This window comes from Mytilus californianus, unplaced genomic scaffold (genome assembly GCF_021869535.1).
Source record: "Mytilus californianus isolate M0D057914Y unplaced genomic scaffold, xbMytCali1.0.p SCAF_4, whole genome shotgun sequence".
Classification (NCBI taxonomy): Eukaryota; Metazoa; Mollusca; class Bivalvia; order Mytilida; family Mytilidae; genus Mytilus; species Mytilus californianus.
In genome coordinates this window covers 83,568,937-83,624,186 of record NW_026262690.1, presented here as the reverse complement: position 1 = coordinate 83,624,186, position 55,250 = coordinate 83,568,937, and the positions used below count along the sequence as shown (strand labels likewise).

Here is a 55,250-nt window from a genome sequence, read left to right as displayed (position 1 = left end):
TATCTTGTCTTAGTCGTTTAAATTTCTTGATTTCTTGAATTTCCCTATATTATGAGTTTATGGGGAATATTGAAATAGTTCTCAAAAACTTCATTTTCTTAGGCAAACAGAGCTAGGCCTTTTTCCTTTCCATCAACAATATCCTACTAACGAAACTGTTTAAATCCTCTTGTTATTTTCCTCCTCTTACACCATTTGTTCTGTTCATCCTCTTACAATCCTTTGTTCTTTTCATTTTGCATTTAGATAAGTTCTTAATAACCCCGAGCATGGAAGTATAATAATGACCGGGAAAGTTATAGCAGACATACTTTGTGTAACTGTATTCCTTTATTATAAAATCCCATTTATATTAGTCACGATTTTCGTATAGAACCTACAATATATTCCAATAAAAGGAAGAAAGAGATACAGCTTGAAATCGAAATAAGAAAGAAGTTTTGTGTTTCCCACAATAGCAGTTCTCTATCTGACAACCAACAGATATCTTATGTCATAAATTATAACATTCTGTACCAATTCTAGACACAAAAGCATATAATAGCGTGCAGCGTGTGGGCCACAGTGTTATATTGAGGTATATAGGAAACTTTTTTCAGAGACAAGTGCCTGTGCGATACATGTTTTAAAACGTAGGCCACAGGGAATGTTCCAGTTAATGCATAAGGAGGAGCATGAACAATTAGCTAGACAAAATGACTGTAAGTTTCAGAAAATTTCGTCATGAAACAATCAGCAATATATTTTTTTAAGCAAGTAAGTTACAATCGTAGGTATAATGGACACAGTTCTTAAACTATTTGTCTCTAAGTTATCAATTGTATGGAAGCTGTCCTTTTCTCTGGTATACTCAATAAAGTTTCACTATATGGAAACCACGTCTGATTTTGTTCCTCTTGAAGAACTTATATGCTATAGATTTTGGCATGGTTTTTATACGACCGCAAAAAAATTTTTGTGGTCGTATATTGGTATGACGTTGGCGTCGGCGTCGTCGTCGTCGTCGTCGTCTGGCGTCGTCTGGCGTCGTCCGAAGACACATTGGTTTTCGCACTCTAACTTTAGTTTAAGTGAATGGATCTCTATGAAATTTTACCACAAGGTTCAATACCACAAAAGGAAGGTTGGGATTGATTTTTGGGGTTATGGTACCAACAGTAAAGGAATTGGGGGCCAAAAATAAGCATTTTTGTAACTTCCAGACATAACTTGTGTGTTAGTGTATGGATCTCTCTGACATTGTACCACAATGTTCCATATCACAAAAGGACTGTTGGGATTGATTTTGGGGGTAATTGCCTCAAAATTTTAGGAATTAGGGGCCAAAAAAGGGGCAAAAAACAAGCATTTTTCTAGTTTCATGACAATAACTTGTGTGTAAATATATGGATCTTTCTGAAATTGTACTACAAGGTTCCATATCACAAAGGGAAAGCTGGAATTGAGTTTGGGGGTAATTGCCGCAATGTTTAGGAATTGGGGGCCAAAAAGGGGCCAAAAAACACATTTTTCTAGTTTCCAGACAATAACTTGTGTTCAAGTGTATGGATCTCTCTGAAATTGTACTGCAAGGTACCATACCACAAAGGGAAGGCTGGGATTGAGTTTGGGGGTGATGAATCATAAGGGGGTTCAAAAAATTTGGGGGGGGATTTTTTTTTTCCTTTTTTTTCTTTTTTCCTTTTTTTTTCTTTTAAAATTTTCCATTTTAAGTTGGTTATTTCTGATTTATATTTAAAAGCAAATAATAATGCTATGGTAGGAGATACACACCAAACAGGATGTGTAAATTATTATATAATAAGTATTGTGCAATAGCAAGAAATTTTCAATTGCACAGTATTGCACAATAGCAAGAAATCTTCAATTACACAGTATTGCGCAATAGCAAGAAATCTTCAATTGCACAGTATTGCGCAATAGCAAGAAATATCCAATAGCACAATATTGCGCAATAGATAGAAATTGTCAATTGTACAGTATTGCGCTATAGCAAGAAATATTTAATTGCACAGTATTGTGCAAAAGAAGATACTTCGTATAAATTGCTTATTTCTTGACCAATTTCAATGGGGTTTTATTCTTGAATTCTTGGGGTTCTTTAATATGCTGAATCTAACCGTGTATTTAGTTTTTGGATTTTGGGCCCCATTTTTAAATTGGTCCACATTGAGGTCCAAAGGGTCCAAAATTAAACTTTGTTTGATTTCATCAAAAATTGAATTATTGGGGTTCTTTAATATGCCGATTCTAACCGTGTATTTAGATTCTAAATTTTTGGTTCCGTTTTCAAATTGGTCTACATTAAGGTCCAAAGGGTCCAAAATTAAACTTAGGTTTGATTTTAACAAAAATTGAATTCTTAGGGTTCTTTGATATGCTGAATCTAAACATGTATTTAGAATTTTTATTATGGGCCCAGTTTTCAAGTTGGTCCAAATCGGGGTCCAAAATTAAACTTTGTTTGATTTCAACAAAAATTGAATATGTGGGGTTCTTTGATATGCTGAATCTAACCATGTATTTAGATTTTTGATTTTTGGGCCCCGTTATCAACTTTGTCCACATTGAGGTCAAAAGGGTCCAAAATTAAACTTTGTTTGATTCATCAAAAATTGAATTCATGGGGTTCTTTGATATGCTGAATCTAACCATGTATTTAGATTTTGGATATTGGACCATAATAGGTGAATGTCCAATTTAAAATTTTTAAGTTCTTAGACCTGTCACCACATTCATTCTGTGTTAGAAACCTATGCTGTGTCAAATATTTAATCACAATCCAAATGCAAAGCTGTATCAAGCTTGAATGTTGTGTCCATACTTGCCCGAACTGTTCAGGGTTCGACCTCTGCGGTCGTATCAAGCTGCGCCCTGCGGAGCATTTTATTTTTTGAGTGATGTAGAAATTCCTATTCCACATATCATTTTTACTAATCGGATTCAGCGTATGGAAATGAAGGAAAGTTGTTGCCTCGTCCTGAAAATATGTGAAATATTTGTCATTGGACATACGACAAACGAAAATCAATGCACACACAAATAAAAATTTAAAATTCTTTCAATGTCTAAAATATAAATTTTTGGTATGATTGAAAATGAGACAGCTACCAGAGGACAAGGATGTAAACAAGCTACAAAATTAGCAAATCTCATACCGTGTAGTAAGCTAACAAGGATATAAAGAAAAACAAATTGTGAAACAATTCCAAAGAGTAAAGTAACGTCTTAATTTTAAGCTAATAACAAAAACAGTTACGGCAGTCAGTAACCAACGACAAGCAGACAACGACAGCCACTGGACTACAGTCGTGAGACAGGCACAAAGCACATGTAGCGGGTTCAAACGTGTTTTTTGGGCGTTCAACCTTCACCTAACCTCGGACAGTGGTGTAACAGTACACCATTGGAACTTTGAAACAGTAAACATTTCGAAAAAGCCTTGTACTAAGTACAAAACACAAAATGACACAAAGTACCGACCCAGGAGTATTTTAAGTTTAAAAATTAGTTCAAAGCCAAATGTCAACTTAAAAATAGATATTGCATTTCATTACTAAAATAACAAGAAGTACACGTCCAACCGGGCTTGAGCGTAAAGACGTTATAAGCAGTTTGGGAAAAACAATGCTTAAATATAGATATCGACGGGACTTACACAGGCACTTGTCTCTGAAAAAAATACCTATATACTTTAATGTATAATGTTTCTGTGAGGACCTAGAACCAATAGATAAATGTAATAGTCCCGGACAGGATGGACCGTAAGTGTTCATAATTGGATAGTAGTATCTGTTTAGTTATGTATTAAACTATATTAATAACTAAATCAATATAAGTACTGATAAAGACATTATTCAAAGATCTGACAAAGTTAAATATTTAAACTTGAAAACTAACTAAAGGGCCGATATGGATCCCCATTTCAAGTCGGAGCTTGTTGCTCAAACCCCAATCAAACTTTTTTAAATAAAATTTCATTATATATGCTTTCTATATAAGTTTCGAATGGAAATATAACGTATCAATTCATGACACGAAATCCCTTCTCGCACTTGACTCGGAAACCAGATTTTTTATTGGTCGATTTTTCTATATTCTTTATTTTTTTTTTGTCCATTTTTCTGTTCATTTGGTCCTCTATTCTGTAAACCCCATCCGGACCCCTATAACATCCTGATGACAAATCATGTCAATTTGTGTACTAGTATATATGGTTTTCAAATGTCAGAGAGTTACAAAAAAAAAACAAAAAACAAAAACACGATCTTGAAATTACTAAGAAATATCTGACTATTTCTCTTGTGACACGATCCAGGATAAATATATAATTTATCTTCGGACGCTGAACTTAAAATTCCTCAGTTATTTTTTTTATCATATCATACCCTATGTATCATGTTTTTTGTGTTCTATTTCGAAATTTTGGGGTCCTCAATGCTCTTCAACTTTGTACTTGATTTGACTTTGAACTTTTTTGATTCAGGCGTCACTGATGAGCCTTTTGTAGACAAAACGCTCGTCTGGCATACAAAATTATAATAGATATAAAAAGATGTGGTATGAGTGCCAATGAGACAACTCTCCATAGTCTGGTATCTTTGATGAGCTTTTTCTTCTTCCATATTTTGTAACCACATATCTTCTGATTCTTTCAGCTTACTGCTAGGAGGATGTTATTGATTGACTTTTTTCTAATTTGCTCTGTATTATCTATGCGTTTCTTCTTTTATGAAGTACACACGGCACGTACATACGTCATTTGCATACGGCACTTACATACATAACACTACAAATTGTTTTATATAAGAAAAGTGGCATAAAAAGGAAGATCCCAGTGGTGGGGAATGAAAATCGTTAGCCGAAGAAAAACAGACAGATATATAACCATGGCAAAAACAAAAGGATGCATAGACAAGCAATAGTCCACAAAAAAACACAGAGCTCAGAAAACAACTGACCACAAGAAAATACAGAGCATAGAAAACAACAGTCCAATAGAAAGCACAATTAAAGCACATAAAACAAGTCCACAAGAAAATACAAAGCATAGAAAACAACAGTCCACTGGGAAGCACAAAGCACAGAAAACAAGTCCACAAGAAAATACAGAGCATAGAAAACAACAGTTCACTGTTCACTAGAAAGCACATTAAAGCACAGAAAACAAAAGATTGAGCAAACGATCCTACCGAAAAGAGAGAGAGAACTCGGGTGCCGGAGAGGTAGGTAGTTCCTGTTCCACTTGTGGCACCCTTCGAGTGGCTCATTTTAATTATATATTTTATGGGTGAAATTTCACAGTAAGTGCTAGTAAGTAAGTAAAGTAAGTAATGTTAAAGTCGGGTTTTCATATATTCAATCAACATAGAGCATGAACTCTTTAGAGCTCTCTAACCGACTGATATATATATATATATATATAATAACTCTTTAAATAGCAACATATATACATTTACACCAAAGTGTCGTTAAATGAAATTGGACAACCTCACCTGCATTTGTCAGGCTTTTCAATAACATATGGTCAAATCGCTGAAAGTCCATGCAATCAATTCAAGCAGCACATTTGACTGATAAATACGGAGCATATGCAACATATAAAGCAAATCAAATATATATATATAAAACACGCACAGAGTGCTCGTGTTTAACTCTATTTAATCCTTCCTGTTATATGTCACGAAGTAATGATATATTTAGTAGCAATATTAACATAGTTTCAATTAAGAAGAACGACAACTCGAGTTCCTCTTACGTACAAATTAAATCCTTATATATTCATCTTCGCTAGCCAATTAAGGGTTACGATCCGACCCGCTCCTCTGCATGTGAAGAGGAGCGGGTCGGATAGTTTCCCTTGACAAGCGAAGACGTGTGTATTAGCTAGGACTATTATACTTATGTATTATGTCATTATAGTCAGTGCATTTTTCTTTTCTTTTTTCGGTTCATCATGAAACTCAACTGACATTTTCAATATTTGTATTATGTAACAGAGCATGTAGTGTTGATTTATTTTTGTATATTCACGGTATCAGAAGTCCGTTAATGGACTTCTAGTTGCATCCAATTCAACAAGGAGACAGATTAATATAAGCACTTGTTGCTTGTTTCAGAATCGCATTTCCACAGTGAATGTGAATCTGTATTGTATAAGATGTATTTAATTTCATAATAAAAAAGTGTTTACACTAAAAATCAACACAAAAATGGGTAGGTTCCGCAAGAGTCGACGCTGGGAAATGAGAGTATGTTGATCGGCCTAAGCATGCATGAAATATTTGCCACTTGACGTTTAAGCAACCAACAATTAATAAATCAATCAATGAGGGTATGTTGGATAAGGCTTAGATTTTGCGTTGCACCAGCTCACCTACAGACCCAGACAGTTCTTCATCTAAATGAATTGTTGGTTCATACACAAAAAATGACATTTTGTTGAATTCTGATATTTCCTTTATCGAAATTTTCAACATAAACAATGATAAATAGATTGGAACTGTTAATTAATCGGATTAAACATAATAAGTCTGAAGGGCCGGTGATCCACTCCTTATCTGTTTGGTTGCATGTGAAGGTGCAAGCTCGTAACCCTGACTGGGTTAGAGCGAATGTAGGATTACATTGTCGTATCTTAATCTCATTGCAACAAGACATTTCCACGAATACAAACAAACGGTCGCTTTGGGTACTTCCCTATTTTTTTTTTGTTATAAATGATCATAAATATATTTTAGATAAATTCCTTCTTTTCAACATATTTTCCTTATTATTTTGATGTCCTGCATAGTCCTTGATTATATGTATCATATGTCTCTGTAGAGTCCTGTAGAGACGTAGGTCTAGTTGCTATACAGGATGATACAGGCCTGCTAATACGAGGGTCGTAATGGGGTACCTTCATGACGAATGACGGTAAAAAATCTTGCCAAATGACGCTCACGGTAATTTTTGGTGCATGACGATAAAATGTATATTTTCTTTAAGACGATAACGGATAATTATTTGAGACCTCTGACGAATGAGGGGGGGGGGGGGGGGGGTCGGACCTTTATCGGGACTCCGGGATCGGGTGTTTTTAAGCTCGGGATTTCGGGATTTATCCTTTCGGGATCCGGGAATTCTTTTTTTCGAATTTCGGGATGTCGGGATTTACATTTCTTTTAATTCGGGACCTCGGGATTTCATGTTTTTAAGCCCGGGATTTCGGGATCAGGACCCCTACGACCCCCGTCGCGAATGACGAGAAGGATATTTCGACGAATCATTCATGATAAATTTTTAACCAATTTGACGCTAACGGTAGCCGAAAACGACCGTTTGACGCCTGACGGTAAAGGGCATTCCTACCCTCTAGTATAGCCTATATATAATTCTAAAGGCCCTATGCAGAGACATATATACGATATATATACACATATGTATATGTCTCTGCCCTATATGATAGCTATATATATGTCTCTGATGATAGTAATTATCTCTGATCTACGATCACGCATAAATATATAATGAAAGGTTGTCAATGTCCCAACCGACTGTGATTAGGTTAATAAATTTAATTAGACCCAATTTCAAACAGTAAAAACTGCTGAAGATATCTGATGCGCCAGAACCAAAGTGTCAAAATCACCCTTTCAAATTTTCCCACACAGCAGGTTATTCTCGTAATGTCTCATTTTAAGTATCACATGACGAGAGTTGAGTAAACCTGCACAACTGAACTAGCAACCTATTTATTACCCGATATTTTATGTGTTTTCATTAACCTTTTGTTTATTAATGGATGGATTTTTCATTGTTTATGTTTATATTGGCATATTTAAAAATTGAAGACTTCAAGAAACTCCTAGGAAGTGTGTGATATTTATATTGTGTGTAACCACGGATTTTGGCAAGAAATGCATTCGAAAGAAGCCATGATGTTCTGACAAAATTATTCTGTATTCCATTTCCGTTTGTGTTTAGAAAACTATTTTGTATATATTGAGGCCTAAGAACCATGTCTTCAAGAGCCGTGGTAGATCGTATCGATCCTTTTACAAGTAAAGCCTCAATAAAGTCGAAAAAGCAAAAACGTTCACAGGGTTCATCTCATTACCGAACAAAAAATGCACCAGAATTGCAGGCTTTGCCGCATTTAAAAGGTAAGGAGCACGTCGAAATTATTGCATTTCAATGTCAGGACGTTTAATAAGTCACAACTGTATCAAAGAATTACTTTTAAATTCGAATTAATGATAGTAAATTAAGATATTGTAGTGTAAACAAAATTTGACCTTTTTTGGTCAAATGTGCTAAATGATATGCAGGACATCTTTAGCAGTTTGTTTGTTTCTGTTTGTATTATTACAGATGTAAACCATATAATCTTCATGCTATTGTGTCAGTGAGATATTTTATTAGACACATGCATATTTGCATGCAATTTACATCTGTCATGTTACATTGATATTGGATTATCTCCCATGTTATTCCAAAGATGAGGTGTGTCAAATCTTGTGTTGTTTATTTTGTTTCCTCAACAGAAGCAACTTTTGATAAAGAAAAGATGCTAAAAATGTGCTCCAACATAAATCCAAATTCAATCTTAATAATAATACATGTTCATCCCTAATTTGAATTTTTTAAATAGCTCCAATACATCTACATTGTTTTCTTTATGCATGTGCTTGATATATAAACATAGATGAGTCTATGTTTTCTGTGTTTATTTAATTAGTTGTTGATTTTATTTAATTTTTATAAACACCAATATTTTGAAATATGTTTATATATAGATAGCAAAGCTTCATCAAAGTTCAAGTGGTGGCACCTAAGTTTTCAAAGGACTGACACAATTTTGGTATTTTGCAATAGAAAATTAATAATAATGATGACCAGCAAATTTTCTGCAAGGACCACCATGGAAAAAAATATTTCAAGAACTATGGATTCACTAGTTACATTTGAACTAGAATATTTTATTTTCTCTTTGCATTGGAATGTTTACATTAATTCAACACTGATTTAATGTTTTTTTTCACTTTTGTAGTTCTAATAATATGATTTAGTGTGACAAATTGCATATACACATCTTGCTTGTGAGGGTATCAAAATGATTTTTTTATCTTCTTATTTGTTATAAGGGCTTTGCCACAATGTTTTATAACACTTCTGTCTCCAGTAGATTAAATGTTAATCCAGTTAGGACTAGGTCCATTGAAGATAGCAATTGCATTTAATGAACTTCAGCAACGGAATTCAGATAAATATATAATCAAACAAAGGAGTAGGTCCGGTAAGGGCCGATTTTGGCCTCAAATTTCAGATTCATCTGATGAAAGATTTTGGACACTTTTTAAACACTTAAGTGTCTACTTCAGTCGATTCAATTAGTGTATGTGAAAGATTTGAACTGATTTAGTCATTAAAGACGCTCCAATTCAAGCTTAAATATGAAAAATCTATCAAATATACCATAATATGCCACTTTTCAGATGGTTTTTGTCAAAAATGAAAGTGGTCGCATCCGTGTTCACTCTCAACTTTTATATATGTTATGTATTATCATCAAATACAACTTACATTTAAATATTAAGAATGAACACAAATGCGGCCACTTCCATTCAAGACGGAAACCGTCTAAAATTTAACTCTAATGCTAAAATTGTGAAGATTTCAGTAATTTAGCATGACTTAATGATGCCAGTACCCGATATATGTTCATTGTATTGTCAAAAACAAATCATATTTATGTAATAGAAGTATTCTACTTTCCAATAGATAGCTAAAAGTTTACATTTTAACAATTTTGTAAAACTGCTATATTTTGGGGCCAAAAAGGGGTCTTACTGGACCTACTCCTTTAGTACAACTGTTAAGTGTGGCATCACATGTTTACCTATAAATTGTCCCTGAACCTGACTGATACATTTGTACATTAGCATACAATCGGACAGATACAAACAAATGATTTGGCCGTCATACATCATATTTGTCTGTCAGGACAGTTAGACTGATGGCACAGACTAGTATTCAGTCATTCTGAAGGGTTGTGGGACACTGGAAAAAGTCCTGGTAAAGATGGGTGTTGGACCAGTAATCATGGCAGTGTTTCCTATCAAGTCAGATCAATACCGATGAAAATTGATTGAGCCAAAAAATATGTTTATGGTTTCCCCACTGACCCTTAAATTAAATATTAGGACGTACAAAACATATTTTCACCAACCTATCAGTTGTTGTAACTGCTAACTTTGATCTTTGAAATATGTGGCAGAATAGGACAAGAAAAAGAAATGAAAATCGTCTTAAATATACTTATCAGTTTCAAGTAGAGGAGGGTAATACATGTATTGCAATTGCAGAATACTAATGACTTCTTGACCAATTTGCCAAGGGTCAGAAGATCTTGGGATCACTGCATAAGAACTAAAATCAAAGAAAATAGAAAATTGGATTGAATTGCATTTCCATTTGTAGAATGTGTGATAAATAAGTTTCATATCTGGGTCAAAATCTTGTTTTGGCATCAGTTAAAATTCGTTCAAATTGATATGAGACTAAAAAGTGTGATGCATTCAACCTAGGGTGTATCATTACGATGTATTTTCAAATGAAGTCCATAAGCTTGAATATATCGGTGATTCAGCTAGAAACCTGTCATATGACATATGCCCAATTTTCTCTTTACATGTAAATGTCCAGAAGAACCTTGGAATTTTAAAAGTTTGGTTTACTTTCTAATGATTGTCTATAAGAATTTTTTATGACAATAGAAATTGAGCCGAAGCTCATGAAGTCTAGCTGAATCACCGATTTTTAAAGATAGCTTTTATTTTTATACAACTCAATTTTGTTTTAAAATGATAAATTTTATATGCCTCAATTTAATTTTTAGATACACCTCATGGAGAGCAGTCAGATTTATTTATCAAAAAACTTCAACAGTGTTGTGTTGTGTTCGATTTTATGGACCCAGTATCAGACTTAAAGAGTAAAGAGGTCAAAAGAGCATGTCTTAATGAATTAGTAGACTATATAACAGCCACGAGAGGAGTATTGACAGAGCCATGCTATCCGGAAATTGTTAGAATGGTAAATTGAGTGACATGCATCTATATCATTAAATTTTGGTCTTCTTTTTACACACTACATGTACAACTCCTCAGAAACCGCAAAAACAGCATACAGTTATTTGATGTAACATTTGCTGGTTATGAATACTTTCAGAATTATTAGTGTTTGGAATGAATTCCTTTTCACATATACACTGCCTGTCGATACATTTATTTTTGGCATTGCACAAGTCATGTCTTCTTTGACTGTCCATGACGTTAAAATACTAAAACCCTGGGATGTGTTTTAGTTGATTTTAGTCTCTGATGTTTGATTTTTAATTATTAATTGCGAGTACTCTCAAATCGTACTTTCTTGTTAATTTGACCTGTTGATACTATTTGTAATGCTTTTTTATACGCCCGTTTACGGGACGTATTATGGTATACAATGTACTGTTGTACGTCCGTCTGTCCGTCCGTCGTCAACATGTCGGACATTAACTCAAAAACGCTTTAACCAATTTGCTTAAAACTTTGGTGAATTGTTTATATCTATTGACGTGAGCTCCCTTTCGTTTTTTACAAATTTTAGATTTTACGTTTCCGAGTTATGGGGTTTTATTCATTAAAAAAAGGGGGATTTTCCAGTTTTCGGACAAAAACTCAAGAATGCTTTCACCAACTTGCAAGAAATTTTGGTTAATTGTTTATATCTATTGACATGAGCTCCCTTTGGATTTTTATAAATTTTAGATTTTACGTTTCTGAGTTATGGGGTTTTATTCATAAAAAAAAGGGGGATTTTCCAGTTTTCGGACAATAACTCAAAAATGCTTTCAGCAGTTCTCATGAAACTTTGATGAATTGTTGATATCTATTGATGTAAGCTCCCTTTAGAATTTTATAAATTTTAGATTTACATTTCCGAATTATGGGGTTTATTCATTAAAAAAGGGGGGATTTTCCAGTTTTCAGACAAAAACTCAAAAATGCTTTCAGCAATTGGTATGAAACTTTGGTGAACTGTTTATATCTATTGATGTAAGCTCCCTTTAGAATTTTATAATTTTTTTTTGTTTATAGTCCGACAACAGATTTACTAAGTATTGCGCAACAGCACAGTGTATTGCACAACAGCAAGAAATCTTTAATTGAATATAAATTCAATTCATATAACCAACTTCAAGTTCTTTGACTACATTTATTCAGAAACCTATAATAGATGTATGTCAAATATTTAATTACAATCCAAATTCAGACCTGTATCAAGCTTGAATATTGTGTCCATTTTTGCCCCAACTGTTCAGGGTTAGACCTCTGCGGGCGTAACCAGCTGCGCTCAGCGGAGCAGTTTATTGTTATTTAATGTTTACTTATTCAGGGTTATATCTAGTCTATATACCAGCTTTGATAAGTGTTTGGTATTACTATAAATTTTCACTTCTTCGAACTATGAACATCAAAATTATTTATTTTGTAAAAATATTTCCTTTCTCCTTTTAAACTGTATACCTTACAACAAAATTATTTTCATTTACCTGTGTATAATATTGTAAATGGCGGATTTTTGTTTAAGGTTATTGTTTTTCTGAAATTGTTTAACATTTCACAGCGGTATAATACTGTTACTTTAATTATTCATCCCTTATTTTATTGATTTTGTATTTACATTGTATCATAGATCAAATTTATTCGTTCAGTGTTTGTTCACTTGTGTTAATATGTCTTTTGATTGAGTTAAGCCATTTCAATTGATATTTTATAGTGTGTCTTTCTATGTTGTGATGTTACACTATTGTTTCAGATAAGGGTGAAGGTTTGGTACCATCAGGGTTTAAGCTAGGATTATGAGGGCTTTAGTCACTTATGCGCGGGATGAAAATCAACCTTATTTTGGGTAGTAGCAATGGACCTAGAATGTGTATTACTATCTATACATCTTTGTCAGACTTTGAAGGACTTAGGCATACTAGGCAGTTACTGCATGATTTGACTGATGTGGCACTTTAATACGAAGATTAGGATATAAGATCTAGAAATCTAGTTCACAATTTCACTTCAGTTAGTTTCAGGGTACATTCCTAATCAGCAAAAGTTGGGATCCATTTTTTTAAACCAGGAATCACAGCATAAATGAACTTGTAAGGACTATTTCACTGCATTATTCATACTCATTATCCTTAAAAACGTTTTAACGCGATATTTAGAATTAATTCTATAAAGTTGGAACCAAGGATTTGTAAAAATCCTTATTGGAACAATTCAAATGACTTTAATTTGTAAATTTATCATGAATAGATCACGTGTACTTTCGATTTCCAAATGAAAGGAAAACGGGAAGTGACAAGTGGATAATAAATTCAGAATGAATCCGGATTCATCTACGGATTGGTTTGTGTTTAAAAAAGGCAGGAAATTATCATTTTTTTTAAATTCAATTTGCTAAATAAGAACATTATTTGTCTCTCTCGTTTACTTTGACACTTACTTAATTATTTCGTATTTTACGTTTTAGTGTCTTTAAATTCATAAGAATACTTTCGCGCATGCGCAGTTCATCGTAAAGGAAGCACATGTTTGACTTGTGAAAACATTTCTGAATGTTATGAATAAAGTTCTATCTTTTTAATCGAAATTATCGAAAGTTTTGATTAAAAGTTATATCAAATATGACGAAAATGCGTTCATTTGACGAAACTACGACAAGCGAACTGCCAATTGTGATCGTTTGAGAAATATTGAAATTAAAATGCGAACTGTCAGAGGGAAAACTCAAATGACGAAACTACGACAAATGAACTGCAAATTGTGCTCGTTTGATAAATATTGAAATTGAAATGCCGACTGACTGATTTTACTGGGGAAAATAATTATAATGATCAATTATGGGGTTGATAAATAATTAACGGATTAGTGCATGACCCATCCGATGGCGATAATCGGATTATCTGTAATCACAACTTATAACACCTGTTGTTAACGTTAATTAGCTGAGGGTCATAAACTTGTCAGAAACAATAAGACAGGTAGAATTATAGAACTTTCATGCGAAAATATTTTTACTCTTTCCAAATTTAAGTGACGAAATTGATTGGGAATACTTTCGTCATTTTGAAAATTGTTTCGTAAATGACGAAAATGACGAGCGCTAGCAAAATCACTGGTACCATTAAAATGTTTAAACCCGCTGCAGTTGTTTGCACCTATCCTAAGTCAGGAATCTGATGTTCAGTAGTTGTCGTTTGTTGATGTGGTTCATAAGTGTTTTTCGTTTCTCGTTTTTTATATAGATTAGACCGTTGGTTTTCCCGTTTGAATGGTTTTACACTAGTAATTTTTGGGACCCTTTATAGCTTGCTGTGTGGTGTGAGCCAAGGCTCTGTGTTGAAGACCGTACTTTGACCTATAATGGTTTACTTTTATAAATTGTGACTTGGATAGAGAGTTGTCTCATTGGCACTCATACCACATCTTCTTTTATCAAATGACATACAGTAATGCGTACATTTGTAAAGGTTGTTAATTCAGAAGAGTACATGTATTTTAAACTTTTGTCTGCACTCCCCCCCTACTTAATTTAGAAATCTTCAAAATATAACTGAAAAAATTCCAAACAACAATACAACACAACACAACAACAAAAATGCATTACAATACACAACATGTTCTCAAATAATATTATATAAAAATGAAATTAGACGTCGTGACTAGAGCCTTTAGGATAACAAAATTTCTAACATAAAAAATGAGAATAGTATACATTTTTGTACAAGTACTTTTAAAAAATGATAAATTGAGAAAATGATCAGAATGATTAACATGAATGTGACAAAAAGTTCTCCTTATTTAGAGTATAGAGTATTTAACAACTGTTTAACTATCATACTTGGCAACAGTTGGATCTCACAGCAGCTGACTACTCATATTTAGGTCTGGAGGGAAGTAACAAAGTCTGTAAAAAATCTCAATTCCATGACAAACAGAACAAAATAATTGGTACATGATGAAAACTGTTCACCTATTATCTTTGTCATTTGATTTAAAGTTAACTACGATTAGACGACTATTGACATGATTTACAAAGATTCAAATATTGAAAACAGACATGAGACAAAATAGTCCATTGCAGTTGTCTGTGATTTACCTTGAGCTTGTAGTAAAATAAATTACTTTAGATCATGACCAATTTCATGTTTAATCAATAGAAGTAATGAAATGGGATTATTTAGGAATTTGTAAAATCAATGCTAATAGCAACCTGTTGTTTGCATATGAACTCAGTCAGGCATAAAGATGTTTGTCTCAATTTTTAAACAAATCTTTCATGTATAAATAGAAATAACAACAATTTACATGTACACATTTAGATGCTGAATGAATTTGATAAAAAAAAAAATACATACACATGTACATGTATTAAAAAAAATGTGCAGTTTTTTCATTTTTACATTACTTGCAGACAGTTATGAATCTATAAGTCAAGTTAAGTTTTTAGATCATATCCAAAGTTCTATTGTTTTTTGTAAGGAGTATTATCAATTATCACATTAATTGAATCAGTATGAACTGTCATTCAACATGTTCAATCAGAGTACTGTTGATAGTTGCTTAGAACATATAGAATATCAACCTTATAGAATTGCATTCATCCTCCAAGGTTCAAGATCTTGTGTAGGAAATTTTTTATCAATATAAAAATAAGGAGATGTGGTATGATTGCCAATGAGACAACTATCCACCAAAGTTCAAAAGAAGTGGATATAAGCAATTATAGGCAACCCTATGGCCTTCAACAATGAGAAAACCCATATGGTATAGTCAGCTGTAAAAGGACCTTACATGATATATATGATACATTTCAATTGAGAAAACTAACGGCCTAATTTATAACAAAACAATTTGTGAAAAACAAATATGACAGACAACCACTGAACTACAGGCTCCTGACTTTGGGACAGGCACATTCAGAATGTGGCAGGGTTAAACTAGTTTGCTGATGCAAAACCTTCCCTTTAACCTGGGACAGTGGTGTAATAGTACAACATAAGAACAAACTATAAAAATCAGTTGAAAAGGGCTTAACTCATCAGATAGATACAAAGCAGAATACCTCTAACGAAAACACAGACCAGACATGGCAGTGAATCTCTCAACAAAAAAGACATTAAGTAAAGATCTGAGTAAACTTTGAAACACTATTGCTTGCAAGTACCATTTAGAAGTTAAAGTTTATAATTAGTGCACCAGCAATTTGTATTTGCTGTAAATTTAAAAAGAATTAATTTTCAAAGATGGTTTTGTTTGTTTATGTGAAACTGCATTGACCAAAACATTAAGCATATGTTTGATACATTTGTACATGTACACATTTATTTCTAAATTTTACAAATGTATTAAGAACAGGTCAAAATCCTGAAATTTTATGATAATCTAATTTTCAGATTGCATGTAACATATTCAGAACGTTACCACCCAATGATAATCCGGATTTTGATCCAGAAGAAGATGATCCTACTTTAGAAGCCTCTTGGCCACACCTACAGGTATGACTTGTAATGTTAAAATCATCTTATAAACAATGATGAGTGCAAGTAAGAAGATACTCTGCAGCAACATTGTTAGACATCTAATGGTGACTTGTATACAACAGACAGTTCACTTATTTAGGCTTGAAAACAACATTTTCATTGGATTTACTAATTTGTCATTTTACGATGGGAAACTGATAAAATTGTTAAAAGGATAACACAAAAAATTATGGTCTCAACCCTCATTTTTATTCTCATCACTTCCGTCGTCGTCATTAACTTTTACAAAATCTTCTCCTCTAAAACTTTATCCAAATTTGGCCACAATCATCATTGGGGTATCTTGTTTTAAAAATTTGTCCAATGACCCCGCCTGCCAACCAAGATGGCCGACATGGCTAAAAATAGAACATAGGGGTAAAATGCAAGCTTTGTCTATTATTTTGAAAACCGTTATAAATAGAGAAAATTTGACATGAGCAAAACTGTTCTTTATGTTGAGCTCTACCAATTGTTCATATAAATCAAAATTGTCAAGACGACTACTTGTAGGAGTTATTGCCCTTAAATGACATATTTACCATTTTTTTCATTTTTGCCTATTATCTTGAAAACTAGAATAGATAGGGAGAAACTTCAAACTGCAAAAATGATCAGCAAAACAAGTTCTACAAATAAGTCTGCATGGTCAAAATTGTCAGTCGACTCCTTATTAGAGTTATTGTCCTTTGATGACGATGTTTACCTCTTTTTTGCTTTTTTTCCTTATACATATATGCATGTATCTGATAAATTATAATAGATAGATAGAAACTTAAATTAGAAAAAATGATCAGCAAGACAAGATCTACAATTTAAACAAGCTGGAGGAAATTGTCTGACGACTCCTTATTGGAGTTATTGCCCTTTAATGATGATTGTTACCATTTTTTTTTTTGCGTTTTGCCTTATATGATAAAAATTGTGGTAGATAAATAGACACTTTAAATCACAAAAATGATCAGCAAGGAAAGATCTACTAACAAGCCACTATAGTTATTAGACTGTCATAGGAGTGATTGCCCTTAAATGAGGATTTTTTTTTACCCTCTTTTGTGTTTTGAGCAAAAACTAAAGAAGATAGAGAGAAAATAAACAGACTAAATGATCAGCAATCCAAGATCAACAAAACAGAGTTTTTTGTCATGAATTCTATTCTCATCTACAATGTTGGAAAGTGTCCTTTGTTGAATATGCACATAGACCAAGGTGAGCGACACAGGCTCTTTAGAGTCTCTAGTTTTTATACGACAGCAAAAAAATTTTGGGGTCGTATAATGCTATCATGTCGTCGTCGTCCGAAGACATTTGGTTTCCAGTTTCCAGACAATAACTTTAGTTTAAGTGTATGGATCTCTATGAAATTTAATCAAAAGGTTCAATACCACAAAAGGAAGGTTGGGATTGTTTTTGGGGGTGATGGTCACAACCGTTTAGGAATTAGGGGCCCAAAAGGGGCCAAAAACAAACATTTTTCTAGTTTCAGGACAATATCTTGTGTATAAGTATTGTGATTGCTCTGAAATTGTACAACAAGGTACAATACCACAAGTAAAAGGTTGGGATTCATTTTGGGGGTAGTTGCTCAAACCGTCCAGGAATTAGGGCCAAAAAGGGTCTAAAACAAGCATTTTTATGCCCCCATCATAGTGGAGGGGGCATTAAGTTTTACCCTTGTCCGTCTGTACGTACGTACGTCCGTACTTCCCGAAATTGGTTTCCGTTCTCTGACTTGAGTTTTCCTCAACCAAATGTTATGAAACTCATACACAATGCTTATTACCACAAAACACAGATCAAGTTTGAATTTTGGTGGCGTCACTTTAACCGATCTAGAGTTATGCCCCTTTATAAAAGGAAATATTGCAAAAATTTTAGTTTCCGTTCTCTAACTTAAGTTTGCCTCAACCAAATGTTATGAAACTTATACACAATGCTTATTACCACAAAACACAGATCAAGTTTGAATTTTGGTGGTGTCACTTTAACCGATCTAGAGTTATGCCCCTTTATAAAAGGAAAAATTGCAAAATTTTTATTTTCTTCTAAATATCAAGTTTATATAATATATTTTTAAAATTGGAGTTATCTTCCTTTGACCATGATTATAGTTGAATCAACTACAATCAATGCTTTATACAATGCAATGTTTAATTTTGACTTCCACTGATAAAACACAGATCAAGTTGAATTTGGGTAGTGTCACTTTAATCATTATTGAGTTATGCCCCTTTATAAATAGAAAGATTGCAAAATTTTTTAGTTTCCATTCTGTAACTGAAGTTTTCCCCAGCCAAACATTATGAAACCTATACACAATATTCATTACCACAAAACTCAGTAAGGATCAAGTACAATTTTTTTGTTTCAGTTCTCTAACTTGAGTTTGCCTCAACCAAATGTTATGAAACTTATACACAATGCTTATTACTACATAATACAGATTAAGTACGAAATTAGGTGGCAACACTTTTACCATTCTAGAGTTATGTCCCTTTATAAACATAAAAATTGCTGAATTTTTTAGTTTGTCTCAACCAAATGTTGTAAAACTTATACACAACCGTTCTAGAGTTATGCGTGTTTACAAATAGAAAAATTGCTGAATTTTTAGTTTCTGTTCTCTACTTAAGTTAGCCTCAACCAAATGTTATGAGACTTACACAAAATGCTTATTACCACAAAACTCAGATCAAGTTCAAATTTGGGTAGCGTCACTTTTACCGTTCTTCAGTTATTTTATTTTAATTTTCAGGCAATAACTTGTGTTTAAGTGTATCGATTTTTAGCTCACCGGGGCCCAATGGGCCCCATGTGAGCTTATGCCATCACTTGGCGTCCGTCGTCATCCGTTGTCTGTTGTCGTCTGTCGTCGTAAACTATTTAAAAAATCTTCTCCTCTGAAACTACTGGGCCAAATACCTTCAAACTTTAACTGAATGTTCCTTAGGGTATCTAGTTTATAAATTGTATCAGAAGTTTTGATCCATCGACAAACATGGCCGCCATGGCTAAAAATAGAACATAAGGGTCAAATGCAATTGGCTTATATCTCAAAAACTAAAGCTTTTAGAACAAATCTGGCATGGGGTAAAATTGTTCAATTGGTCAAGATCTATCAGCTCTGAAATTATCAGACGAATCGAACAACCCATTGTTGGGTTGCTGCCACGGAATTGGTAGTTTTAACAAAATTTTGCAGTTTTTTGTTATTATTTTGAATATTATTATAGATAAATATAAACTGTAAGCAGCAATAATGTTCAGCAAAGTAAGATCTACAAAAAAGTTAATATGACCATAATTGTCAATTGACCCCTTAAGGAGTTATTGCCCTTTAAAGACAATTTTACACAATTTGTTCATCAAGTTTGCTAACATTTAAAAATCTTCTCCTCTGAAATACAGGTGAGCGATTCAGGCTCTTGAGAGCCTCTTGTTCTTAAATTGTACCACATTTTACAAATTGAAAATTTCTTCAAATGTTTTTTTTTTAAAGGGGGGGGGGGGGGCATTTTTCCCTCAAAATTTAAGAAATTGTCAATTTTCCAAAGAAAAATTGGGGGTCACAATTTATTTTGCTAATTCTTTGTATATAGTCTGAGTATTGCGCAACAGCACAGTGTATTGCACAAAAGCAAGAAATCTTCAATTGAATATAAATTCAAATCATAAAACCAATTTCAAGTTCTTTGACTACATTTATTCTGTGTCAGAAATCTATAATGTGTCAAATATTCAATTACAATCCAAATTCAGACCTGTATCAAGCTTGAATATTGTGTCCATTTTTGCCCTAACTGTTCAGGGTTGGACCTCTGTGGTCGTATCCAGCTGTGCTAGGCGAAGCAGTTTATTATTGTGAAGAGTTGACTAATTTGTAGTGAGACATGATTTTATGGTTTTCATCTGTTAAATCAGAAAAGTATAGATGAAGGCCGGACAGACTTGAAAAGCCTGTTCAACAATGATTGAAACATGCAACATTTTCGCATTAAAATTTTGTTATTTTATTATGCACAGATCTTTTATATCATATGATTATATCTTCAATTTTAAACTAATGTACCTGTATATATATGTGAAATACTTTCCTGTACATATAAGAAGAACTTTACAAAGACATCTGACGCTTGAAAATTCGGAGCTCAAAAAGATTCTCATTGACATTGTTAAATTTATTTTCTTTCAATTCAACCAACTGAAAAACCGATACTTGAACTTTTTTCAGTGTCAACTAAGTTAGAAATAAACAGAAGAAAGAATGACGTTAATTCTAATATCTGTTAACAGGACAACAAAAGTGTTTCATATACGATTTCCTCATATGTTTGAATGAGAATTTGATTTAGGAAATGCAGTGAAAATTATCCTGGTAATACAATTTTGAGATTTTTTTTATACAAAAATTCATTCATTTGGGAAAGTTTATATTGTAGGGAAGTTTACATGATTTTCATTTAATTCTGATTGGGAATGGGTCCTTTCACCACACCTTGACATTTGCTAGAAAAGCTATGATTCATTACTATTCAAAGAAACTAACATGTTCAAATGATCTAGAGACTAAAGTGACGTTGACCAGGACAAGATTTCATTTGCAGATCTATTTAACCTTCTATATGTAGTCTTGTTTTTAAATAGTACACTGGCAGCAGCAGTTGCAAGTGAGACACAGGGTTCTGGAATATTTTTAAGATAGAAACTGCCTTTCCAGATCAACTGTGCTTTGATTTTTACATGTTTTCATTATTTTTCATTGCAGATTGTTTATGAATTTTTCCTGCGGTTTTTAGAATCTCCTGATTTCCAACCGAGTCTTGCTAAGAAATATATTGATCAAAAATTTGTTTTACAGGTAAGTTTGACATGAATCGTACTTAATGTTCTCTCTTGGCTATACTATTTTTATTCATTGATACAAAATTCCAAATAAACATGTTTCACAGCTTAGGATTAACTAACTAATCCTACATTTGTACTTTTAGATGTGAAATCTTTTATGATTTATACATGAATATCAAAACCTTCAAAATGAAACGTTATTCAATAATCACAGTAAATCCACTGTTTTCTATTGGCAATCATTATTAGGGGTTTCTTATTCAGAGTAAGTTACAGCTGCATGATACAGTAATCACTGTCTTGTTGGAATGACTTTTGTCAGCAACTCCATGATTCCGTTATGTTTTGGATTATTCCATATTTTCCTTTCAGCAGCTCATATTTGAACATTACAAAACTGTTGATAAATATTATTTACTTTCCAGTATATGGAGCTTGGCACTTTTATATCGTAGTTTAATATCTGAGTCATTCAAATGGATACTTGGTACTTTAAAAAATGGACAAGATAAGGAAATGTCATCATAGAAAAAGCTTTGTGACATTATCTATATGATATCTGGCTGTTCATAGCAAAACATAGGTTTTGCCATTCCTATACAATTAGAAGGGCAGAGCTCTGCTCACAGAATTTTTCTAGTTAAGAGTAATAAAAAAGAATCATTTATATATCATATATATGCCAGATATTCCATGCCAGCTTACTTATAAACCAAGAAAAGAAAGAAAACTTAAATATTGAGACTTAATTGCAGGGAAACAGTACTCTATTAAAAGGGATTGACAAATACATGTAGTCAGTTGTATTTTGAGAATAAATTTAGAAAATGTCCTATAAACATTGATAAATGCTGCTTTTTTTATGCATTCACATTTGGTTAGTGATGGGTTATATTGAAATCAACATCCTACAACTACAATTATATATTACATCATACATGAGACATAATCAGTTAAAATGTGACAGTCTTTTTGATATCTGATAAATTAATATGTTAATTTTAATTTCAGTTGTTGGAGCTATTTGATAGTGAAGATCCTAGAGAAAGAGATTTCCTCAAAACTGTATTGCATAGAATTTACGGGAAATTTCTTGGACTAAGAGCTTTTATAAGAAAACAAATTAATAACATATTTCTCAGGTAATTTTGACCTTTTATAGATATTGTCACGTTTTTAATGTCAAACTTATTTTTTTCTGTTGTGTACTTCAAAATAAACACAATCTGAAATGTATGCAGTATATATAGAAAAGGACACCAGTGGGTAAAATTGTGGGAAAGGTCAAAGGTAGAAACGGCACCTGCTTAATGTTGTGGTCAAAACGTACGAACAACTGGCTATTAGCACAATCAAAGAAGGGAACTCACCAAATTGATGGTCATGGCATTTTGCCTGTTTGAAGATATAAAAAAGCTGGTATAAAAATAAATAAATGGAAATAGAAATAAAATCCCAAATGTTAAGTTGGTTTATACTTGAGGTGAAATAGTTGCTATGTTTCCTGTTTAGATGTGTTAATGAAAAAGTTTTTAAGATTAAATGTTGATATTTGAAATAAAATTCATATTAAACACAATATCTCAACCATCATAATCTATGCAAATTTGGTTACGTAAGTGATATATATATATACTAAAGTGCCTAGAAAATCAACCTAGCAGTGTAACAGTAGATCTAATTCTATACTTCCTCCCCCGAGCAGGGCTGGAACCTGTACTTTTCACTTCTCACTTCTACGACATATATATATATATATTTTGTGTATAAATACTTTATAAAATCAGGAATAATTGTGATTATTTATTAATGAAATCATGGTTATTTTAATCACTTCTTAATATATTTAAATTGTTGCTAGTACATTTTAATATTATATTGTGTCATATAAGAATGGCATTTATTGATTTCACATTATTTTTGGAAGATGATGTGCAATAATGCATTTAAGCATTCACAGTATTAAAGGACATTTTCTCCTATTTCATGTGTTGGAATATTGCACACTCCATCAAATTCATTAAATTGTTATGCTGTTAAATAAAAATTTACCCATGTGAAAAATACTGCAAGACAAACTGTAGTACATGTAGCTTTAGAAGAAACAAATTCTATGATTTTGTGAATTTCAAAACGACAAATTCCATGAAAATTGCAGCTATTCATATGGGGACATGTTCAAAATCACTTTACAATGTAAGCTTATTAGTGTATTTGACTTGTTTTAAGGGTACCCCTTATATGGACTCCCACCCCTTCCATGGTGTAAACGTGAAAAAAATTAAAATTTAGAAGTTACCAGGTTCTACCCCTGACACGTTAAGTCTAGAAAAATTTGTTTAGGCATGGTAAATTAAAGATATTTTGGTTTAAGCTTGAATAATCATTTATAGTTGCCAATGATTCCGTGCAAGTCTAGTTGTCAGTAAAACATTTAATTTTTTTTACTAAAATTGCTAAAAACAACACAGTTATTAGATGATAACTAAAGCTTTCTTTGGAACCTCCTCAGTTAGGTTGTCTTTGTCCCTCCACAAAATTTTTTGTACAACAATGCAGGTGTTAATAATTAGCGCTAAAGTAGACAAGACATATTTTCATTGTCTTTAGACATTAGGTTTTTTACTTAAAGTTTGTTTTTTTCCAGGTTTATATATGAAACAGAGCAATTTAATGGAGTTGGAGAGTTACTAGAAATATTAGGCAGGTCAGTAAAGGCTAGAATTAGTATTTATTTTGAAGACGGGAAGTCTTAATTTTTCCGAGATAGTCAATTACAAATAGTTTTCTACAAATACTGAATTCTGATAAACAATTTTCAATACCCATTGGATTGTTTACATTCTGAGGAGGTATATGGCAGTTTTTGTTAGGAAATGACTATTGATAACCTCTACAACCCTGTAATACAGTTAAGGAGCGTTGACATAAACACAGGACTTTCAATAAGTTTCAAAATAGCAGTGTAATATCATACACTTATTGACTGGTTATTGAACAGCAAGTTTGCTGTCTCTGAGATACCTCATAACTATGTCATTAATGTTTTAAAAGTGTTATTATAGGAAACACGACTAAGTCTAAAGGATTCAACATACACCACCTGGAAAAGATTACAATAGTCACATATTTACATGCACATGATTTACTGTAATAAAAACCACGGATCCGTGTTTTAAAATTTCCATGTATTTATTTTGAGGCAACTAAAAAAACACAACTAAGAAAACTAATGACAGAGCAACAGGAAATTAATTTATACATTTAAAAACAAACTAAGATGATGGTGACAACAAACATACAGTTTAAAATCAGATAACATTACTTGTTGATTTATATATTGTTTCTTGATTAACTTCCAATGGCCTATTGCTTGCTGACTGATATCTCTTGTGTTAGCAGAAATTCAATTGAATCTTGTTTAGAGAATATAAAAAGAAAACACTGCTGCAAGTGAAGTCAAAAATGTTCACTGCAGATTATTCTGTATTTTCGACTTTACAAATCTATAATGGAATTGGTTTTGTCATGAAATGCTGAGCACAAGCAGTTTTTAGTGAAAGTCCTCATAATATAACATTAAGCTAAAACTTAAGATATGTAATAGGCTTAGGTAGGTCTCATCATATTTATATCCTATATTTTCAGCATTATAAATGGGTTTGCTCTGCCACTGAAGACTGAACACAAGCAGTTTCTACTGAAAGTTTTAATACCATTACATAAGATTAAGACTCTAAACATGTATCATGCTCAGGTATGTGTCATAGATAAGTTTTGTCTTTGTTTGAAACAAATACTGTAAATTCAGAAATTATTGCGATTTTTATACGACCGCAAAAAAATTTTTGTGGTCGTATATTGGTATGACGTTGGCGTCGTCGTCGTCCGGCGTCGTCGTCGTCCGGCGTCGTCCAGCGTCGTCCGAAGACACATTGGTTTTCGCACTCTAACTTTAGTTTAAGTTAATGGATCTTTATGAAATTTTACCACAAGGTTCAATACCACAAAAGGAAGGTTGGGATTGATTTTGGGGGTTATGGTAATAACAGTAAAGGAATTAGGGGCCAAAAATAAGCATTTTTGTAACTTCCAGACATAACTTGTGTGTTAGTGTATGGATCTCTCTGACATTGTACCACAAGGTTCCATATCACTAAAGGAATGCTGGGATTGATTTTGGGGGTAATTGCCTCCAAATTTTAGGAATTAGGGGCCAAAAAAGGGGCAAAAAACAAGCATTTTTCTAGTTTCATGACAATAACTTGTGTGTAAGTGTATGGATCTTTCTGAAATTGTACTACAAGGTTCCATATCACAAAGGGAAAGCTGGGTTTGAGTTTGGGGGTAATTGCCCTAAACGTTTAGGAATTTGGGGCCAAAAAGGGGCCAAAAAACACATTTTTTTCTAGTTTCCAGACAATAACTTGTGTTCAAGTGTATGGATCTCTCTGAAATTGTACTGCAAGGTACCATACCACAAAGGGAAGGCTGGGATTGAGTTTGGGGGTGATGAATCATAATGGGGGTTCAAAAAATTTTGGGGGGGGATTTATTTTTTTTTCCTTTTTTTTATTTTTTTCCTTTTTTGTTTCTTTTAAAATATTCCATTTTAAGTTGGTTATTTCTGATTTATATTAAAATCAAATAAAAATGATATGGTAGGAGATACACACCAAACAGGATGTGTAAATTATTATATAATAAGTATTGTGCAATAGCAAGAAATTTTCAATTGCACAGTATTGCACAATAGCAAGAAATCTTCAATTGCACAGTATTGCGCAATAGCAAGAAATCTTCAATTGCACAGTATTGCGCAATAGCAAGAAATATCCAATAGCACAATATTGCGCAATAGCAAGAAATTGTCAATTGTACAGTATTGCGCAATAGCAAGAAATATTTAATAGCACAGGATTGTGCAAAAGAAGATACTTCCTATAAATTGCTTATTTCTTGACCAATTTCAATGGGGTTTTATTCTTGATTTCATGGGGTTCTTTAATATGCTGAATCTAACCGTGTATTTAGTTTTTGGATTTTGGGCCCCGTTTTTAAATTGGTCCACATTGAGGTCCAAAGGGTCCAAAATTAAACTTTGTTTGATTTCATCAAAAATTGAATTATTTGGGTTCTTTGATATGCCGAATCTAACTGTGTATTTAGATTCTTAAATTTTGGTTCCGTTTTCAAATTGGTCTACATTAAGGTCCAAAGGGTCCAAAATTAAACTTAGTTTGATTTTAACAAAAATTGAATTCTTAGGGTTCTTTGATATGCTGAATCTAAACATGTATTTAGATTTTTGATTATGGGCCCATTTTTCAAGTTGGTCCAAATCGGGGTCCAAAATTAAACTTTGTTTGATTTCAACAAAAATTGAATATATGGGGTTCTTTGATATGCTGAATCTAACCATGTATTTAGATTTTTGATTTTTGGGCCCCGTTATCAACTTTGTCCACATTGAGGTCAAAAGGGTCCAAAATTAAACTTTGTTTGATTTCATCAAAAATTGAATTCTTGGGGTTCTTTGATATGCCGAATCTAACCGTGTATTTAGATTCTTAATTTTTGGTTCCGTTTTCAAATTGGTCTACATTAAGGTCCAAAGGGTCCAAAATTAAACTTAGTTTGATTTTAACAAAAATTGAATTCTTAGGGTTCTTTGATATGCTGAATCTAAACATGTATTTAGATTTTTGATTATGGGCCCAGTTTTCAAGTTGGTCCAAATCGGGGTCCAAAATTAAACTTTGTTTGATTTCAACAAAAATTGAATATATGGGGTTCTTTGATATGCTGAATCTAACCATGTATTTAGATTTTTGATTTTTGGGCCCCGTTATCAACTTTGTCCACATTGAGGTCAAAAGGGTCCAAAATTAAACTTTGTTTGATTTCATCAAAAATTGAATTCTTGGGGTTCTTTGATATGCTGAATCTAACCATGTATTTAGATTTTGGATATTGGACCATAATAGGTGAATGTCCAATTTAAAATTTTTAAGTTCTTAGACCACATTCAATCTGTGTTAGAAACCTATGCTGTGTCAAATATTTAATCACAATCCAAATCCAAAGCTGTATCAAGCTTGAATGTTGTGTCCATACTTCCCCCAACTGTTCAGGGTTCGACCTCTGCGGTCGTATCAAGCTGCGCCCTGCGGAGCATTTTATTTAAGAATGGACAAAAATGCAAAAATATTGCGATTTCAGGAAAATCTCCATACAGATGTATGTTTCAGATATCAAAATGCAAGTTCTTATTATTGCGATACTCACACAGTCGCATTATTCGCATTAATAAAAATCTCGCACTAATTTCTGAATTTACAGTATTGGACAATATACATGAGACTGTTTATAAGTTGCAAAGACATCTGATGCAACAGAAAACAAAGCTGCTATAATTTATATAAAGAATGTGGATGAAAGGGTATGAGAAAGGCTGAATTTATAGAACACTTACACTTCTTATTTTAAGTGGTGAAATTATAATAGTATTTATTCCTGACCTGCAAAAAAATTGTGTGCACTAGGTGATAATTACATAAGAATCACAGATATACATGTACATGTATCTAGAAAAAATTATAATCATAATTGGTGATAATATTATATGATAGCTTTGTTAATGATGCATATATATGTACATGTATTGTAGAAATTTTCTTATGCAGTTTATATAAATGTTAGTATGAGACAGTTTGATTTAACTTTAAAAAAAAAAATGGCAAGTGTGGTTTGTGGTCAAGTATAATGTTTTGTCAAATCATATTTACAAATTTCTTTGAATTTATATCCAGCCATATAAAGTATTTGACATTCACCAGGTATTCTTCTTTGTATGAAAACTTCCTCGGTGGTCTCGTAGCGTGTTCGCCTGGAGTGCAGGAGGTCGTCGGTTCGAACCCAGGATGGGTCAAACCAGACTAAAATTGTAATTTGCTGCTGCTCTGCTAAGCACACATCACTAAGGAGTAAAAGCAAAAACTGGTCGTCTCCGAGTCAAAATAATGTTTCTGTGTAAGGTGACATGTCTTCCTGCGGATTTTTATCTTGTGAACTAGCAGGTTAAAAATTTGGCTCAGCTTGTCGGTCTTGTTCAGAGCAGGGTTAATATTCATATTATATTAACATGTTCTCGTCCTGAATATGCATACTAATTTGCCGCTGGACGTCAAGCAACCATCCATCATCATCATCCTTGTATGAATATCTTAATTTTCTTTTATAATTTCAGCTTGCTTATTGTGTTGTACAGTTTCTAGAAAAAGATGCTACTTTAACTGAGGAGGTTTGTCTTTTATTATAAACTAATTTATGATAATACATTGCAACAATTCCTGATTGGATAATTTAGTAATTTTGTTATAGTTTTGTTATCGAGCAGTTGCAGTGTCTGGTTCAGTATTGCAATATGGCGAAGGAAAGCCCTTGCAGAGATACCAGACCAAGATAATAGATTCTTGAAATTTTTCTTCCAAATACAATTGAAAAAATGCATTTTTAAATTGTCAGCAAGAAAAGTATGCCAAAAATTTGTATAACTTTCTGTTGAACTATGTTTAACATTTAAGGTTCAAACTGTACTTGATAATAAGCAATAATGGTCTGAAGGTCTATGAACAGTTTGTTTATTGGTAATGTACTTATTTTCATAGATTATTATTTAGGCAATGCCTATTTCATAGTAGGTGTATAAATATCTTGAAATAAAGCTAAGACTTTATGTACTTATTTATTTATTTAGGGAGGAAGCCGTTTACATTCTTCATATACATGAATCTGACTTTTTTTTAAGGTTATCAAAGGATTGTTGAAGTTCTGGCCAAAAACTTGTAGTCAGAAAGAGGTATGTTTAATTAGATAGTTAAAGCTTTTTAAAAATCTCCTGATGAGAAATATTCTGAAATTTAGCACCCAGTTACCATTTACCTGTTCAAAACTCTGTGAACCTATACAGACTAACTTGTATGTTCATATTTTATATCTTACTTGGTATGAATGATAACTATGATGTCTGTTGTAAATTATATGTGTTAATGAGGTGATTTTCTGATCGGCTGTGCCCTTGTTATAAATTTCTATTATACAAACCTGTCACCCCAAAAAAATACAAAGAAATAAAATTGAGAATGGAATGGGGAATATGTCAAAAAGAAAATAACCTGACCAAAGAGCAGAAAACAGCCGAAGGCCACCAATGGGTCTTCAACACAGCAAAAAAATCCCGCACCCAGAGTCGGGCTTCAGCTGGCCCCTAAACAAAAATGTGGATTAGTTCAATGAAAATGGACGTCATACTAAACTCCAAAACATATAAATGAACTAAAATTTTTAAAAAATAGAAAGACTGTGTTTTGATTTATAAAAAAAATATGGAAAAAATTATCCAGTGTTACGATTAAAGTTATCCTGTTGTTACATATATATGCTGTTATCTGACAATAAAATTATATAATATATTACAGGTGATGTTCCTAAGTGAAATAGAAGAAATTTTAGATGTCATTGAGCCTACCCAGTTTCAAAAGGTTATGGAGCAACTGTTCAGACAGATAGCTAGATGTGTATCAAGTCCACACTTTCAGGTAAATTGTTTCTCATTTTTAGTAATTCAGTTTAAGATTAAGATTGTTGTCAATTTGAAAATATGTTTGAATAGTTTGTACGTTCGCACCTTTTAAATCAGCTTTTTGAATAGGTGACAGCTTTTGTTATTTAGAATAGTCAGACTATTATTCTATTCCAGGAATATTAAATTTGCTTGATATTAATATATAAAATCAGCTGTCCATTACTGAGAAGTATACATGCTTACTTTATAGTAAGGAAGGTCACAGTGTCTTTTATACTTCCAATCATTATCTGTAGAGCTTCTAGGAACCCAATGTTAAAGAATTACAAAACTGATTGCCAAACAATTTCTAAATCTGCTGGTTAATAAAAAAAAATTAATGTCAACATCAACATTAACTAGGGGGAGGGGGGGGGGGCTCAAACATAACATAAAAAAAGAACTTTTTACATCTTCTTTTGATCAGTCTTATTGATAATTAAATACTCTGAAGATTAAAATACTACCCAGATTCCCTGCCTTAATTATTGTAAACATGGTAGACGCTAAATGAGATAATAGCCTAAATTTGGGAGGATTGTGGTCTCACAAACATGGCAGAGCTTGGATACATCTTCCTGTAATGACTTAACAATATTGTGTACTCTTTGATTTCACATTCAGCAATGTTCAGGTTATTTTAAGAACTGAAAATTAAGTCTGTGAATTTGATATTTATGATATAATTGAATTGAATACTAGTTCAATCCCCATTTACATAAAACAATGATTTCAATTTAATAAACGTGGTACAATTTTCTGTTTTAGGTCGCAGAGAGAGCATTGTATTACTGGAATAATGATTACATCATGACCCTGATAGAAGAAAACTCCAATGTAGTGCTTCCAATTATGTTCCCGGCATTATACAAAATTTCCAAAGAGCATTGGAACCAAACCATTGTAGCACTTGTCTATAATGTCCTCAAAACCTTTATGGAAATGAATAGTAAATTATTTGATGAGTTAACATCGAATTACAAATCTGAACGACAGAAGTAAGTTTATTAATATGTTAGAAATAAAAAATCGAAAACCCTATTAAAGTTCAGAAAGGTAGTTATCAAGTTATTGTGTGTAAAACTTATCAGGAAAAGTCAAGAAAGCTAGATTTATATAAAGTAATTAAGCACAACTTTTAAATTTCACAAATTATCTTAAATAATTCTTAGTTGACATTGTTCTTTTTCTTTAATAAATTGATGAAATTATAGTTTACTGTACTTGTTTTGAAGCTAGAGGCGTGAACAAGAGCACATTTTGTACAGATTTTGCAGGAAAAGCATTATGACATAATTATAAATTTTTTTATTATTTTAACCGAAAGCTTATTTAACATTCTTCTGAATAATAGGAAGAAAAAAACAGGGTCACTACTAGTTTTTATGCTACATAAAAACATTAGATTCTTAACATTACATTCTTTTATTTAACTAAATTTTCTAAGTTAGCTGCCCTTGCCAGGCAAAGTTTAAATGATTTGTGATCATAAGCCTGATATCTCAGGAGTCATTAAACAGTAAATGGGGATTATCATACAATACAAAGTGGCAGATTCATTACCTGAAAAACATGGCAAAGAGAACTTAGTGATTGATAAATAAAAACATGCAATGTAGGACAAAAGGGGTGTTAAAAAAGTCTGATCTTAGCAAATCTTCAAATCAGTCATGACCAGCAAATATGAACGTTTCTAGACCCTTGGGCGAGCTATTTCTCGTTGTCATCATTTTTATCAGTTTAACAATGTTATTCTTTTATACAAGTAGTTTCTTTTACCAGTTTTGCTTGATTTGCTACATAAATGGCTAATTATTTTGACAATACAGTATGATTTTGCTAATTTCAAACAACTATATCTTTCCAGAGAAAAGAAGAAAGAAAAAGATAGAGAGGAACTATGGAAGAAATTAGAGAAAATAGAAGTAAATAGTAAAGGAAAGAAGAAGTCTTAAAACCACATCAATTTAGGAGCTGTGTTATGAATTTTGGCAATCCAGACATCTGTGATGCAACCATTTTGCTAAATATATCATTGACTTGTTGAGAGAGTGAAGAATGAACGTCAGACTTTCCTTGGCTACATTATACCAGCCAACAGCCAGTAGTGACAGGGCTAACCCTTTATAAACAAAAATATGTAATAAGTCCAGATGATTCTAGTGATGACCAGATTACATCAGAATATCTTTCCTCTCTGTATCCAAATAAAAACTAAAGTGTATTACAGATTTGAAAGGAATTACAAAAACTTCTTTAGATATGACAATATTTATGATGCACTCTTCTGTTTTATCTTATCTTGTATATTTGTTGTATCAAATTGGGATGGTTTTGTTGAAAATTAAGTGAAATGTTTGCCGTTAACTTATTTTCCCCCTGCATTAATGATATTGGACTTATCACTTATACTTTATAGGACAATATTTGTAATCTTGTAGTTAATCATTTCATATTGGTCCATTTAAATATAACGGTGTATTAGGTAATAGTGATGTTAAAGCCATAAAGAATATTGCTAGATGTTTGTTTATTTGAGTGGGAAAGCAAATTAAAACTTTTTTGTTTCTGGTGAAGAAATGCTCAATTTTGACTGAAAATTAATAAATATTTAATTTAAGTGGCAGAAATATGAAAAAAAAATCTGTTGACAGATGCTGGAAATGTTAGGGGGGGAGGTGATTATCTAGCAATATTTTATTATAGTCATAATTTTTTTACTAAATAGCACCATAACATTACATGGTGCTAATTGTTCATGTGTAGATATAAATAATAAATCTGGTGGCAATTCAGTGTTAAATATTCCCTTCCAAGTAGAATGAAATTAGAACAAAAACTTAGGGCTCTGCTGGTCAGGGTCTCATAATCAGGATCCTTTTTATTTCTCCTCATATATCAGCAATAGAGTGCTTATTTATTTTTAGTTTCTTAATAGTGCTTTAAGATACAGAGACATGTCTTTGTATATACAAAACTATGAACAATAATATAAATATTTAGGATAGATGTTTATATATATAGTCATGTAATGTTCTGGCTGCGGTAAGGAATCACTTCTTCAATTCTGTTAATGTATTTGATCATTTGTAAACACAGGACATAAAAACTTAATAAGTCTCTTAAACATATGTGAAAAAGTTGATATATACAAGGTATTAAATGTGTGATATTGCTTTATTACAATGAATTGTGGGTAACTTCCATGCTTTTGAAAACAATCATCTAAAACGATATACCTCCAATATATCATAAGATATTTCTTTTGTCGGTAGGTTTATAAAGTGCAATACTCCTGTGTTATATCCCATTGTTCTTGTGTGTTAGTTTCTCTGGAGGAGTTGCTGTTCTTAGTGTTAACTTTCATAGTCCTAATCTTTAAAGAAAAAGATCCTTTTTCAGCGTTTCTAGGGAAAACTTGAATTATAAATATGAAAATTGTCTTCGCTATTTTTATTGTAACTTTCTGATATACTGCCAAACTTGTATAGCTGGAAAAATTGTTTTAACAAGAAGTTATGCTTGTGATTGTAAATATGGTTTGTTTTACTTGTTGTGAAGGGTTTATATATTTGTTCTTCAATGATTAAATGTTATTCATTATGAAATAGTCATTATCTTTGTATAATTTCTTTAATTCATTTTCCCTGGGCTTGCAACTTTTATTGATTTTTTTAATGATTTTATTTCTGACAAACAGGGTAAGCAAGATGTCTTAAGTTCATATATAAAAAAGGTAGAAAGCCAGTTTCTCTTTAATGGAGAAAAGGAGGAATTTTTTGTTATTTTTTAGTTTTGATAAAAAAAAAAGTTACCCATAATTCATGTGTAGTTATGACGTGTGGCGCCAAGCAAAATGGAGTGTAACGGATGTGGATGCTTTATTTAGGCGTTGTCTCTGTACATGCTTTGTTATTTATTGTGATAAGGGAAAGCCCCCTTGTTCTGTAGATACCTGATTGTATGATAGACGTGGCCTGTTATATAAAGTGTATGTTTTATGCAATAAAATTATTCATGTACATATAGAATGTGAATATTTTACATAGTGTACATAAACACATGACCTCGTCGTGTATAATATCTGTAGGAGACGTGGAGGATCAACGAGAAATTCATTATTCTACAGGTCTTCTACAGTATATAGTAATTAGAATATAAGTAGACAGATATTGAAAATGATATTTAGATGCTCTTTGTCTCATAATTTTCTGTAACAATTGTTTAAGTGTTTGATGTTTCAGATAACATTCTAGTGTTTTTTTTTGGAGAATCATTTAAACAAAAAAAACAGTTTGAAAAATACTAAAAATATGTCTTTCATTATAGTAAAATTCACAAGAGATCATTTTCAGCATCTAGAAATTCTACAATGTTCATCAAAATGGCATTCCCAATTAAGAGATGGATAGACTTTTGGCTTTTTTATTAGAATAGTTAGCATGTGCTGTAAAATCCCTATCAGATGTCCATTATTTTGTAACAATTAAAAAAATTGCTGCCATTTTATCGTTTATTTTATTCCAAATTATATTCAATCAAAATAACATCATTACTTTCCAATAACTTTCAGAGAACCTGAGACTTGTAAACTAGAGGAATTTAATGTGCAAGACCAGAACAAGTTTTTGGATCCTGATACTTTTGTCAAGCTGCAACGAAGCATAGCCATCCTAGATTCTGCTCTAGATATAACCATCTTTGTCAAAATTTAGCTTTAGTCTGCTTATAAAGTAAAAGAGTTTTAGTGAACATTAGAATAGAGGTCTGTGTTGTAAGTTGATCAGAAACTTACACATACTCTTCTTCAGGAATTGCAGTTGTCCACTTTTCATGTTTAATAAATTTTTCATATCCACATGTCCACTTCCAATATTTGGTTTTAATTAATTTGACCATATCCATAGCTATTTTCAGTATGCAGTTACCACAGCTTATATTTGAACAATTAGCTGTGGTTGGAAACTCATGTTTTGTTACCATGGAAGTTGACAACTTATTTAAATAATACACTTGATTCTGTTCCCAGGTATAAATTTTAAAAAGGATTACCGATTACTGAAACTTGCAGATACATTACATTATGACAACAAAATGAGAGTTTGAGTTTTGCAGTTCCTTGTATTGTGAGTGACAATTTTTTGCTCAGAAGTTTTGCAGAGGTTAAAATTTCTGGTGTCATGCTATAATACATGAAAAAAAATCTTCAAAGGCCAAGAAAAGATGCAATCTAGGGGAGCTACCGTATGATTTTTATTGGGGGGGGGGGGGGGGGGGGGAGGAGGCTAGGATGAAAAATTTTGTCCTGCATTTTTTTTAGTTGTAATCTCTGTCATGCATTTTTATTTTTCACTCTTGTTCGGTTCTGCCTTTTTTTTATTAGTTTATCCTTTTAGTTTATAAATTGTCATCCTGCCTTTTTTTTTTTGCCAAGTTGCTCATCCTGCCTTTTTTTTTACTCAAAACTGTCCTGCCTTTTTTTTCAAATTTCATCCTAGTCCCCCCATAAAAATCAAATGGTAGCTCCCTAAGATAAATAAAAGGAGATGTGGGACATATGTCAATGAGATAGCAACTAATAATGCTGAGAAAAGAAAAATACTGATGCAATAAACTTGGAATTCATTTCATAAGAAAACATAACTTTTGGAAAGTACACAGTTATCATAAATAAACACTAAAACTCAAAACAATTTAGAACCTAATTTCGTTAAAAATAGTTTTAGGCTGGAGGGCTGGCACCTGTTCTTTTGATCCATCCACTTTAAAGATCCTCCCATTGAAATTTTCACACTGCATATATGCATGAAGTATATACCAAAAGAAGCTGAATTACAACAATCTATTAATTAATAAAAACAATATTTCCCAAAATTTTGAATGATTTTTGTATCCCCTAAGACCATTGTGATTTATAGGGATTCGAATCTTGCAGCAAGTACCAGTGATAAGGTTAACCATTTGTATCATCTCAAGCTTTACCTGAACACACCCACGACAGCATGGATCCTGACTGAATTAGAGTACCTATGCCTTATTTTTAGCCTGTTTTTTTTTAGTATTCGTATTGTCATCTGATAAAGTCATGCTGATTGTAAGGTGCACAGTTTTCTCTGCTTTCAAAATCTTTCTTTTTAATAGAACCATCATGGTTTTCTTACAACAATAAACTTACTATAAACTAAATTTCCTTTTTTAGCTAATTAACCAAAATTAATAGTGGTATTGAGGTGGAAGAAAACAGACTTGTTAAATAGTGTACTTTAGTGCAACATACAACTAATGGAAGAATTCCAGGTTTTCCTGATAGAGGAGGGATTTACAGAAGGTAACGGGTATCTACTACCGGAAACTACATGTGACATATACTATTGGTATCGGTATCGGATTTGATCCATAGCTTGTTAATTATTGGTTTTATTAATTATGTGGAAAACAAATGGGTCTGGAATGGTGTAATTTTTAAACATCACCATTGTCCTATTCTAGTTATATATAAAGTTGAATTCTTTGATCCGTTGTGTTTATGTCATGCCGGCTAACAAATTGGACCTCCTTATTTTAGTAGTATAGATACTGCACAAGGTGGAAGACCTGGATACTCTATCCTGTAAACCAACTTATTTTCATGCATACTTTCTTTCTAGCCAACTTTGCAGGCAACTTATTTTCAAGATCTACTCATTGTCTTTACATACTTTGCAATGCAAAAATATATCACTGGGGAAAATTTGTTGGTTTTAAGTATCTTGAAAACAGATGCCTTAAGGTTTAAAGTTTCCTTCTGATGTATGTCTTATGTCTTGTCCTTGAACTCGTTGTCATGGTTCAGCAATAGATAATAATTGAGAAAAGGACTTATTTACATTGTGTCATAGATCAAATCTATTTGTTTAGTGTTTGTTCACTTGTTTTTATACGGCCGCAAAAATGTTTGCGGTCGTATATTGGTATGACGTTGGCGTCGTCGTCGTCGTCCTGCGTCGTCCGAAGACACATTGGTTTTCGCACTCTAACTTTAGTTTAAGCGAATGGATCTCTATGAAATTTTGCCATAAGGTTCAATACCACGAAAGGAAGGTTGGGATTGATTTTGGGGGTTATGGTACCAACAGTTAGGGAATTAGGGGCCAAAAAGGGGCCAAAAATAAGCATTTTTGTAACTTCCAGACATAACTTGTGTGTTAGTGTATGGATCTCTCTGACATTGTTCCACAAGGTTCCATATCACAAAGGGAATGCTGGGATTGATTTTGGGGGTAATTGCCTCAAAATATTAGGAATTAGGGGCCAAAAAAAGGGGCAAAAAACAAGCATTTTTCTAGTTTCATGACAATAACTTGTGTGAAAGTGTATGGATCTTTCTGAAATTGTACTACAAGGTTCCATATCACAAAGGGAAAGCTGGAATTGAGTTTGGGGGTAATTGCCCGAAACATTTAGGAATTGGGGGCCAAAAAGGGGCCAAAAAACACATTTTTCTAGTTTCCAGACAATAACTTGTGTTCAAGTGTATGGATCTCTCTGAAATTGTACTGCAAGGTACCATACCACAAAGGGAAGGCTGGGATTGAGTTTGGGGGTGATGAATCATAAGGGGGTTCAAAAAATTGGGGGGGGATTTTTTTTTTTTCCTTTTTTTTCTTTTTTTCCTTTTTTTTTTCTTTTAAAATTTTCCATTTTAAGTTGGTTATTTCTGATTTATATTTAAAAGCAAATAATAATGATATGGTAGGAGATACACACCAAACAGGATGTGTAAATTATTATATAATAAGTATTGTGCAATAGCAAGAAATTTTCAATTGCACAGTATTGCACAATAGCAAGAAATCTTCAATTGCACAGTATTGCGCAATAGCAAGAAATCTTCAATTGCACAGTATTGTGCAATAGCAAGAAATATCCAATAGCACAATATTGCGCAATAGCAAGAAAGTGTCAATTGTGCAGTATTGCGCAATAGCAAGAAATATTCAATTGCACAGTATTGTGCAAAAGAAGATACTTCGTATAAATTGCTTATTTCTTGACCATTTCAATGGGGTTTTATTCTTGAATTCTTGGGGTTCTTTAATATGCTGAATCTAACCGTGTATTAAGTTTTTGGATTTTGGGCCCCGTTTTTAAATTGGTCCACATTGAGGTCCAAAGGGTCCAAAATTAAACTTTGTGTGATTTCATCAAAAAATGAATTATTGGGGTTCTTTGATATGCCGAATCTAACCATGTATTTAGATTCTTAATTTTTGGTTCCGTTTTCAAATTGGTCTACATTAAGGTCCAAAATTAAACTAAGTTTGATTTTAACAAAAATTGAATTCTTAGGGTTCTTTGATATGCTGAATCTAAACATGTATTTAAATTTTTGATTATGGGCCCAGTTTTCAAGTTGGTCCAAATCGGGGTCCAAAATTAAACTTTGTTTGATTTAAACAAAAATTGAATATATGGGGTTCTTTGATTTGCTGAATCTAACCATGTATTTAGATTTTTGATTTTTGGGCCCCGTTATCAACTTTGTCCACATTGAGGTCAAAAGGGTCCAAAATTAAACTTTGTTTGATTTCATCAAAAATTGAATTCTTGGGGTTCTTTGATATGCTGAATCTAACCATGTATTTAGATTTTGGATATTGGACCATAATAGGTGAATGTCCAATTTAAAATTTTTAAGTTCTTAGACCACATTCATTCTGTGTCAGAAACCTATGCTGTGTCAAATATTTAATCACAATCCAAATTCAGAGCTGTATCAAGGTTGAATGTTGTGTCCATACTTGCCCCAACTGTTCAGGGTTCGACCTCTGTGGTCGTATCAAGCTGCGCCCTGCAGAGCATTTTATTGTTAATATGTCTTTTGATTGAGTTAAGCCACTTCAATTAATATTATATAGTGTGTCTTTCTATGTTGTGATGTTACACTATTGTTTCAGGTAGGGTGAAGGTTGGCGCCTATTAAAACGTTTAAACCCACTGCATTTGTTTGCACCTGTCCTAAGTCAGGAATCTAATGTTCAGTGGTTGTTCTTTGTTGATGTGGTTCATAAGTGTTTCTCGTTTCACGTTTTTTATATAGATTAGACCGTTGGTTTTCCTGTTTGAATGGTTTTACACTATTCATTTTTGGGGCCCTTTATAGCTTGCTGTTCGGTGTGAGCCAAGGCTCCATGTTGAAGGCCGTACTTTGACCTATAATGGTTTACTTTTACAAATTGTGACATGGATGGAGAGTTGTCTCATTGGCACTCATACCACATCTTCTTATATCTTTCTACTAATCATGAAAACTAAGTTGATCACTGATCCATGAAATGAGGCCAAGGTCAAAACATAAAAAACACAACAAAAAACAACCTGACCACAGCTTTATTTGACTTTGTAGTAAAATACTTATTAATGCTGTATCATAGAATATGTTTGCATTTTATGTCAGTTAGCCTTAAACCACTAATTTGTTAATATGAAAATCTTGCCTACACTAAAATGTATGCTGTTCCTTTTAATTAAGGGAGCTACCATTTGATTTTTATTGGGGGGCTAGGATGAAATTTTTAAAAAAAAGGCAGGACAGGAGTTTTGAGTAAAAAAAAAAAAGGCAGGATGAGCAACTTGGCAAAAAAAAAGGCAGGATGACAATTTATGTAAAAAAAGTCAGGATAAACTAATAAAAAAAAAGGCAGGACTGAATAGAGTGAAAAATAAAAAGGCAGGACAGAGATTACAACTAAAAAAAAATGCAGGACAACATTTTTCATCCTAGCACCCCCCCCACCTTAAATATCAAATGGTAGTTCCCTAAGTAGATTTCATGCAGCATTTTAAAAATGGAATAGAGAAAAATGAAAGAATATAAAGTGCAAGTAAAAAACAACAATAATAATTTAACCCCCCCCCCCCCCCCCCCCAAAAAAAAAATACATTTCAAAATAAAATAAAGAAAGGTTTTCAAGATCCAAAATTATTAGTCTGGTTGATGTGTTTTGATAAAATCGCAATAAAAATATATAAAAAAAGAATCTGAAGCAAGATATGTATACAAAAACCAAAAATTAAAACCAAAAATTAAACAAAACATGGGTCATAACTAATAACATGTGTCCAACAAAAATATTTTTTGAAAGTGGTTATATACAAGCTGTGAAGAGGTTAAACAAAGTCTAACTTTAAAAGTATCACAGATTCTTGATCAGTAGTGGATCCAGAATTTTTTTCATAAGTGGGGCCCACTGACTGCCTAAGAGGGGGCCCCCTCCAGTCATGCTTCAGTGATTCCCTATATAATCAACCAAATTTTTCCCAAAAAAGGGGGGCCCGGGCCCCCTGAAAACCCGCTAAATCCACCTCTGGTGATATGTTCTAGTACATGTATTTGAATCAACGTTAATTAAGTGTTAGAGTGTCATTGATCATCTATATAGTTATTCATCTTTATATTAGTTAATTAAACCATTCAGCCTGCAGCATCATGTGTTGTTCATAAATGTGTGTAAGTATTATGTTTAATATTTTACATCTTAAAGCTTTTGTTTTTTATTTTTTATGGATAATGATTTTTGAGGTAGAGGATTTGATGTACTCCTTCACTGGAGTAAGTTCAGTATTACAGTTACAGCATAGTCCTTTAAACGCTTTAAATTGCGTGTATACAGATTATTATGCAAGCAAATATTTGACATAGATTATAGATATCTCCCGTTAGGACAGTGTTGGGCAGCTAACTCGTGTGTAAAAATGCTGTCAAGATCATCAATAGGAATAGCTGCTGCTGCTGGAAGCTTATGTTTCTTAGGATACTGCATCTACTTTGATAGGAAGAGGAGAAGTGATCCCGATTTCAAAAGAAAACTAAAAGAAAGTATGTCTGAGAGTACAAATATTTTATCTCATTATCCTTTGACTTACTTCAGTCAGTGTGGGAATTACGTAAGAATTTAGTATGATTGTTTTCATTTTAAACACAACGGATTGATATATTAATAAACATGGAACAACACAGGTGTTAAACGTGTTTGTCCCATATATAAGTTATCTTCTAATCTATGTCTTTACGACGGTGTAGACTCCATATTGTTCTTTGACGTCTCATATGTGTTCTTACTTGCTTTACACATGTTGAGATGAGTAGCTATCCCTTAAACAGTTAAACTTAAAGGCTTAAACATAGGCTATTTCCCGAATTATGTCTTTCACTGGAAAGATCGTTAATTATGCACGCCCTTATGACATCATTAAGATAGAAGGCACGCTTGCATCACTGCACTAGTAAAGTTAGAGCATCTTCAGGATCATCATTATCATGATTACACACAGTAGTCTAGAAATAATTTATGTTCCGTAGGTATGTAATCTCAATTCCCGCAAAACTGAAGGGAGGGTGACCAACTTTTTAGATTTTAATTTCCTGAATATTTTGTGCAGTAGCCTCGGAAGACCTTTGTTAGTCTTGTATGTTTTTTTAATTTTAGTTCATTTATATGTTTCGGAGGTTAGTGTGACATCCATTTTGACTGAACTAGTACACATTTTTGTTTAGGGGCCAGCTGAAGCCAACCTCCGGGTGCGGGATTTTCTTGCTGTGTTGAAGACCCATTGGTGGCCTTGGGCTGTTTTATGCTCTTTGGTCGGGTTGTTGTCTCTTTGACACATTCCCATTTTCCATTCTCAATTTTATGTAGCATCAAATATTTTCACCCATTCCCTCAGCATGTGTTGGAAGTGACAATGCCTACATTTTGGTAACATGGTGATGGAAGTCACATGATAGATATAACTAAGTACGTGTACTGTATCTCAGAACTGATGTAGTGTGACAAATAAGGGGTATTTACCTATTGTTAAATATTTTACGAAGTTTTTTTGCTAACCACATTCTATACTTGAAATGGAAAATATTCATGAAAAATCCAAAAGATGAAATGAGACAGACAAAATTGTGACAACAAATAATGAAAAGACAAACAGTCTACAAAACTCTTGATAAAAAACTAGACTGAGCAAAACAAGGCCCCACCATTAACATGACTGCATGGGGTGATCTCAGATGGTCTGGATTGATAAGTAGATTCTGCTCTATATGATCTCTATATACAGTCAGGGGTACTACTTGTACAAGTAATTTTTATACGACCGCAAAAATTAAAAATTTTTTGGTCGTATATTGGTATGACGTTGGCGTCGTCGTTGTCCGGCGTCGTCCGAAGACACATTGGTTTTCGCACTCTAACTTTAGTTTAAGTGAATGGATCTCCGTGAAATTTTACCATCAGGTTCAATACCACAAAAGGAAGGTTGGGATTGATTTTGGGGGTTATGGTACCAACAGTTAAGGAATTAGGGGCCAAAAAGGGGCCAAAAATAAGCATTTTTGTAACTTCCAGACATAACTTGTGTGTTAGTGTATGGATCTCTCTGACATTGTACCACAAGGTTCCATATCACAAAGGAAATGCTGGGATTGGTTTAGGGGGTAATTGCCTCAAAATTTTAGGAATTAGGGGCCAAAAAAGGGGCAAAAAACAAGCATTTTTCTAGTTCATGATAATAACTAGTGTGTAAGTGTATGGATCTTTCTGAAATTGAACTACAAGGTTCCATATCACAAAGGGAAAGCTGGAATTGAGTTTGGGGGTAATTGCCCAAAACATTTAGGAATAAGGGGCCAAAAAGGGGCCAAAAATAGCATTTTTATAGTTTCCAGACAATTACTTGTGTTCAAGAGTATGGATCTCTCTGAAATTGTACTGCAAGGTACCATACCACAAAGGGAAGGCTGGGAATGATTTTGGGGGTAATTCCCTCAAAATTTTAGGAATAAGGGGCCAAAAAGGGGAAAAAAAACAAGCATTTTTCTAGTTTCAGGACAATAACTTGTGTTCAAGTGTATCGATCTCTCTGAAATTGTACTGCAAGGTACCATACCACAAAGGGAAGGCTGGGATTGAGTTTGGGGGTGATGAATCATAAGGGGTTTCAAAAAATTTGGGGGTGGATTTTTTTTTTTCCTTTTTTTTCTTTTTTTCCTTTTTTTTTCTTATAAAATTTTCCATTTTAAGTTGGTTATTTCTGATTTATATTTAAAAGCAAATAATAATGATATGGTAGGAGATACACACCAAACAGGATGTGTAAATTATTATATAATAAGTATTGTGCAATAGCAAGAAATTTTCTATTGCACAATAGCAAGAAATCTTTCATTGCACAGTATTGCGCAATAGTAAGAAATCTTCAATTGCACAGTATTGCGCAATAGCAAGAAATATCCAATAGCACAATATTGCGCAATAGCAAGAAATTGTCAATTGTACAGTATTGCGCAATAGCAAGAAATCTTTCATTGCACAGTATTGCGCAATAGTAAGAAATCTTCAATTGCACAGTATTGCGCAATAGCAAGAAATATCCAATAGCACAATATTGCGCAAAAGCAAGAAATATTCAATTGCACAGTATTAATTGCTTATTTCTTGACCAATTTCAATGGGGTTTTATTCTTGAATTCTTGGGGTTCTTTAATATGCTGAATCTAACCGTGTATTAAGTTTTTGGATTTTGGGCCCCGATTTTAAATTGGTCCACATTGAGGTCCAAAGGGTCCAAAATTAAACTTTGTTTGATTTCATCAAAAATTGAATTCTTAGGGTTCTTTGATATGCCGAATCTAACCGTGTAGTTAGATTCTTAATTTTTGGTTCCGTTTTCAAATTGGTCTACATTAAGGTCCTAAGGGTTCAAAATTAAACTTAGTTTGATTTTAACAAAAATTGAATTCTTAGGGTTCTTTGATATGCTGAATCTAAACATGTATTTAGATTTTTGATTATGGGCCCAGTATTCAAGTTGGTCCAAATCAGGGTCCTAAATTAAACTTTGTTTGATTCAACAAAAATTGAATATATGGGGTTCTTTGATATGCTGAATCTAACCATGTATTTAGATTTTTGATTTTTGGGCCCCGTTATCAACTTTGTCCACATTGAGGTCAAAAGGGTCCTAAATTAAACTTTGTTTGATTTCATCAAAAATTGAATTCTTGGGGTTCTTTGATATGCCAAATCTAACCGTGTAGTTAGATTCTTAATTTTTGGTTCCGTTTTCAAATTGGTCTACATTAAGGTCCAAAGGGTTCAAAATTAAACTTAGTTTGATTTTAACAAAAATTGAATTCTTAGGGTTCTTTGATATGCTGAATCTAAACATGTATTTAGATTTTTGATTATGGGCTCAGTTTTCAAGTTGGTCCAAATCGGGGTCCAAAATTAAACTTTGTTTGATTTCAACAAAAATTGAATATATGGGGTTCTTTGATATGCTGAATCTAACCATGTATTTAGATTTTTGATTTTTGGGCCCCGTTATCAACTTTGTCCACATTGAGGTCAAAAGGGTCCTAAATAAAACTTTGTTTGATTTCATCAAAAGTTGAATTCTTGGGGTTCTTTGATATGTTGAATCTAACCATGTATTTAGATTTTGGATATTGGACCATAATAGGTGAATGTCCAATTTAATAAAAAAATTTAAGTTCTTAGACCACATTCATTCTGTGTCGGTAACCTATGCTGTGTCAAATATTTAATCACAATCCAAATTCAGAGCTGTATCAAGCTTGAATGTTGTGTCCATACTTGCCCCAACTGTTCAGGGTTCGACCTCTGCGGTCGTATCAAGCTGCGCCCTGCGGTTCATTTTATTATTTACTTGAAGAAGTAATTATAATATACTTATTTAAGTAAATTTGTAGGATACTTATACAAGTGTATTTTATTTACTTGTATAAGTAAATTATTTTTTGGCCTAGTTATGTCCCTTAGACATTCAGATTTTTTTACTTATACAAGTAAAAAAGTCATCATATCTTCTTTTCTTGAATTCTTAGAACTTCTTTGCTCTAACAGAATTTTGAATTGTTTGTTCTTTGCAGATGTCTTTACTATTCATTTAAGTGTAATTTCATGGACAATGAAAATCTCATTTGTCTGTTATCTTTAGAACACCATGAACACTGCTCATTAACAAGCCCCCAAGGAGCAATTTTTGAAGGCCTTGCGCAAATACTTAAGATCTTTGCTCAATCAGTTTCTTTGTTGAATTAATGAGATGAAACATTGAACTCTTTATCAAAAATTATGAGCTAACCTGAGAAAAATTGTTAAAGGCATGATTTTACATCTCAAAACTTGAGAATTTTTGTTGGATTGTAAAAAATTTACTTATACAAGTAAATTTTTTAGAAAATTAAGGGGAGATTATTCAAACATTTTAATTAACTTGTATAAGTATATTTTATTTACTTCTTCAAGTAAATAAAGATTACTTGTACAAGTAGTACTCCTGACTGATATATATCATATGGTACATGTAAGACAAAAAAAAATATCCTTGTTTCCTGTCTCCGGACCAACCGTAACTTTGATAGCCCACCCAAAAATATTTTATTGTCTTTCCAACAAATTATTCAAGAAAAAGCACAGTGAGTCGTCTTATTTAACTACGGATCTAATTTCCGCTGGATTTTTCACTCAAATTTGTAACAAGATCTATGCATTTCAAGTGTAGAACTGATGAAACCATTGAAAACTATAAACTTATCAACACACTAGGACACATGCACAAATTACTGGATGTATAAGGGTATAACATGCAACTTTTCGCCAAATTTGTTAATATACAAAAAAATTAAATAAAACGAAAAAATTAAATATAATCCAGACTGACCCTATAGGCAGGAAACGGACATGATTTTTTTTTTAGGCCTTCATGTAAGTACAAATGCAGTGCTACATGTGTATGTTTCATTCGGTGAAGTCACAATAAAAGGATAAGATGACAGGAAAATGGCTACCACATTTCAAACATATTGGTGGTCATCTAGTATGACTCAGATATTCCAAAATGCCATTATAATTAATCAACTCATGATGGTGCGCCTTAAACTTTTAAAGGTATGATTTCAAATATATACAGGTTACCACTAGTAACCTCAGTTCAAATGCTTTCTTGTTCACTGTTGTCATGGTTGTAAGGGGCAAACCTCTATTAAGGAAAACATGATAGGGAAAGAAGCTCTGGAATATTCATATCAACTAAAAGATATCTATACTCCATATGCGGGTGCATCTGGAATATTGCTACAATGTAAAATCTTGTGCTTCTAGAATGTACTTTTTTGCTTCCAGTCAAGACACCAATTTGGGGGGAGGGGTATGTGCAGACATCCCACTTACATTAGAACTTGCATGCCCACTAATCTATCTGGCACTAGCTACAGTCCATATGACATTAAATAATAATATACATACAATTTCAGAAAGAAGCCGAGCAGCACAGAATAAAAAGCAAGGTGGTGGTAAAACTAATGTACAGGTGAGCATTTTTATCAACTACTCTGAAAATACAAGATATAAATTAGGAGATGTGGTATGATTGTAAATGAGACAACTTTTCATGAAGACCAATGGACAAAGATGTAAACAAATATAATGACTTAAACAATGTGCACAAAGCCCTACCTTAAATTGGGACAGTGGTGTAAAAACAGAACATAAAACAAATTGTTAAAATCATTTGGAATAAGCTTGACCCATCAGAACGGTACTATTCATAAAAACAAATAACAAAAAGACAAAGGACACGAAGTTTTGATCTATATGTACATGCCTCTACTGAAAGCTAGTTTAAAGCCCAATTTCAACTAACAAATAAACCATGTTCTCCCTAGTCTAATATGTCAATCAGTACACCTCCAACAGATTTAACATGTTTAATGTAAAGAAATCATGTGCCATCTTTAAGACTTAGAAAAGCATGCACTTGTGCAATGTCAAAATTTTATCCAAATTATGCAGAAATAATGTAATAAAGTCAACTTCTTCCAAGTGATCGAACAACATAGCTTCTGGAAGTTTTTTAAGCCCCACCTAGGGCAATGGTTTTTCGGTCTGTGCGTCTTACGTCCGTCTGTCCCACTTCAGGTTAAAGTTTTTGGTCAAGATAGTTTTTGATGAAGTTGAAGTCCAATCAACTTTTAACTTAGTACACATGTTCCCTATGATATGATCTTTCTAATTTTAATGCCAAATTAGAGTTTTGACCCCAATTTCAGGGTCCACTGAACATAGAAAATGAGAGTGCGAGTGGGGCATCTGTGTACTATGGACACATTCATGACATTTTTGTTTTATCCTAATAAAAGAACAGGGGACATGGAAAGTAGAGACAATTTTTTTATTCTGTTTGTTTGGTCTATCTTCAAATTTCTTCTAAAAAAGTGTTGGAGCAAACCTTTTCAAACTTTAAAGGAGCAATGATTTGAAGAATCTCTTCATTCTTTTTGGATAAAACATATTGCTGATAATATATCACTCAAGATTCCATTTAAGAAAAGTCAAATTTATTTGTACTCCCAATGAAAGTAGAAAGGAATGCTTTTGCTTTTTGTCGAGCCTTCGACTTTAGTCGAAAAAGCGAGACATAGCGATCCTACATTCCGTCGTCGTCGTCGGCGGCGGCGTCCACAAATATTCACTCTGTGGTTAAAGTTTTTGAAATTTTAATAACTTTCTTAAACTAACCTGGATTTCTACCAAACTTGGACAGAAGCTTGTTTATGATCATAAGATAGTATCCAGAAGTAAATTTTGTAAAAATAAAATTCCATTTTTTCCGTATTTTACTTATAAATGGACTTAGTTTTTCTGCCGGGAAATATTACATTCACTCTGTGGTTAAAGTTTTTAAAATTTTAATAACTTTCTTAAACTATCCTGGGTTTCTACCAAACTTGGACAGAAGCTTGTTTATGATCATAAGCTAGTATCCAGAAGTAAATTTTGTAAAAAAATAAATCCGTTTTTTCCTTATTTTACTTTTAAATGGACTTAGATTTTCTGCCAGGAAACAACACATTCACTCTGTGGTTAAAGTTTTTAAAATTTTAATAACTTTCTTATACTATTTTGGATTTGTACCAAACTTGAACAGAAGCTTGTTTATGATCAAAAGCTAGTATCTAGAAGGAAATTTTGTTAAAAAATAAATCCATTTTTTCCGTATTTTACTTTTAAATGGACTTAGATTTTCTGCCAGGAAACAACACATTCACTCTGTGGTTAAAGTTTTTAAAATTTTAATAACTTTCTTATACTATTTTGGATTTGTACCAAACTTGGACAGAAGCTTGTTTATGATCAAATGCTAGTATCTAGAAGGAAATTTTTGTTTTCTTCCAGTTAACATTACATTCAGTCTGCAGTTAAAGTTTTTAAACATTTATTAGATTCATAAGTTATCCTGGATTTTTACCAAACTTGGACAGAAGCTTCTTACAATCAAAAGATAGTATCAAGAGGAATATTTTTATTGATTTACTTCCTCATTTTTGTTGAGCCTGCGATTAACAGAAAAAGTAGGCGAGACACTGGGTTCCGCGGAACCCTTACGAATTTTTTTTATTTGAGCTCTTTAATATAAATAAATTTTCTCAACTTTTATAGACTGGACTATTAATAGCTTGACATATTATGTAGACACTTGTCTATTGTTGATGACTGTATGTTGCCCTCTAGATGTCTTTTGGTTATTCGTTCCTTCGGTTGATGTCTCACTAGTGTATATATCTCATCTCCTTTTTCTTCACATTTAAGTTTCCTTCCTTTACAATTTATGTTTGTTATATAGGTCTCCCATTTTCTTGTTTTAGAATCAGTGTACTTTTGTTCTTTACTTATATATAGTTTTATTATATTTTCAGTTGCCTGATATAAGTAGTCCAGAGGCTATGCAGAAATTCTTCTTACAAGAAGTACAAATAGGAGAGGATCTTTTAGCACAAGGTATTGTAAATGATAATTTATAACTTTAAACCTTAAATTATTATGAACTGTAAATTTCATTTGTTAATTGAATACATGACCTTCTTGCAATGGATTCTAAAGGTCCATGGTCAGGTCAAACCAAAGCTTTAATATTTGTTTTTGCTGCGTCTTTGACAATCAAATGGCATTTAGGAGTAAAAGATAGACGTGTCAGAAAAGTTCCATGTTTCTGAGCAAAGTGACAGGTCTTTCTGTGGACTGAAAACTTTTGAGCAACAATTGTATCATATTAAATGACCAACTCAGCATTTAGAAATGAATAAAAGGGGATGTTAAGCAGTCATATTTTAATCAATTGTCATAGTTTGAATCTTCAGTAACTTACAGTGATTAAACTAAACTGGTCATAAAGGTATGTTGTGCAAAGTAGTTTGAATAAAATGAAGAGCAGAAAATTTGGACTGCCAATGGAAAAAAAGCACATACTATGTTTGATGTATTCAGAAAATGTTATCTTGCAATAGGCCAAGTAATAAGTAATGAATAACCTAGAATAATTTCTTTTTTTAAGCAGCTAATGTTATTTACATATTTAGATGAATGCAAGATACCTTGAAGATGTTCCTTCAAGTTACAACAATTGTAATGCAGTTTTGTATGTAAATGTTTTTGTCCCGGCCGATAAAGCTGCTAATAATATTATTATTGTTTGACGTAAATTTTACATTGAGGTTCTGAAAAAAGAAATCACCAATTCACCAACATTCCAACTGACTCCATTTTCAGAAAACGACATCAGTAACAAACATAAACTTTTAGCTACCGCTTTACAAGCAGAACCAAAAACAATGAAAGTCCCAACTATGTATTGGCTTCCGAAGCTACACAAAACACCTTACAAATATAGATTCATTTCGTCTTCAAGCCATTGTTCCACTACTAAATTGTCTATTCTTCTTACCAGTACACTTGGTACAATCAAAAACCTGATAATAAATTGTTCAAATAAGGCCTTCGAAAATAGTGGAATTAATTACTTTTGGAGTGTCAAGAACTCGTTGGAAGTACTTGATAAATTGCATGCATATATTGGTGATTTTGAATCTGTTCAAAGTTTTGATTTTTCTACCCTATATACCACATTGCCTCACATTCTCATTAAGAAAAAATTCACACACCTAATTAAATGGGCATTTAAAAAGTCAGAATGTGAATATATATGTTCAAACTCTTTTAGGTCATTTTTTAGTAGCAATAAACAAAAAAACTATGTCAATTGGACATGCTTTGATACTATATATGCCCTTGAATTTTTACTAGATAACATTTTTGTTCGCTTTGGAGATTCCGTATATCGTCAGGTTATCGGAATTCCAATGGGGACTAACTGTGCACCACTTATTGCGGACCTTTTTTTGTATTGCTATGAGTTACAATTTATGACAAAAATCAGCAAAGACCCATCAAAACAACATCTGATACACAAATTTAATAATACTTTTAGATATTTGGATGATATTTTGGCTCTCAATAATGACGACTTCAGTATGTATACGAAAGAAATTTATCCTGTTGAGCTTACTTTAAATAAAGCTAATACTAACAATGACCACTGCCCTTTCCTCGATCTTGATATCTATATCATTAACGGAAAGCTTAATACTAAAATATATGATAAAAGAGATGATTTTTCATTTCCTATCGTTAATTATCCATTTTTAGATGGTGACGTTCCCTTGTCACCATCTTACGGTGTTTATATATCTCAACTTGTACGATTCGCTCGTGTATGTAACAATGTTTTAGATTTTAATGAGAGAAATTTATGTATTACTGAAAAATTATTACACCAGGGTTTTCGATATCACAAACTAGTCAAAACATTTACTAAATTTTATCATCGGTATAAGGATATCATTCGTAAATATAGCTCAACATGCAGACTTCTTATACGTTCAGGTATTTCACATCCAATTTTTTATGGAAATATTCTTTATAAAGCACAAACATGTCAGTATTCACCTCTGAAGCTAACAAAACCTATAAATAGACTTATTAAGAAAGGATATAGTTACGATACTGTTGTCAGGTCATTAAAGATTGCATATTTTGGCGTTAATATTGATTCACTTATAGGGTCTTTGCATCGGCACTAAACACATTTATTTAAAAACCAGTTGTTGGCATGACACGGGTTATGTTCTTCTCATATATGTTATGATGGTATGATACTAAACCCCTAACGGGAAGGATTGTGCCTGATATTCATATGATGAAGACATAATCTTTCAATCAGTTTAATTGAAGTCTGGAGCTGGCATGTCAGTTAACTGCTAGTAGTCTGTTGTTATTTATGTATTATTGTCATTTTGTTTATTTTCTTTGGTTACATCTTCTGACATCAGACTCGGACTTCTCTTGAACTGAATTTTAATGTGCGTATTGTTATGCGTTTACTTTTCTACATTGGCTAGAGGTATAGGGGGAGGGTTGAGATCTCATAAACATGTTTAACCCCGCCGCATTTTTGCGCCTGTCCCAAGTCAGGAGCCTCTAGCCTTTGTTAGTCTTGTATTATTTTTAATTTTAGTTTCTTGTGTACAATTTGGAGTTTAGTATGGCGTTCATTATCACTGAACTAGTATATATATTTGTTTAGGGGCCAGCTGAAGGACGCCTCCAGGTGCGGGAATTTCTCGCTGCATTGAAGACCTGTTGGTGACCTTCTGCTGTTGTCTGTTCTATGGTCGGGTTGTTGTCTCTTTGACACATTCTCCATTTCCATTCTCAATTTTAAATCTCTCCTGGTTTTCGTGTTTACTCAGCTGATCTCATACTTTGTTTTACTGTTCACAGGAGAAATTGAAGAGGGAGTTGAACATCTGAGTGTTGCTGTAGCAGTTTGTGGACAACCTCAACATCTCCTTCAAGTCTTACAACAAACATTACCACCACAAGTGTTCCAATTACTGATACAGAAACTGCCAACAGTAAATCAGGTTAGTATATGCATACAGGAATTACCAACAGTAAACCAGGTCCATTTATTCAGGCATAAAATGTTAACGATACGGGAATACAGAAATTACCAATAGTAAACCATGTCAGTATTTACTGGCATACTGACAAAAGCCCATACTGGCCACAGTAATCCTTTTAAGTGGTACCTGGTGTTAAAAAATAACACAATAAACCATAAGAGTAAAAGATAGCAAGTTTTTCTAACAATTCTATTGCTATTGCTACTAACAGTATTTTCAACAACCGTACAAGAGTCTCTTGGAATACTGTAGCTACCAGGACTCACAGTAAACCATGTAAGGGTTCCTGGGAAGGCAGACTCTACCAATTTTAAATTGGGTATAGTTTCTTGTAAAATAGAAGATGCCCACAGTAAGTTATGTAAGGGTTCCTGGGAATACTGAGGCTACCATTAGTTAACCATAGAAGAGTTTCTAGGAAAACTGAGGCTACCATTTGTTAACCATGGAAGAGTTTCTAGGAAAACTGAGGCTACCATTTGTTAACCATGGAAGAGTTTCTAGGAAAACTGAAGCTACCCATAGTTAACCATACAAGGATATCTTGGAATACATGCACAAACCATAGCAAAACCATGTAGGTATTCTTCCAATACTGAAGCCACACATACTAGTTAACCATGTAAGGGTTACTGGGAATAATAAAGCTACCTATAGTATACCATGTAGGGGTTTCTGGCAATACTGAAACTACCCATAGTTAGCCATGTATAAAGGCTTCCCTTAGTAAACTATGAAAGGATATCAAAGAGTAAATGCACTACCAATAATTAACCATGGAAGGGTATCTGGGAATTCTAAAGGCACTCGTAGTAAGAAATTCAAGGATTTTTGAGAATATATTGATTGATTGATTGTTGGTGTTTTAACACTTTTTGTTGACTGGCTAGTGATTACAGTAGTAGAACTACTTAGACCACTTGGCCACCGAGGCCCCTTTTTGTCGAGCCTTTGACTTTAGTCCAAAAAGCGAGACATAGCGATCCTACATTCCGCCGGCGTCGTCGTTGGTGGCGGCGTCCACAAATATTCACTCTGTGGTTAAAGTTTTTGAAATTTTAACTTTCTTAAACTATCCTGGATTTCTACCAAACTTGAACAGAAGCTTGTTTATGATCATTAGATAGTATCCAGAGGTAAATTTTGTAAAAATAAAATTCCTGTTTTTCCGTATTTTACTTATAAATGGACTTAGTTTTTCTGCCAGGAAACAATACATTCACTCTGTGGTTTTATTTTTTTTAAATTTTAATAACTTTCTTAAACTATCCTGGATTTGTACCAAACTTGGACAGAAGCTTGTTTATGATCAAAAGCTAGTATCTAGAAGGAAATTTTATTAAAATTTTGTACCTGTTTACCCGTATTTAACTTATAAATGGACTTAGTTTTTCTTCCAGTTAACATTAAATACAGTCTGCAGTTAAAGTTTTTAAAACATTAATTAGATTCATAAACTATCCTGGATTTATACCAAACTTTGACAGAAGCTTCTTACAATCAAAAGATAGTATCTAAAAGAATATTTTTATTGATTTTTTTACTCATTTTTGTTGAGCCTGCGATTAACAGCAAAAGTAGGTGAGACACTGGGTTCCGTGGAACCCTTACGAATTTTTGAGAATATAAGGACTACCTATAGTTAGTTAACCATGGAAAGATGTCTGCCAATTCTGGGATACCAATGCTACCAGGTAAACCTGTGGGAAACCCTGCAAGAGTTTCTGGTACAAAAAAAGTAAAATAACAAAAAAAAAAACGAACTCCAAGGAAAATTCCAAATGGAAAGTCAGAATTCTGGGATACCAATGCTACCTGTGGGAAACCCTGCAAGGGTTTCTGGTACAAAAAAGTAAAATAACAAAAAAACCGAACTCCAAGGAAAATTCAAAATGGAAAGTCCCTCATCAAATGGCAAAATCAAAAGCTCAAACACATCAAAAGAATGGAAAACAATGCAATACAGATGCAGTCACAATAAAAAAGATAGGTATTATAGGCATGAGAGTGTTTGCTGGCGTGTAGAAGCAATCCAGAATAAACTGTAAGTGTTGCTAGATGTTCAGAAACTATCCACTTGGATACTTGTGTTTCTTGGGTGTACAAATGGAAGCCATGTTAAACCCTTCTGTATTGGGGCACACTCACACTAAACCAGTGTAAGCATACACTATCTTACTTGAGTAAACAATGTTTATGTGTAAATAGAAACAGATTTTAAATAACTTGTACCGTCTTGGTACAAAAAATCAAATTACTATCCCAAGCACATAAAATTGTGTCTGCACACTCTTTTTGACATGTTGCAGTCATATCATACATATCATACTGCCATTTACATTAGAATTCCTGCTCCCTGTCAGATCATGTTTAAATCTTCATATTTTTTTCAGCGGTTAAGTCTTGGTAAAGGAGGACCTACAGTAAAGTCTTTGGAAGAAGACGATGTTGAGTGAGTGAGGCAGGACCAATTGATGTGATATTATTCCAATGTGTGATCAAAAACTCATAAATATTTTATATAAAATACGAAATAGGATATATTATATTTTGTTTTTAATTCATATCTATTGTTATGAAAAAGAAGACACTTATTTTGATGTCCCTGGACTACAAACCGTTACAGCACTCAAGGATCAAGGTCTTCAATGATTCTCAGAATTCAACCAAACTTGCAAAGATTCTTTTTCAAGACATGAATAGCACCTGCTAATTTTAATAATCTGTTTTTTTGGGGTTTCTGCTTACACCAGTTTATTAATCTGCACTTCCTCAACAGTGGCTTGACTGAATGAAATCAAACCTGCACTCAGATTCTTCTACAGGATGACATGGAGGTGTTCTATTTTAATTGTTGATCCTCCTCAATTTTTTCAGCACACCATTCATCTTCCTTGGAAAACTTGCACATATTTTGTCTTGCGTCAAAATAGTCATAAAAGCGAGACTTAGACATTTGTCAACTATGTATTAGTTTGTGATAAGGTCAAGTTTATTGGGAACCACTAGTGGTAGGTCAATGATATTTGGTATGCATTTGAATTACCGATAGCATTGGCACATCTTATTTCCATAGAGATAATTTGGCCGCACCCCCTCAGTCATGGTCTATTGACTGAAACTTTTGCTTAGTTTAAATGTATAAGTTTTTGATTAGGTCAGTTTAAGGAAAACCATTAGTGGCAGGGCAATGAAATTTTGGTATGCAGTTGTATTAGCATTGGCACATTTCATTTGTATGATATTATTATGCCTCGCCTCCTCAGTCCTGGCCTATTGACTTTGAAACGTTTGCTTAGTTTACATGTATT

General features: G+C 32.9%; 2 protein-coding genes across 2 annotated transcripts; both read left to right on the top strand.

Moving 5' to 3' along the window:
- Window positions 1-7,699: 7,699 nt before the first annotated feature.
- Window positions 7,700-34,584, top strand: LOC127738733 (serine/threonine-protein phosphatase 2A 56 kDa regulatory subunit epsilon isoform-like). The gene is made up of 12 exons (XM_052250073.1): window positions 7,700-8,147; window positions 10,883-11,079; window positions 16,484-16,585; window positions 21,375-21,467; window positions 22,466-22,596; window positions 24,102-24,161; window positions 25,103-25,211; window positions 28,704-28,757; window positions 29,265-29,315; window positions 29,935-30,054; window positions 30,849-31,078; window positions 31,948-34,584. Exons 1-12 carry the CDS (start codon window positions 8,003-8,005, stop codon window positions 32,033-32,035), a joined length of 1,380 nt encoding a protein of 459 aa, XP_052106033.1. The 5' UTR covers window positions 7,700-8,002; the 3' UTR covers window positions 32,036-34,584.
- Window positions 34,585-40,754: 6,170 nt separating this feature from the next.
- Window positions 40,755-54,485, top strand: LOC127738735 (mitochondrial import receptor subunit TOM20 homolog). The gene is made up of 5 exons (XM_052250075.1): window positions 40,755-40,938; window positions 46,393-46,448; window positions 48,835-48,916; window positions 51,755-51,897; window positions 54,333-54,485. Exons 1-5 carry the CDS (start codon window positions 40,815-40,817, stop codon window positions 54,393-54,395), a joined length of 468 nt encoding a protein of 155 aa, XP_052106035.1. The 5' UTR covers window positions 40,755-40,814; the 3' UTR covers window positions 54,396-54,485.
- Window positions 54,486-55,250: the final 765 nt, after the last annotated feature.

Bases quoted from the DNA above. Each gene is read 5' to 3' on its own strand.
- LOC127738733 (XM_052250073.1), top strand. From the start codon at position 8,003: ATGTCTTCAAGAGCCGTGGTAGATCGTATCGATCCTTTTACAAGTAAA. The intron at 16,586-21,374 runs GTATGACTTGTA...TTTTCATTGCAG, and splicing joins CCTCTTGGCCACACCTACAG to ATTGTTTATGAATTTTTCCT. The intron at 28,758-29,264 runs GTTTGTCTTTTA...CTTTTTTTTAAG, and splicing joins ATGCTACTTTAACTGAGGAG to GTTATCAAAGGATTGTTGAA.
- LOC127738735 (XM_052250075.1), top strand. From the start codon at position 40,815: ATGCTGTCAAGATCATCAATAGGAATAGCTGCTGCTGCTGGAAGCTTA. The intron at 48,917-51,754 runs GTATTGTAAATG...TACTGTTCACAG, and splicing joins AGAGGATCTTTTAGCACAAG to GAGAAATTGAAGAGGGAGTT. The intron at 51,898-54,332 runs GTTAGTATATGC...TATTTTTTTCAG, and splicing joins AACTGCCAACAGTAAATCAG to CGGTTAAGTCTTGGTAAAGG.